At 38.7% G+C, this 72,089-nt stretch overlaps 1 pseudogene; it reads right to left on the reverse strand.

Annotated features, from left to right (window-relative positions):
• Nucleotides 1–27,600: 27,600 nt before the first annotated feature.
• On the reverse strand, nucleotides 27,601–27,715 carry LOC111765655 (small nucleolar RNA SNORA67; annotated as a pseudogene).
• Nucleotides 27,716–72,089: the final 44,374 nt, after the last annotated feature.

Genomic DNA, 72,089 nt, shown 5'->3' on the forward strand with positions numbered 1-72,089 from the left:
CCTGGGTTCGAATCCTGGACCTCCTATATAGTAGGCAGATGCTCTATCAGTTGAGCCACATCTGCTTCCCCAGATTGCTTATTAATAGTGAATATTAACACTACTGAATATTAACCATACTGACATTTGCATATTAATCTTTTATCCTGCCACTTTGATGAACTCATCTATTAGTTCTAGTAGCTTTGTTGTGGATTTTTCAGGATTTTCAAGATATAGGATCATGCCATCAGCAAATAGTGAAAGTTTTACTTCTTTCTGTCCTATTTTGATGCCTTTTATTTCTCTTTCTAGCCTAATTGCTTGATCTAGAAATTATAGCACAATATTGAATAATAGTGATGATAGTGGGTATCCTTGTCTTGTTCCTGATCTCAGCAGGAAAGCTCTCAGTATTTCTCCATTGATTACAATGCAAGCTATGGGTTTTTCATATATGTATTTTTCCATGTTGAGATTGTTTCCTTTGGTTCCTATTTTTAAGGGAGTTTTCATCAAGAAAAGGATGTTAGATTTTGTCAAGTGCCTTCTCTGCATCAATGAGATGATCATGCGATTTTTATTCCTCAATTTGGTAATTTTATGTATTACATTGTTTGATTTTCTTGTGTTGAACCACCCTTGCACACCAGACAAAACCCAGTTGATAGTGATGTATAATTCTTTTAATGTGCTTTTGGATTTGATTACCAAGTATTTTGTTGAGGATTTTTGCATCTATATTCATTGGAGAAATCAGTCTATGATGTTCTTTCTTCATGTTCTTTATCTGGCTTTGGCATTAGGGTGATGTTGGCTTCATAGAATGAATGTGGTAGCATTCCCTCCTGTTCTAAATTTTTTGGAAGAGTTTAAGCAAGATTGGTATTAATTCTTCTTTGAATGATGGTTAGATTTCACTTGTGAAGCCATCTGGTCATTGGTTATTCTTCTTTGGGAGGTTTTTAATGACCATTTCAGTTTCCTTACTTGTGATTATTTTGTTGAAGTTTTCTATTTCTTCTAGGGTCAGTGTAGTTTGTACATGTGTGTATTAGTCATTAGTCAGCCAAAGGGGTGCTGATGCAAATTACCAGATATTGGTTGGTTTTTATGAAGGGTATTTATTCAGGGTAGGAGCTTACAGATACCAGGCCATAAAACATAAGTTACTTCCCTCACTAAAATCTGTTTTCACATATTGGAGCAAGATGGCTGCTGACAGCTATGAGGGTTCAGGTTTCCTGGGTTCCTCTTGGCTCAACTCCTCTGTTTTCTTCACAAGGTCAGCCGTAGACTATGAAGCTCTCTAGGCTTTGCCTCTCTCCACAAAGCCAGCTGTGGACTATCAGGCAAATGGCTCTGTCTCTCTCTGCCCAGGACTCCAGCTTAAGGCTTCTGCATCAAACTCCAACATCCAAAACTCCAACATTAAAAACCCTAACATTAGAAAACTTTGACTCTGTCCTTTGCCTTGCCCCACCAAAGGCTGGGGACTCAACACTCTACTGGCACTAGAGGTTTACATAATTACTTAATCAAGTAAACCTATGAATCCAATATAATCTCATATGCCCAGAGGAAAAGACCAGTTTACAAACATAATCCAATATTTCTTTTTGGAATTCATTAATAATATCAAATTGCTACACTGTGTTTCTAGGAATTTCTCCATTTTGTTTACATTGTCTAGTTTGTTGGTATACAGTTGTTCATAGTATCCTCTTATGATCTCTTATTTTTGTGGGGTCAGTAGTGATGACACCCCATTTCTGATTTTATTTGTTTGTGTCATCTCTTTTTTTCCTTTGTCAGTCTAGCTAAGGGTTTGTTGATTTTGTTGATCTTTTCAAAGAACCACCTTTTGATTTTGTTGATTCTCTCTATTGTTCTTTTGTTCTCTATTTAATTTGTTTCTACTCAAATCTTTGTTATTTCTTTTCTTCTGTTTGCTTTGGGGTTAGTTTGCTGTTCTTTTTTGGATTCCTACAGATGTTGAGTTATGTCATTGATTTTAGATCTTTTTCTTTTTAAATGTAAGTGTTGGGGGCTATAAATTTCCATCTCAGCACTGCCTTTGCTACATCCCATGGGTTTTGATATGTTGGCTTGTTTTCATTCTTCTTGAAATATTTTACTGATTTCTCTTGAAATTTCTTGTTTTACCCACACCTTAACAGTATATTGTTTAACCTCCATAGATTTGTGAGTTTTGCAATTTTCAACCTGTTATTGATTTCCAGCTTCATCCTATTATGATCAGAGATAGTGCTTTGTATAATTTCAATCTTTTTAAAATTTTTAGGACTTGTTTTGTGACCCACCATGTGGTCTATCCAGGAGAAAGTTTCATGAGCACTTGAGAAGTATGTATAACCTGCTGTTTGGGGTACAATGTTTTATATATGTCTATGAGACCTAGTTCATTTATCATATTATTTAAGTTCTCTTTTTCCTTATCAATCATTTGTTCAGTTGTTCTATTCAAAGTTAAGAGTGTTGTATTGAAGTCTTCAACTATTATTGTAAGGACATCTATTTATCTCTTTGGTTTTGGAAGTATGTACCTCATGTATTTTGGAGCACCAGATTAGGTGTATAAATATTTATTAATGTTATTTCTTCTTGGTAAATTGCTCCTTTATTAATATGTAATTCCTTCTTCATCTCTTATAGCACTTTTGTGTTTAAAGTCTATTTTGTCTGATATTAGTATCACTACTCCAACTCTTTTTTGAGCACAGTTTATGTGGGATATCTTTTTCCAACCTTTTACTTTCAGCCTATTTGTGTCCTTTGTGTAAGATGCATCTCTTTTAGAGAGCATATTGATGGCTAATTTTTTTTAACCATCCTGCCAGTTTGCATCTTTTGATTGTGGAGTTCATTTCATTAACATTCAATGCTATTACTGTAAAGGTATTACTTACTTCATCCATTATATCTTTTAGCTTTCCTTGACTTATCTTACTATTATCTGTATTTTTATCCTGTTTTGTTACCCTTACTAATAGTCTTCATTTCTTCACTCTTCTACAGACCTCTCTCTCCTGTCTTTTCCTTTTAGGTTGCAGCACTCCCTTTAGTATCTCTTGAAAATCTGGTCTCTTGGTGACATACTCTTTGAGTTTTTGTTTATTTGTGAAACTTTAAATCCACCCTCAGTTTTGAAGGACAGTTTTGCCAGATAAAGAATTCTTGGCTTGCAGTTTTTCCCTTTCGGAGCCTTTAGCACATCATGCCACAGCTTTCTTTGTACTTAGTATTATTGAGCACCCCTTGTATGTGATGAACTGTTTTACTCATTACTTTCAGAATTCTCTTTTTATCTCTGGCATTTGTTATTCTGAATAGTAAGTGTTTCAAAGTCTTCCTGGGTTGCATTGTTCTTCTTGTACATTGATATTTATGTCTTTCATAATGGAGGAAATTTTTGGTAATTATCTCCTCAATTATTTTTTTCTGCTCCCTTTCCATTCTCTTCTCTTTCTTAAACACCTATAATGCATATGTTTGTGTGTTTCACATTGTCATTCAATTTCCTGTATCCCGTTCCATTTTTTTCCCATTCTTTTCTCTTTCTGTTCTCCTGTCTTTTAAAATTCAGATGTTCTGTCCTACACCTCACCTCCTCTGTCCTCAACCAATTTAAATCTGATATTATATGCCTCCAATATATTTTTTATCTCTTCCATTGTGTTTTTTATTCCCATAATACCTGTTACTTTTCTTTGCACACTTTTAAAATTTTCATTGTGTTTAACCGGTGTCTTCTTAATATCATTAATCTCTTTAGCCTTCTCACTGAATTTATTAAGGAGATTTTTGTTTGGCTATCTGTGATTAGTTGTCTCAAATTCTGTGTTTCATCTGAAGGTTTAATTTGTTCCTTTGACTGGGTCATATCTTTCTGTTTCTTAGTATGGCTTGTAATTTTGCTGGTGCCTTTGCAACTGATTTCTTCATGTGTTTATTCTGTGCTCAGTTTCTCTCTTTAGCTTATGACTTTCTTATTGGTCAGCTTTTGCTCAAGCTTCCCCTATTCCTCCTCCATGAATATTAGCTCTTTTTGTTTGATTTTTATTTGCCTCTGTATATTTTTAATACTCATTTGTTTTCTCTCATTGCTATTTCCTGAAGGGCTTATTTTGGTAGAAATGCCTCTCTGGAGATAACCATCCCATCTCTGGTTTCCTAGTCAAAACTGGCTCAGGGGACCTATGAAGGGAGTGTAGATTGATTCAAATGTTCTCTGGAGAAGAAACCCTACAGGCCTTCATTCTTCTCTTTGATGTCTCTCCTAATCTAGGCTTTCTTAAGATACTCAGCAGATTGCATTTTTTATTCAGTTGTGCCTGGCTGCTCTAAGGTTATCCTGTGCCTTTAATTCTCAGTCAACTTAGCTCCTCATGGTGGCATGGTTAAGGCTGAGGTTGCCAGCCTACCCAGGAAACTATTGTACAGCTCCCAGTCTCTGACATCTGAGCTCACTGATCAACTGTCACCTCCTGTGCTCCCCTCCGCAGGTGAGTAAGGTGACTTTGCCTGCACTGTCTTGAGAGAAAGTGATAAGATCACTCTTTGTTCCTTTCCTTCCTGAAACACCTTGGGAATGAGAGTGCAGCAGTTGTTCAAGGTGGGCAGGGTGAATCTACCGGCACAGCCTGTAGAGAGAGGGTGCACTTCCTCTCCTCCCAGGTGGAATTGGAGTGGAGTGTGCAGTGGCCCTTTTAAGTTGGATGCAGTGCATCTGCCCACACTGCCTGAGATAGTGTGTTTCTTCTTTGTCCAGGGGTACTGTATTAGGCAGCCAAAGGAGTGCTGATGCAAAGTACCAGAAATCTGTTGGTTTTTATAAAGGATATTTATTTGGGTAGAAGCTTACAGTCATAAGGCCATAAAGCATAAGTTACTTCCATTACCAAGTCGATTGCCATGTGTTGGAGGAAGATGGCTGCCAATCTCTGCAATGGTTCAGCCTTCCTCTTCCTCCTAAGGCCCTGTGGTCCCAGCTTCTTCTAATATCAGCTGTAGGTTGGCATAAGGCTTGTCTCTCTCCCTGGGCCTCATTTCTTTCTGGGCTCAGCTGTTCTGCCCTCTTTGCAAGGTCAGCTGTAGACTATCAGGCAAATGGCTCATCTCTCTTCCCAGGGCCTCTGCTGAGTCTAATGGAGCCTTCTCTCTTTCTTCACATATTTTCTTCTCTGTGTATTTACTTTCTTCAACTCCAGCATCAAAACTCCATACTTTCTCCTCTGCTGTCATGTTCTCTGTGAGTCCCTGCCCTGAGCAGAGCTCAACCTCCTATGACATAGCCCAATCAAAGTCCTAATCATAATTTAATCAAGTAAAAGTGAACCGTCTAAAGTTAATACAATCTAATATGCCCAGAGGAACAGATCCATTTACAAACATAATCCAATATCTATTTGTGGAATTCATAAATAGTATCAAACTGCTACAGCACCTTGGGCCCAAGTGTACAGCAACCCTTTTAAGGTAGACAGGGTAGATCTGCCCACTTGCCCATGAAAGAGTGTATGTTTCTTCTCTGTCACGTGTGCACTGGGGTCCCAAGGTGTTTCAGGAAGGAAAGGAACCAAGAGCCATCTGATCAAGATGGCCTGGGTGAATCTGCCTGCACTGCCCATAAGAACATATATGTTTCTTCTCCTTCCAGTGGGTGTTGGGGCCCAGTGTGACTCTGCCTGCTCTGCCCCAAGAAAGTGTACAAACTTCACCCAATTTTCACTCCTGCTGGGTGTGAGGACCTAAGCAGTGGCTTTCCAAACTGGGCACTCTGTATGTGATCCCTACTGCCTTGGGGACCAAAGTGTTTTTCAGTTACCCCTGCTTCCATTCCTGCTGGAGGTGGAGGCAACACAAATGCTCCTGGCTTCTTGGTGACTTGGGCAGGTTTAAACCTCAGCTGTGCTCAGGATTGGAATTCTGGTAGCTGAATTTGCCAGTCAATGTCTCTAGTTCATGCCAGGTCACTTCCCCTCACCTGCTTTTGGGAAGAAGCTTCTGCTCCCATCCAGAGCATGGGACCAGGCTCACCAGTGGGGGTTGGTCAACTGCCTCTGCAAAGTGGAGCAATTTACTCAGGAATCTTCACCGCAGATGGTCAGTCTCCTCTTCCTGTTCTTCCCTGGATGGTACACTGTGTTCTTCTGGTCTCCAGATTTGCCCAACCAGTTCATCTGGACAGATCCTAGCTGATTATTAGTTGCCCTCTGAGAAGAGCTGATTGTAAGAGCTTCCTACTCTGTCGCCATTTGGGTGTCTCTAATTGTTTTTTAAAACCAATGTTTGATTTACTAAAATCAGAAATTAAAATGCTTGATTCTTCCATAGGATTTAGGTTCCACTATCAAATCTTATTATTTCAATATTGGAATCGACCAAATTAAACAATCACTTTTAAAGACCTTTGGAAGCTATTTGGTCTCATTTAAAAACACTGTGGAACAATTTAAATGGCATTTATAAAAGTGAAATTCATTTTCCTTTTTACATATGACAATTATGTGAAGTAAAATTGAAATCCTCCCAAATATTATTCTTAAGAATTCACTATAATTCTATCAGTAGTTCTTAACAAAGGGTCTGTGAGTTTGAATTTAAATAAAAAATCATTATTGTTGTGGGGACGTGTATATTTATTAAATAATACACAGTACTGTGTGGACTTAGTAATGGGTCTGTGGTTTTTACCTGACTGGCAAAGGGGTCCATAGAACAAAAAAGGTTAAGAATCCCTCATCTATTTGGAAATTAAGTACCAATTATGGTGAACTAGGTGTAACGGATCAGCTATGTATGATCCCTTGCCAAACCTAGGCTCAACCCAGGAGCTGTTATGGGCCCAGGACTTGTTAAATAGAATCTTCATGCTTTAGGACCTCCTTCTTGGACGTCCTTAACAGCAAGGGACTTAAGGGCATTTCATCTCATTTTGAAGAGCATAATAAAGGATGAAGGCCATTTAGGCTGGCTTTTCTTAACTGTCACTCAGGCTAATGACTTTGATATTTGTGGTAGAGTATTTTAACAATTAGAGTTGTTCAACAATTGCTCTGACTGCCCAACAAAGTCATGAACTCCATGACACTGGGGGAAAGCTCAAAAAAATGTTATGTGACCATGATCCTTCAAGGTTGCTTTAGGTGGATTCCTTACTATTTAAGGATGGGCTAGATTAAAATGTAAGGTTTTTCCTACATATACTAGCCATTCTTCAATATTATGAATAAAATATATAGATTTAGAGGTAATCAATGCAGAAAAAAACTGTTAAGATCTTTGTGAAACAGTGATTTATATTGCAGTTTTTCACAGCAGGATAATATTTTCTTTTCACTGAAAAGGTTTTATTTCCTATAAAGTTCTGCCAGAAAAAAAATTGCTTTAAAGTAACATCTCTATTTGCTAGGTGGATGTTTTCTGTTGTTAGGAAATAGCTTTATCCTTTAGAATAGAGACATGTCTAAGCATTGAAAATTATTTCTAATTAGTAATTCCTGACTAGTCATAGTAGAGCTGTTTTGTGCAATAAATAATTTTATCTCAGATTCTGAGAAATACCAGAACGCAAATTTCTAGTTCTGATTCAGGAAATATGGTTCTTAATTATTAACTGGATACAACCTTCCCTTCCAAGTAATTGTATTTTGAAATTAGTATATATTTATCTTGCTTTAGAGAAAGATGTTTCAAATTCATTTCTAGTTTTAACAGTTACCTTTTCCCATAGACCTCTTTCATAAATGCATTTTTAAGGAGGTATTGGAGATTGAACCTGGAACTTCATACATGGGAAGGAGGCGCTCAACCAAATGAGGTATACCTGCTCCCCATAAATGCATTTTTAATTTAATTTTTTTCCATAGGGGAAATAACCTTACTTTATTTATTTATTTTTTTTAAAGATTTATTTTTATTTATTTAATTCCCCTCCCCTCCCCCGGTTGTCTGTTTTCTGTGTCTTTTTGCTGCGTCTTGTTTCTTTGGTCCGCTTCTGTTGTCGTCAGCGGCTCGGAAAGTGTGGGCGGCGCCATTCCTCGGCAGGCTGCTCCCTCCTTCACGTTGGGCGGCTCTCCTTATGGGTGCACTCCTTGCGCGTGGGGCTCCCTTACGCGGGGGACACCCCTGTGTAGCAGGGCACTCCTTGCGCGCATCAGCACTGCGCATGGGCCAGCTCCACAGGGGAACCTTACTTTAATGGCTCATTTTTCACGTAACTCAATTGTTTTAAGGAAGATAGAGAGAGGAACTCATATTTTCTTGGCATATTAGGGGTTATCAATTTGGGGGAAGAGTATGTTTTTTGGGGAAGTAAGTTCAAAGATGACAGCTGAGGCAATTGCACTCAAGTTTACAGGGAGCTTGGGGTCTCAGGGGTTTCAGAGAAGCATTCAAGTCCCATAAGACTTAAAAATCAAAATCTAGTCACTGTATTTTAATTTGCATAGTTTGAATATTTTGAAGCACATTTACTTTCCAAGAGTTTAAACTGAAAATTATTATTAGGTAGAGTGAATGGGTGAGGATCAAAGACCACTATGAGAGAAAATTATGTAAAGAAAGTCAGTGAGAAAGCTAACACCCGTCATGTTTTCCCAACTGGGTATATACCTATTAATGATTACCATGTCCTTCAGGTTGCTATTTTTCACTAGCTGAAGATGATTTTACAAATTTTCCTATGTGGTCAAATTTATTTTAGTACAACAAACAAACAAACAAAAATTGTAACCCTGCAGCTTCCTAGCAATGAGTTTGGCATGTTCTAGATTACCATGTATAGGCAGAGCTGATGGTGCAGGGAAAGACTAGGCACTATGTAGAGAAAGAGGAGAAGGCATGTTTTTTTGCCATCTATGCATGGGTCAGTGACTTGTCCCATAATTGCCACTTAGTACCTCTTAGTGCTCAATAATGAAAACAGCATCATATCTAATTAAGGAAACTGCTGTTTCAGCTCTTTGTTTACTTCTGCCCTCTTTCTCTACCAATGCTTCAAATTTACTTGAAATAACTGAGTGATTTCAACTTTTTCTTATTTTCATATTTGAAATTAGAACTTTGCTTTTTTAGTACCTTAGTCACATTCACTGCTTTTCAGTATAATTCAAAGCTTTTTCCTTCCCTAATTTTGAGCCACCAATTACTGAGAACCTATTATTCCTTTATTGTGTGGAATAGAAAGATTAACTAAACTTGGTCATTGTCTACAAAGAATTAAGATATGCACAAATAACTAGAGTAATAGTTCAAGTCAAGAGTAGAAAGTGAACATAGAAAGATCACTTCTAGACAGTGAAATCAGGGGAGGCTGCCAGGCCTTTTAACTAGGCCATGAAATTAGTCAAAGCATAATTGTTAGACATGGCAAAGAGTTTCTTTCATTTGCTCTCTTTCCTTCCCCTTATTCCACTCCCTTGAGTGCCTGGTTTAGCAGATAGACTCTTCTCCCTCATGATCCCCTCCTCCTTTTGTTTTCAGCACTGTGTAATTCTTTTTGCTTGAGTGTCAGCAGAACTGCTGACTTGTTTCTAACCAATAGGTAATGGCAAAGGTTATGGATATGTGATGGTTTAGAACTGTATGTACCCCAGAAAAACATGTTCTTAAATTGAATCCATTCCTGTGAGTGTCAGCGCATTGTAAGCAGGACCTTTTGATGAGGCTACTTTAATTAAGGTGTGACCCGCCTCATTCAGCATGGTTCTTATTGCTGGAGTCCTTTATAAGTGGTATAAATACAAGGAAAGAGAGAGAAGAAAACCACAGAAGCAAGAAGCTAAAATCACTGGAATCCAGAAGAGAGGGGAGAGAGCAGCAGATGCCACCATGGGCCTTGCCATGTGGCAGAGGAGTCAAGGATCACTGGCAGCTGGTCTTTAGGAAGAAAGCATCGCCTCGATGATGCTGTGATTTGGATATTTTCTCGGCCTCAAAACTTCAAGCTAATAAATTCCCATTGTTCAAGCTGAACCATTACATGATATTGGCTTTAAGCAGACTATGAAACTAAAACAGGATGTATGTGATTATGTGTGCCTGATTATCTATCATAAGGCTGTAATGCAGTTCCTGCCAGGAGACTCTCTTACTTGTTGACTTTGAAGAAGAAAGTTGCTGTATTATGAGCTGCCTATGGAGAAGGCAGTGTGGCAAAAGTTGAAGGCAGCCTCTGGCCAGTAGTCAGCAAGAAAGTGAGACCTTGCAGCCTGACGGCTTGCAAAGAACCAAATGCTATCAACAATCACAAGAGCAAGGCAGCAGATTCTTTCCCAGCCAAACCTCAGCTGAGACTGCAGTCTTGGCTGACACCTTGATTGCCACCTTGCAGATGACCCAAGTAAGCCAATTTCCAGACTCCTTACCCATGAAAACTATGAGATAACAAATATGTGACATTTTATTAACCTTTTATTTTGAAAAACTTTCAAATCCATGGGACAGTTACAAAAATAATACAAACCCCATACAGAGAACTCCAACATACCCCTACCCCTCATATACTCAGATCCACCAATTTTTAACAACTTAAAATTTGCCATAGCACTCCATCCTCCACCCATTCATCAATCTATCAATCCACCCTCCGAACACCTGAGTGTTGGTTGTATACATCATGCTCCTATAATACTTATTACTGCAATGTACATTTCCCAGAACAGGCACACTCACCCTTGTAAACACCACAGGTGCAGTTATCAAGCTCAACAAACCCACCACTGATATAAAGTTTCTAATATGTTCCAACAATGTCCCCCTGAACCTTCTCTTCTTCCTCGTTAGGTCCCTTCCCGGACCATGTATTGCATTTAATAGTCATTGTCTCTTAGTTGCTATTAGTTTCCTTGTTTATTTAAATTGTTGGAATATATATATATATAAAACATAAATTCCCCCATCTCAACCACGCCCAGGCACACTATTTAATGGGATTAATCATATTCATAATATTGTGGTACCCTCACCACCTTCCACCACAAAAATTTTCTCTTCTTCAAAAACAGTAACCATACACACGCACCAACTCCTCACTCCCATTGCCTCTGCCCAAACTGTCTCCCACATCTGTCTCTATGAACATGCATATTCTCCAATATTTTCTTTATAGTTACCATGGGGCTTAAATTTAACATCCAAAATCTATAACAATCTTGTGTGCTTTGATACCAACTTAACTTCAATACCCTAAGCAAGCTATGTTCCTATATCCCTCCTCCCTACATTTTTTATGTAGTTCTTCTCACAGATTACATGTTTATACAGGATGAATACAAAATCAATGATTTATGCATTTTATAATTTTTATTTTTACATTTTATGCACTTGCCTTTTAGATCCTGTGGGAAGTAAAAACTGGAGTTATAAACCAAAAGTACAATAGTACTGGCATGTGTATTTACCCTAGTTGATGTACTTATCAGAGATCTTTATTTCTTCATGCAGCATCGATCTATTGTCTATCATCTTTTCCTTTCAACTTACAGAGCTCACTCTTTATCATCTCATGTAGGGCTGAGCTAGTGGTGATGAAAGCCCTCAGCTTTCGTTTATCTGGGAATGTCCTAATCGCTGCCTCATTGTTGAGAAACAGTTTTACCAGATATACAATTCTTGGCTGGCAGTTTTTTTGCTTTAAACAATTTAAATGTGTCATGCCTCTGCCTTCTTTCCTTCATAATTTCTGAAAAGAAATAGGCACTTCATTTTTTAGAGGTTCCCTTGTATGTGACATGTTACTTCTCTCTTATGGCTTTCAGAATTTACAAAAAACATTTTTACCATATCTGCACAGATTAACCCTCAGCTTTCCATTCTCTACCCTCATTCTATTTTCTTGTGATCTATATATTATAATTATTAAATCCATGTGTTTACACAATATACTTAGTTCACAATAGCAAAATCATACAGTGTCTGTCCTTTTGTATCTGGCTTACTTCACTCAATATAATGTCCTACAGCTTCATCTATGTTGTCATATGCTTCACGACTTTATTTCTTCTTACTGCTACACAATATTCCATCATGTGTATACACCACAATTTGTTTATTCATTCATTAGCTGATGGACACCTGTGTTGCTTCCAACTTTTGGCAATTGTGAATAACACTGCTGTGAACATGAGTGTGCAGATTTTTGTTTCTTAATCTGTGTTCTGAGTTCTTCTGGGTATATACCTAGTAATGGTATTGCCAGATCATGTGCCAAGTCTATATTCAACTTCCTTAGGAACTGCCAAACAGTCCTCCACAGTGGCTGTACCATTCCAGATTCTCACCAACCCTGAAAAATGTTCCTATCTTTCCACACCTTCTCCAATATTTACAGTTTTCCAACTTTTTAACAGTGGCTCATCTAATAGGTATGAAGTGATATCTCATTGTAGTTTTGCATTGCATTTCCCTGATCACTACTGATGTTAAACATTTTTTTCATGTATTTCTTTGCCATTTGTATTTCATCTTTGGTCAATTATCTTTTCAAACCTTTTGTCCATTTTCTAATTGGGTGGCTTGTTATTGTTGAGTTGTATGATCTCTATGTATATCATATATATTAAACCCTTATTGGATATGTGTTTGCCAAATATTTTTCCCATTAAGTCAGCTGCCTTCTCATCCTTTTGTCAAAATTCTCTGAGGTGCAAAAGTGTTTAAGTTTGAGGAGATTCCCTTTATCTATTATTTCATTTGTTGCTCATGCTTTTGGTGTAAGGTTTAAGAAACCACTGCCTACCACAAGATCTTGAAGATGTTTTCCTATATTTTCTTCCAGGAGTTTTATCGTTCTCCCTTTTATATTTAGGTCCTTGATACACTTTGATTTAATTTTTGTATAAGGTGTAAGATAGGGGTCTTCTTTCTTTCTTTTGGATATGACTATTCAATCATCCTAAGACCATTGTTGAATACTGTTCTGGCCTAGCTGGGAGGACTTGAACACCTTGCCAAAATGCACTTGAGTATAGATGTGAGGGCCTATTTCTGAGTTCTCGGTTTGGTTCCATTGATCAAGTGTCTGTCTTTATCCCAGTACCATGATCTTCTTACCATTGTAGCTAAGTAATATGCTTTAAAGTCTAGGAGTGAAAGTCCTCCAATTTCATAATTCTTTTTAAGATCTTTTTGGCTATTTTAGGCCCCTTACCCTTACAAATAAAGTTGAAAATTGGTTTATCCACTTCTTAAATAAAAGGCTGTTTGGATTTTTATTGGGGTTGCACTGAATCTGTAAATCAGTTTGGGTAGAATTGACATTTTAAAGATATTTAGTCTTCCAATCAATGAACATGGAGAGTCCTTCCATTTATTTAGGTCTTCAGTTTCTTTTAGCAATGTTCTGTAGTTTTCTGAATGCGGGTCCTTTATGTCCTCGGTTAAGTTTATTCTTAAATATTTGATTGTTTTAGTTGCTATTATAAATGGAATTTTTTTCTGATTTCCTCCTCAGAGTGCACATCAGTAGTGCATGGAAATGCTATTGAATTTTGCATATTTATCTTGTATCGTGCCACTTTGCTGAACTTGTCTGTTAGTTCTAGGAGATTTGTTGTGGATTTTTCAGGAGATTCTAAATATAGGATCATATCATCAATGAAGAGTAAAATTTTTACTTCTTCCTTTTTTATTTGGGTGTCTTGTATTTCTTTATCTAGCCTAATTGCTCTAGCTAGAACCTCTAGCACAATATTGAATAACAGTGGTGACAGTGGTCATCCTTGTCTTGTTCCTGATCTCAGTAGGAAAGCTTTCAGTCTTTCACCATTGAGTCCAATGCTAGCTGTAGGCTTTTCACATATGCACTTTACCATATTGAAAAAGCTTCCTTCTATTCCTGTATTTGAAGTGTTTTTTATCAAGAAAGGATGCTGTATTTTGTCAAATACCTTTTCCACATCAGTTGAGAGGATCATGTGATTTCTTTTTCCTCAATTTATCAGTTGTGGTTTATCACACTAATTGATTTTCTTGTGTTGGACCTTCCTTGCAAACCTTGGATAAAACTCACTGATAGTGGTGTATAATTCTTTTAACGTGTTTCTGATTCAGTTTGCAAGTATTTTGTTAAGGATTTTTTTATCTATATTCATTAGAAATATGGGTTTGTAATTTTCCTTTTTTTTTTTTTGGTAGTATCTTTATCTGGTTTTGATATTAGCATGATGATGGCTTCATAGAATGAGTTTGGTAGCATTCTTTCCTGTTCAATTTTTTGGAAGAGCTTGAGCAAAATTGGTATTAGATCCCCTTTGAATGACTGGTAGAATTCTCCTGTGAAGCCATCTGGTCCCGGGTTTTTTATCTTTGGGAAGTTTTTTATGACTGTTTCAATGTTTTCTCTTGTGATTGGTTTGTTGAAGTGTTCTATTTTTTCTAGGGTCAGTGTAGGTTGTTAGTGTGTTTCTAGGAATTTGTCTATTTCCTCTAAATTGTCTAGTTTTTGGCATAGAGTTGTTTATAATATCCTCTTATGATCTCTCTTGTTTCTGCAGGATCAGTGTTAATGTAGGGCCGTTTTTTAAAAGTCATTGTCTGGTATGTCCCAGGTATGGTCCTCCTTATTGAAGGTTTCCAATGCTTTAATATTTTTCTTGCCTGGGCCATTGCTTTCTGTTTCTTTGTATGTTTTCCATCTTTTGCTGACAACTGGATATTTTGACATTTTAACATGTTATTGCTGAAATGTAGACTCTGAGGCATCTGTTACTTAAGTTTGTCTCTATCTAGTGTTAGAGCTAACAAAAAAAAAAGAAGGAAAAATTGAACAGTTCTCAGTCTTTACAGATTGACTTGTATGAATACCCTTCTTTAGAATTTAACCATAGACTGTTTAGAAAATAGCTCCAGGCTAAAGCATATAGCCTTCTCTGACCTTTTGCATCTTGTTTTAGACTTGCACACGTGGCCCTAGGAATTCCTATATTTATAAGGGATACCAATGTCCCCTCTTTCCTAGGAAAGAGTTTCCTCATGGTTCTTTGCACTCCACTGTATCTCCTATAGCCAGCAATCTCTTGCTCCAGGCAGGATGTCTTGACTGGTCTCACAGTGTTCTGTATAAGAGTTCTGTGAGCCCCTTTTACATATAGGGAAAGTTCTAGGGAGTCCATCAAGACCACCACTGGACAAATGGGGCCAGACATACAGACTCCCAGTATGTGCATGAGAGTTATTCTTTTACTTCCAATTCTGGGAGCAGGGATACATATTGGGAATGTGGGATAGTTCCATATAGAGCTGAAGAGGCATGGGGGAGGGGTCATCCAAGGCACCAGGCAATCCTACCCCCAAGTAGTCTTTTTCTTGATCCAGTGCTCACCCTGTTATTGCAGTCTTTTGAATGTTTTCTGGAAAATTGAGAAAGACATTTCTGCCAATTTGTGCTAGTTATTCAATGCTTCTGTTGGAGGATGGAGCCCTGAAATGTCTTATTCTGCCGTCTTGATCAGGATGAAAAGAGGTTGTTTTCAGCTGTAAAGTTTGTAGTAATATGGTTATCTAGCAATCAATAGTATACATGGCATCAGAATTTGGTCCCCTTCTGTGACAGCTTGAAGCTTTATGTGGATCCCAGAAAAGATCAGGTTCTTGGAGCTAATCTATTCCTATAGGTATGGGACCCTTGGATTGGTTTCAGTTGGAGGGAGCTTTGATTGGATTGCTTCAGTGAGGCATGACCCAGGGTGGGTCTTGGTCCTCTTACTGGAGTCGTTTATAAACAGAGGGCTGAAAGCTGAGAAACACAGAAAAAAACAACAGAGACAGAGAAAAGGAACCCAGAAGCTCAGAGAGGAACCTGGGAAAGAGGAAGCCAAAAATGGAGCAGCCAGAAGCTAAAGCAATAAGACCTAGAAGAGGAGCAGATGCCTCCATGTGCTTTGCCATGTGAAAAGAGTCAAGGATCTCCTGTAGTCAACCTATAGTGAGACAGCATTTATGATGATGCCTTGGTTTGGACATTTTCACAACCTCAGAACAGTAAGCCTCAGAACTGTAAGCTTTTAACCTAATAAATTTCTACTATAAAAGCCAACCCATTTGGGAGTTTATTGGCTTATAGTGTTTAGGCTAGGAGAAGTCCAAAATTGAAGGGTCATCGAGGTAATCCTTTCTCCAAGAAGACTGTGACATTCTGGGGCTGGCTGCTGGTGATTCCTGGACCTTGATCTTTCTGTCACATGGCAATACACATGGTGTTGTCTTTTCATTTCCCCTCCAGGTTCTGTTGACTTCTGGCAGCTGGTGCTCCCTGTGGCTTTTCTCTCTGTGACTTTATCTATAATAACTTCTGTAATTGGATTAAGAGCCATCCTGTTTCAGTTGGACCACACTTTAACTGAAGTAACTGTATGAAAAGGTCCTATTGACAATGGGCTCATACTCACAGAAATTAAGAACATGTGTTTTTTTCTTTTTAAATGTTTTTTTATATTTAAGAGCATGTTTTTTCCTGAGATACACAACTTCAAGCCACTATAAACTACATGTGATCCTTCTGAAAAATATAATCATATCACTTCTCTGCTCTCAACTCTCCAAATAATTTCCAACATGCTTAGACTAAAATCCAGGTTTTTAGCATAGTTCATAGTCTCTATTTAGGATTATCTCATTTTCTCTCACTCACAGTACATCAACCACATTGGCCTCCTTCCTGTTCCTCAAATACCCTACTCATGCACCTGTCAAGGACCATGTACCTATTATTTCATAGATCTTGATTTAATGTGGATAAGCCCCTTATTTCATTGTTCAACTGTCCGTCCCCTCAGAGATGACTTCCTAGAGGGCTAGATTGAAGGAAGTAACCCCACCTACTTAAATAGTTTTATTTTTTATATCTGGCATTATATGTTCACTTAATATCTGTCTTCACACTAGAATATAGGCTCCATTAGGGTTGGGGCATTGTTTTCTTTACTTCTTTAAAAGCAGTTTATTGAGGTATATCACATACCATATATTTCGTCTAAGGTGGACAATCAGTGGTGTTTAGTATTATCATAGTTATTCATTCATCGCCACATTCAATTTTAGAACCTTTTCATTACTCAAAAAGAAAAGCCCCATATCCCTTAGCAGTCACTTCTCAATCTCTCTATCCTTCCCCAGCCCTACATAACTACTAATCTAATTCTGTGTCTTTAGATTTGTTTACATTTACATTTTATACAAATGGACTTATACCATAAATAGTAGTTAGTGTCTGGTTTCTTTCACTTAGCATTATTTTAAAAAATTATTGTAATTTTTTAAATGAGAGAAGTTATAGTCTTACATAAAAGTCATGTAAAAAACACATTCTCATATACACCATATTGTTGACACTTTGAATTGGTGTGGTATCTTTGTTTCAGTTGATGAAAGAATATCAAAATATTACTGTTAACTATAGTTCATAATTTTTATTAAGAGTATTTTACCATATATCAACCTATTATTAACACCTTGAAATAGTTAATAATGTTCCATTTTACATTCCCACCAATAGTTAATGAGTGTTCCTATTTCTCCACATGCTCTCCAATTTTTAAAAATAGTGACCATTCTAGTAGGCAAGGAATAATATTTCATTGTGGTTTTGATTTGCATTTCCCTAATAACTAGTGATGTTAAGTATCTTTTCATGTGCTTTTTATTCACTTGTGTTTCCTCTTTGGAAGTATATTTACTTAAGTCTTTGGCCCATTTTTAAATTGGACTGTTTGTCTTTTTATTGTTGGGTTGTAGGATTTCTTTATATATTCTGGATGTTAAAACCTCATTAGATATGTGGTTTCCAAATACTTTCTTCCAGTGAGTAGGTTGTCTTCATTATCTTCCCTGCCACCCCTGAGATGACTCCCTCATCGGTTTGCTCGCTGATTTGCTCATTGTTGTTCTTTGCTCTCATTTTTGCTTGTTGTCTACTCATCGTCTGCTCATTGTCTGTTTTTTCTTTAGGAGGCACCAGGAACTGAACCAGGGACCTCCCATGTGGGAGGCAGGTGCTCAACTGCTTGAGCCACATCCACTCCCGTCTTTATACTTTTTTGACAGAGTGCTTTGATATACAGTGTTTTCAATTTGTGGAGGTTCCATTTAACTATGTTTTCTTTTGTTGCTTGAGCTTTTGGTATAAAGTCAAAGACACCATTTCCTACCACAAGATCTTTAAGATGCTTCCCTATATTTTCTTCTAGGATTTTTAGACAGGACCTTGTCTTTTATATGTAGGTCTTGGATCTACTTTGAGTTAAATTTTTGTATGAGTTGTGTGATATGTGATCTCTTTCATACTTTTGGAAATGGGTATCCAGTTCTACCAGCACCATTTGATGAAGAGACTATTCTGTCCCAGTTGAGTACACTTGGCAGCCTTGTCAAATATCAATTGTCCATAGATGTGATGGTCTATTTCTGAACTCTCAGTTCAATTGCATTAGTCAATATATCTGTCTTTATGCCAATACCATGCTGTTTTAACCACCATAGTTTGAAATATGCTTTAAAGTCAGGATGGGTGAGTCCACTAAACTCATTCTTCTTTTTCAAGGTATTTTTGGCTCTTCAGGCCCCCTATACCCTTCCAAATAAATTTGATGATTGGCTTTTCCATTTCTGCAAAGGAGGCTGTTTGAATTTTTATTAGGATTGCATTGAATATGTAAATCAATTTGGATAGAATTGACATCTTTTAAAGTGGTTTTATCAAGAAAAGATTCTGGATTTTGTCAAATGCATTTTCTGTGTGAATCAAGATGCTCATGTGTTCTTTTTCCTTTGATTTATTAATGTGGTATATTACACTGATTGATTTTCTTGTGTTGAACCATCCTTGCATACCTGGGATAAATCCCACTTAATCATGGTATATAATTTTTTTTAATGTGCTCTTGATTTTGGTTTGCAAGCATTTTGTTGAGGATTTTTGCATTTATATTCATTAGAGAAATTGGTCTGTAATGTTCCTTTCTTGTAGTATCTTTATCTGTTTTTGGTAATAGGGTGATACTGGCTTCACATAATGAGCTAGGTAGTGCTCCCTTGTGGTAGTTTGATGCCATTCTATTTATACCCCAGAAAATCATGTTCTTGAAACTAGTCCATTCCTGTGGATGCAACCCTATTGTGGATGGGACTGTTTGGTTAGATTACTTCAGTAAGGTGGGTCTTAATCCTCTTACTTGAGTCCTTTATAAATGGGATGAATATACAGAGAAAAAAGTCTACAGAGACAGAAAGAAACAGGAGCAGAGAGACTGTTGTGAGAGCAAGAAGTTGATATCAACAGAAGCCTGGAGAGAGGAAGCCAGAAGCTGAAGCAACAAGACCCAGAGGAGAAGGAATATGCCACCATGTGCTGGTCTTTGGGTAGGAGGCATCGCATGATGATGCCTTGATTTAGACATGTTCATGTCCTCAGAATAGTAAGCTTGCAACCTAATATATCCCCATTGTAAAAGCCAACCCATTTCTGGTATATTGCCTTGGCAATTTTTAGCAAACTAAAACATCCTTCCTCATCACTGTTTTGGAAGAACTTGAGAATGATTGGTATTAATTCTTCTTAGAACGGTATTTAGAATTCACCTGTGAAGCCCTCTGGTCCTGGACTTTTCTTTGTTGGGAAGTTTTGGTGATTGATTCAATCTCTTTACTTGTAATTGATCTATTGAGGTGTTCTATTTCTTCTATAGTCATTGTAGATTGTGTGTTTCTAGGAATTTGTTCATTTCATCTAGGTAGTTTAAATTGTTGGCATATGGTTGTTCATAGGATCCTCTTATCTCTTTTAATTTTTGTGGGGTCAGAAGTCTTTCTGATTTTATTTATTTGTCTTTTTTTTTTCTTCTTGTCAGTCTGACTAAATGATTGTCAGTTTTATTGATCTTTTCAGAGATTCAACTTTTGGTTTTGTTAATGCTTTCTATTGGGTTTCTAGCCTTTATTTTGTTTATCTCTGCTCTATTCTTTGTTACTTATTTTCTTCTTCTTGCTTTGCTTTTAGTTTGCTTTCTTTTCCTAAATCTTCCAGGTGTGAAGTTAGTTCTCTCTTTTTTAATGCAAGCATTTAATTTCTTTCTTTTGGATTTGGATAGCCAGTTCTCACAGCAACATTTGTTGAATAGACTGTTCTGAGCCAGGTGGGTGGATTTGATAGCCTTGTCAAAAATCGATTAACCATAGATATGAAAGTCTATATCTGAACTCGTAATTCAATTCAGTCAGTCAATTTGTCTATCTTTATGCCAGTACCATGCTGTTTCTGTTTTTTAAAGATTTATTTTATTTAGTTCTTTCTCTTCTCCCTCGTCATTGTTTGCATTTGCAGTCTGCTCTCAGTGTCTGTTTGTTGTGTGCTCATCTTCTTATTAGGAGGCACTGGGAACCAAATTCAGGACCTCCCATGTGGGAGGGACGTGTCCAATCATTTGAGCCATCTCTACTCCCTGCTTATTGTGTCTCTTATTCTGTTTATTCATTGGGTCTCCTCATTGTGTCCTCTGGTTGTGCCAACCCACCATGCCAGCCCATCCTGTCAGCTCACTGTCATACTCGTCTTCTTTAGGAGGCACCAGGAACCAAAACCAAACCTCCCATGTGGTAGGTGGGTGCCCAACTGCCTGAGCCACATCTGCTTCCCAGTACCATGCTCTATTTTTTTAAAACCACTATAACTATGCAATATTCTTTAAAGTCAGGAAGTAAGAGTCCTCCAACTTCCTTCTTCATTTTAGAGTTATTTTTGGTTATCCAGGACCCTTACCCTTCTAAATAAATTCGATAATTTGCTTTTCCATTTCTGCAAAGTTGACTGTTGGACTTTGGATTGGGATTGTGTTAACTTTGTGTGATCAATTTGGATAAAATTGACATCTTAATATTTAGTCTTCCAATTCATGAATTCTTTGATTTCTTTTAGCAATGTTTTGTAGTTTTCTGAATAAAGGTCTTTTACATCCTTAGTTAAGTTTATTCCTAAGTATTAATTCTTTTAATTTCAATTTTAAATGAAATTTCCCCCTATTTATCTCCTTAGATTGCTCATTACTATTTTATATAAACAATACTGCTTTTTGGATATTAATCTTGTATCCTGCCACCTTGCTGAACTCATTTATTTGCACTTGTAGCTTTGTTATAGATTTTTGGGGGACTTCCTAGATATAGGATCATATCATCTGTGAATAACTAAAATTTCACTTCTTCTTTTCTGAATTGGATGCCCTTTATTTCTTTTTCTTGCTTAATTGCTCTAGCAGAACCTCTAGTACAATATTGAAGAGCAGTGGTGGGAGTGGGCATCCTTGCTTTCTTCCTGATCTTAGAGAGAAAGCTGCCAGTCTTTCAATATTAAGTACGATATTACCTTTCGGTTTTTTTATATATGCCCTGTATCATACTGAAGAAGTTTCCTTCTAGCTCTATCTTTTTATCAAGAAAGGATGCTCAATTTTGTAAAACATCTTTTTTGCATCAGTCAAGATGGACATGTGATTTTTCTCCTTTGATTTGTTAATGTGATGTTTTACACTGATTGATTTCCTTGTGTTGAACTTCCCTTTCATACCTGGGATAAAACGCACTTGTTCATAGTGTATAATTATTTCAATATACTGTTGGATTGGATTCACAAATATTTTGTTGAAGATTTTTGCATCTATACTTATTAGAGAGATTGGTCTGTAATTTCTTCTTTATACTCACCCAGTGTCATTTTAATATCCTTTATACCTTTAGCCATATTTTCATTCACCTCCTTGAACTGATTGAGGAGATGTTTGAATATCTTTCCATAGTTGTTCCAAATTCTTTGTCTCCTCTGAACTTTTAATTTGTTCTGTTGACTGCACCATATCTTCCTGTTTCTTTGTATGACTTGCAATTTTTTGCCGACATCTAAGCATCCGATTATCTTGAGTTTATTCTGAAGGTCAGTTTCTCTCTCTTGCTAAGGTTTTATTGTTAATTGACTTTGTGTTATGGCTCTTTTTTGACACTTGGTTCAACTTATTCTAGACCTCTATAATTGCTTGCATTTATCTGATCAGTTTTATTCAGCTCTTCTTCCTCTGATCTCTGATCTTGCTCTGGTTAAAAAATTGCAGTGCAATTTTTAATATTGCTCTGTTTGTGCAATTGTTTCATCTTCAGGAGAAAGCTTCCTTTCCTCTATTCCTTCTCTGGGAATCTTGATCTGTTCGGATTATTTTTGTTTTGCCTCTATAATTTTTTTAACTCTCCTTTCATTGCTTCTAGCCAATTTTGCCTAGAGGACAAATTCTGGGAGGAGGTCACCATGGAGAGGACTTTCCAAAGTCATTGTTTCCCTGCCAAAGAAAGGCCAGGAACACACAAAGTGGGGCACAGACCAGTTATAAAAAGCGCCAAGGAGACTAAGAAAGAAAGTCCGAAAGATTTTTTGTCAGCCACGTGAACCTGTGCTGTTCTGGCCTGCCCCACAGATGCTGCTCTTCAGCAAACTGTTCTCTGTAGCCCTTAGGGGGCAGTGTGTATCTTTTAACCTCCACTGGGTCTGCCTCTGTTGGAGGCAGGGTTGAAACAATGGCCAAGCCAGTCCCTGTCTGGGACAGGCTAAAACAATGTTTCTGAGCCAGGATTTGATGATTTAAATTTGCTGATCAACAGCTATGCTGAGTATATGTCTGCATCCCTCCCTTTCCTTGGGCAGGGAGACTTTCATGTCCCCCTCTGAAGCTGCCAGTCAGGGACTAGAACCAAAGTGGCTTGCCTTAAAAGTGGTGGATGGGCGCTGGCAGCCCCTGAAGAATGAGTTACTTATAGATGTTTATTGCAATTTCTTAGTCTCTTTGTCTTGCTCTTCTCTGGATGCTGTATAATGCCCCCTGGCCTCCTGAGCCTCAGATAGTTTCTCCCTGTTCAATAGTTCTTGAAGGAGTGAGTCCTGGAACTCTCTATTCCACCATCTTCTAGACCTAAACCTAGTATATTGGTTAGCCAAAGGGATGCTGATGCATAGTACCAGAAATCTGTTGGCTTTTATAAAGGGTATTTATTTGGGATAGAAGCTTACAGTTACAAGACCCTAAAGAGTACAACTCAAGGTCGTTTTCTCACCAAAGTCTATTGCAATGTGTTGAAGCAAGATGGTAGGCAATCTCTGTCTATTCTCTGGGGGCTTCTTTCTCTTAAGGTTTTGTGGACCCAGCTTCTTCCAATCTCAGCTACAGGCTGGCATAGAGCTCTTCTCTTAGGGCTTCCTATATCAGTGTCTGACATAGGGCTCATTTCTTTCCAGGCTTTCTCAGCTGCTCAGCTGCTCTTTTCTCTTCAGCTGCAACTATCAGGTGAATCACTCAGATCTCTCCAGGACCCCAGGTTCAAACATGACAGAGCTCTCTCCTCTTCTGTGTTTATGTAGCTTTCTCTCTTCTTATGTGAGTATCTGTTTGTATTAGCCCACCAAGGGGGCATGGATTTAACTCTAAGTCATGCCCTACTGGTATGGTGGATTCAAATACCTAATCTTTTATGGAGTAAACTTAAAACCTTTTTAATTTAATACAGTCAAAGGGTATCACACCCAGAGGAACCGATCAGTTTACAAACATAATTTTTCCCTTTTTTTGGAGATTCATAAATAATATCAAACTGCCACACATGGGTTTTGTGTTCTTCACCATCATCTCTCTAATATCTAAATAGCATCTTGCAAGTGGTATGTAAGTACTAAATGAATGTGTATTAAATAGGTGAATTGATCAATGAATGTATGCATGCTAAAGAAAGTATTTCATACTGCTAAGGGAGCAGTATGAACAATGGCAGGCATAGAAGCAAGAAAAATTATCTAGTTTGTGAGAGCCATATTTCGCTGAAGAGGGCTTGGAGAGGAGTGGTTGGAGATACATCTAGAAAAGGAGATACAAGCCAGGATGTAGAGAATCTAAGATGACATATGAACTTTTTTTTAAATAAATGGAAGCCTTTAAAGGATTTTTTGGGGGGAAGATGTTTATTTGATTGGAATGAGGCTTAAAATATAAGGATATGATAACTAAATAAGAATGACAGTTAAGTGAGAGGGAAGACAATTACAATTATCAAATGTTAGCTCTAGGTAATTGAAAACATGCTGATGGCATGGATCAACAAAGAGAAAGAATACTAGACAGTAATGAAATATTGTTGTTTTTGCTATTTTCATTGGTAGATTTGAAGGTAGGAGCTAAAATCCCTTCATTTTGTGGTATGTTAAGTTTAAGGTGCTTGGGACACATCTGTGTGGAAATGTCAAATAATTAATTGTACATGAAGACCTAGAACTTTGAAGACATATCCAAGGTAGAGATCAGGGTTTGAAAGTTCTGTCCTGGGAGATATGTTGATATTGTGGAAATGGATATGATTATCAAGTAGGAAAGAATGAGGTAAGAAATGAGTCTTAGAAATCTATGGATTTTATTGTAGGGACTCTTAGGAAATGTTATTTAAGAGGAGGTACAAGAACTAAAACCTTGAGGAACCAAAGCACGTTTAGAGAAATAGGAGGAAATGTTCGTGACATTTCTTTTTTTTTGTCTTTATTTTTTTAATGTTACATTCAAAAAACATGAGGCCCCCATATACCCCCCCACCCTCACCCCACTCCTCCCCACATAACAACAACCTCCTCCATCATCATGAGATATTTATTGCACTTGGTGAATACATCTCTGAGCACTGCTACACCTCATGGCCAATGGTCCACACCATAACATTTCAATGTCATGAAAGTCAAGGGAAAGAGTTAAAATAAAAGAGAAGCTAATCATCACTGTTAAGTTAGGCAGAGAGTTTGAAAAGATAGAGCTTTTGATTAGCAAATGAAAAAATGTCTGTCACTAGAGGTTTGGATTGGCAGCTTGGAAGGATTTAGGAGACTATAGAAGGATAGTACCTTTATAAAGTAACAGGGTTTAGAAAATAGTTTTTAAGGACAGAAGGAAAAAGTGAATCACAACCACAGATCAAATAAAGGAAGTTTTTGAGGAAGACAATAAAGACTCTTCATATTTTGCTGTTGATATCAAGGGGCTTGTGAATTTGAATTTTTAAATTGTGTAACATATTGAATTATAAAATGTTTATTGATATTATCATGGGTTTGCAGTAATTTGTAACATAATGCAAAATGTTCTTACTAACTTTTTGATTTTTCATAAAACTTTCAACTCTAATATTCAATGTCAAGGAACTGATCAATATTAATATATTTGATGTCATGTGACTATCATATTCAATCTCATGAGAATCCAACTGTAAGACAGCATTAATTAAACATATATTAAATTGAGTAACATGGCCTTCTGAAATGAATTAGTATTCATTAAAATAACACCAATCTTAATGGATTCATTTGATATTAATCCAAATGTCATATGTATTTCTCCGAAAATTCCATTGCAATCATTATTCATACACTATTGTAATAAAGGATATCATGGCAGATTGATCTCTTCAATGTACTTTAGTTCTATACCATTTTATCCTACTGGAAAAGAAGAGTCCAGTTTTCCTTATATTTCAGCCTTAGCCTTTTTTTTTTTTTTTTTACGTTTTACAGATGATGTTGGAATGGTGCTTTGGGAGTGTAAAGTTGAAAAATAATACAGTATATGTGCCTGTGGTTATCCATTTCTAAACGGAACCTAAAACATATTCTAAAATGTTCACTTACATGAATTTGACCTTTGACAGTGTGGTGATTTGCTTCTGGCATAAAGTGGTAATGACCATCCTTTATTATATTACTAATATATATGTAGCTGGCATTTCAACAGGTAAACTCATAATAAAATGTGAATTTGATCAGCAGGCTTCAAGAAAAACATGGCTACAAAACACGTGGCCATGCTGGGAGTGGCTGGGGCAAGAACCAGCCCAAGTCAGAAAGAGGAAAGTAGCCAACATTCTGACTCCGCCCCCAGCCTGAGGGAAAGCCAGGCCAATGAAACTCTCAGTGTAGGCAGGAACCAGTTTCTTTCACACAGATCAGCCTGCAGCCCTAGCCTAGGCTTCAGCCCTGCCTCTGGAGGGGAGGAGGTGGAGGAACCCTGCACCAGCCTATACAGATAACTGCAGGTAACTTTGGCTGGCATTGACTGAAAATCAGAAGTCTACCAGGGCAACTATTGTCATCCTGGACTGCACTGCATAGATTGCTGCCCACACCTGCAGCTCCATCCCTGCCCCAGTCGGGAGAAAGTGATGTGAAGCTTCATCAGTCTTTCTGGGCAACTACAATCTAGGTCTGCACGTGGATTATTCCACATCGCCGTGACTTTGTCCTTACCCCTGGCAAAGGAGAAAGTTGGAAGAAGCATTATTGGTCCCTGGCTCAGTGAGGGCAGCTTGAACATCCACAGCTTATGGCACCAATTACAGCTCTTACTATACAACTGGCAAGGGAGAAATGATAGGAAGCCCTAAACTAAATAGAAAAACTGCACCTAGAATAAATACTCTAGTAAGACAGATGCCAAGACACCAACAAAAAATTATAATCCACACCAAGAAACAGGAAGCTATGGCCCAGTTAAAGAAACAAGATAAGCCTCTGGATGACATAAAGGAGTTGGGACAACTAATTATAGATGTTCAAACAAATCTCCTTAATAAATTCAAAGAGATGGCTAAAGAGATTAAGGATATTAAGAAGACACTGGATGAGCACAAAGAAGAATTTGAAAGCATACATAGAAAAATAGCAGATCTTATGGGAATGAAAGGTACAATCAATGAAATTGAAAAAACATTGGAATCGTATAATAGCAGATTTGAGGAAGCAGAAGAAAGGATTGCTGAGCTTGAAGAAATGGCCTCTGAAAGTGAACATACAAAAGAAGAGATGAAGAAAAGAATGGAAAAATTTGAACAAGGTCTCAGGCAACTAAATGACAGCAAAAGGCATGCAAACATATGTGTCATGGGTGTCTCAGAAGGAGAAGAGAATGAAAAAGGGGCAGAAAGAATATTTAAAGAAATAATGGTAGAAAATTTCCCAAACCTATTTTTATTTATTTTTATTTTTTTTAGGCATGTAGGCAGCCAAAGGAAGGCAGAAGGAAAATCATCCCCTCTCTCTGGAAAACCCTGGGCTTGCCAGGTTTTTTTTTTTTTTTTTTTATTAACTAAGCAATTAAAACAATTTTATTAGTAAGAACTTTGTGTAGTTTTTCTGCTTTTCCAGCAATTAAATAAATTTCACTTGTGATTTATGCATTAAATCCATTAGCAAGACAGTATTAGCATTTAAAGATTCATTTTTAGGTTACCTTTCACCATTATCTAACTTGTAATAGGTGAACCCCAAATCTGATTTCCTAGGCCCAAGCAAACTGACAAAGATAAACATAGATTTCAAAGTTGAAAACAAGGTTATGCACAGATTAAAATAGAAGAATTTTATACCTTTTGCATTTCTTTTTTTTTTTCTTTTTTTCTTTTTTTTTTAATTGACTTTGTAATAATATTACATCAAAAATATATATGTGAGGTCCCATTCAACCCTGCTCCCCCACCCCCCCCTCTCCCCCCCCAACAACACTCGTTCCCATCATCATGACACATCCATTGGATTTGGTAAGTACATCTTTGGGCACCTCTGCACCTCATAGTCAATGGCTTGCCAGGTTTTATTCCAAGTTGCTACTTTCTTGAGAGGGGCATTAGGTGGCCCCTTGGAGAGGGAATCGCCTTGGACCCAAACCTATTGAAGGACATAGATATCCCTGTTCAAGAAGCACAATGTACTCCCATCTGAAAAAATCCAAATAGACCAGCTCCAAAACACATACTCATCAGAATGTCAAAGGCCAAAGACAAAGAGGGAATTCTGAGAGCAGCAAGAGAAAAGCAATGTATCACAGATAAGGGATATCCAATAAGATTACGTGCTGATTTCTCACCAGAAACCATGGAGGCAAAAGACAGTGGTCTGATATATTTAAGATACTAGAAGAGAAAAACTTCCAGCAGAGAATCTTATATCCAGCAAGATTGTCTTTCAAAAATGAGGGTGAAATTAGAATATTCACAGATAAACAGAAACTGAAAGAATTTCTAAGCAAGAGACCAGATTTTCAGGAAACACTAAAGAGTGTGCTAGAGCCTGAGAAGAAAAGACAGGAGAAAGAGGCCTGGAAGAGAGTCTAGAAACGAATATTATCTCAATAAAAGTAATTAAAAGTGGCAAAAGAGTGGTGAAAATAAAATATGTCAATTAAAACTCAAATAGGAATAAATTTAACCAATGTTGTAAAGCACTTCTATTCAGAAAACTGCAACTCAATGTTAAAACAAATCAAAAAAGCCCTAAATAACTGGAAGAACATTCCATGCTCATGGATTAGAAGACTAAATATCATTAAGATGTCAATTCTACTCAAATTGATATACAGATTTAATGCAATCCTGATAAAAATTCCACTAGCCATAATGAAAAATTTGAAAACACAATCCTTAAATTTATTTGGAAGGGTAAGGAGTCCTGAATAGCCAGAAACATCATAAAAAGGAAAAGTGAGCCCTCATCTCCAAACTTTAAATCCTAATACCTACCTATAGTGGTAAAAACAGCATGGTACTGGCCTAAAGACAGACACAATAGACCAATGGAACCAAATTTGTGGTTCAGAAACAGACCCTCACAGGTATGACCAAGTAATTTTTGACTAGCCTGTCAAACTCACACAGCTTGGGCAGAGCAATCCATTCAACAAATGGTGCTGAAAGAATTGGACATCCATAGCTGAAGAAGGAAAGGAGGACCCCTATCTCATACCTTATTCAAAAATCAACTCAAAATGGATCAGAAACCTAAAAATAAAAGCAAGAGCCATAAAACTTCTAGAAGAAATTGTAGGAAAATATCTTCAAGACCTGGTGGTAGGTCGTGGATTCTTAAAGGAGATAAGAGAAGGACTGAGTGGACTACTGATGTTTAATGCATGTAGAAGTTTTAATTAGCTTTACTGTAAAATTGTGGAAATGTATCGAGTGGATGGTAACACACAGTGAGTAACAGCTAGTTTATAAATGGGGATGTGACTGAAAATGGTAGTCTACTTATGTAAATGCCAATTGACAGGATGGTTGAGAATAATCTAGGAACTGGATAGCACAGTAAACCAAGAGGTGGGTGCAAATTGTGGTTGATGGTACAGATGCAAGAGTGTCCCTTTTTAGCTTGAACAAATGTATATCAGTGCTGCAGAGTGTTGGGAATGTGGAGAAGCATGGGAAAAATACAGCTGGAGTAACCTATGGACTGTGGTTTGTAGTAATAATATAACATTCTTGCATCTATGCAAAAGATGTACTGTGTTAATACTGAGGCAGTATGGAGAAAGTGAGCCAAATGTATGCTATGGACATGGCAATAATCAGAGGATATTATTTTATCTGTAACAAATGACACAGCACATTGTGGTGTGTTGATGAAGGGGTGTTGTTTGGGAGTTCTGCACATGTGTGTAATTATTTTATGTTTACAACTTCTGTCATAAAAAATACATTTAAAAAATAATAATAGGTTGGGTTGGGGGAAAAACACACCAAATGTAAGATAAGAACTATGATTAGTAGTGCAATTTTGGCACCGTTCTTTCATAGTTTGTAACAAACATCTCATGACAATACCAAGTGTTGGTGGAGGGTTGATGTATGGGATCCCTGTATGATGTTATGCATGTTTGCTTTGTAAGTTCACAACTTTTCCTATACACTTAATTGTTTATGCATGTTCATATATAAATGATATAAAGATAATAATAATCGGATTGGTTAGGGAAAAATACTTTGTTTAGTAATAATATTTTGACAATGCTCTTTAATCATTAGTTGAAAAGATTTAAAAACAATGCAAGTTATTGGTGGTAGGGTGAGATGTTATATATGGTTGTTTGATGTTATGTGTTTGTTTTGTAAGTTCAGAACTATTATACATTTATTGTTTATGTATGTTTATGTATGAGTGATATATTCCTATTAAAAAAAAAGTAAAATAAAAACAAAACAAAAAAACACGTGGCCATGGATCCCCATATGGAAACCCCCTGAGGGAAAAACTGCCACTAGGAAAGGGCCAGAAAACACCCCCACGAAAATGCCATTTGGTACAAGATTGGAACAAGATCTTGTCTGTGGTCAAGGGAAAGCCCCGGATTCTCTCAGCATTGGGCCACCAGGGGAACTGACTGATGGGGTAATCAATCAGAACAGCAAACAGCTGGGGCCTCTTCCCTGAACATTAACAAAGGGAGGAATAATTAATAACTTAAAAGGTAACCACACAAGCCGTATCTCTCTCTGCCTGGAGCAGCCCAAACCTACACCTGGGGATGTATAATCTGTTATTTTCTCTTGTTTCTGTTCTCTTCTCCCAATTTCTTAATAAATTACTGGCTTAATTTTAAAAAAAAGCTAAAGTACTGACAGTAACATTATTTACTATGTGTTTGAAAACAAAATAAAGCTGAAATACTTACTCCACTTTCCCCCAAATGTTTTACCTCACAAAGTTGTAATAACTGGACATCCATTTAAATGACTTCTGTTGTTTTTACTCACAATATTTAAAAATCTAACACACTTTTTCTGCTGCTCGATTTCTGGTTACCTTAAGCACATTACTAGCCCAGACATCAACATGAAAGGTGAAAGTCCATCTGTTACTTACTGGGGACTGGTGATGGAGAAATGTTATCTTTCCCTGAGCATCTAGTAGTTTCTGACCATTTTCTACAAGTTCAAGCCTGCACAGTATCAAACTGAATTTGGAAAATAATAAACTGACATTTATCTTTGTTCCTTGAGGGTAACATCTCTAGGATACGTTTCATTTTTATTCAGAACTAGGGTGTTTTTATATAGTCAGAGGAGATTTTTAGTCAAAAGGATATATTGGTCCACTGACCAAATCTCCTTTACCTCATTGGCAGGTTATGCACATGACAATTTAATAGCTGGATCCCTAGTTCATGAAGGTAAAGGCAAGATGCACAATTTTGACACCAAATCTGATTCCATGGTTCTCCAATACTAAGTCTTTATCTACCACACACTAACCTAGTGTTTTCTGATGAGTATAGAAACACAACCTGGGACCCCCAAGAATAAACATAACAGAAAAAAAGGAGAATAAGCAAATTATTTTGAAATAATGCCTGATTTTATTAGCTATACTCCCTGATTTCAAAGCTATAGAAACCCCTTATTCTCATGTAACTGCACAGGACTCTCTAGATGAGGCTTAAGTTACCATCAAATCTCCACACATTTTGTCCACAGAGTAAATAGTAAAACGAAAAATAAAATTTTAAAGAAATAAGATTACTTTAGCTAAAGCAATCAACCAAACATGGGGTGTGTTTTGGCTATTTAGATTTTGCTTCTCTCCTTCCCCAAACACAATTCAATATGAAGCTGGTGTTTTGTAAAATGGATACCTTGGTGGACCAATTATTGTTTTTAGAATGCTCAATGGTATCAAGAGCTTTTATTTTAAACCTAGGGCCTTATTTCCTTCACACTGATATATCTAAAATATGTAACAATGAAGATCTCAAGCTAATTCCCCTCAGTCCTGGGTATGAGTTACTTTAAAATTTACCATAGTAAAAAAGTGTGACTAGCAGATTCTTGCCTCTTGGCTCCTTCCCTTTTGAATTTTTCTGAAAAATGTCATTATGCTTAGCAGCATGCTGTCCTCCAGCTAATGTTCCCCTTTGTTTTTGTCATGAAGAATCAATGAAAAAAATGCCTGGAGACAGAGGTAGGGAAATGAAGCCTACATTTAAAGAATTAATTTTCAAATTCCCTGTTCATAGACTTCTGTAGTTCCCCATCAGTTACATTTTTGATGCGGTGCTGTAAAAAAATGTCTATGTTAATTCTTTCAAAATATATCATTGCACTAAGATATAAATTTTGGGACTTTTCTTCCAGACTTATATTTTAGATTGTTCCCAGAGCAATAATAAAGCACTCTCTGGGAGATTCGCAATACAACACAAAGAACCAAGTTTAAATTTTGGAGGAGCTAAGCTAGACCAGATCACAGAGCTGTAAGTTCTAAGGGAAGTAGGACATGAGAAAAGGCTGTTATTATTTGTAAACATTGAGCCCTTATAATGTGCAGTACAATGCAGTAAGTGAGGCATACAGAGTTGAGAAAGATACAGTTTCTGTACTCGAGTTTATAATCTCTTGAGAAGATGAGCATTTCATAGGAGAAAATGAAGTCTAGAAAGAGAATTGCTGAGTGTGCTGTCTGAATAAAGAAGAAAAGAGCTTCAAAGTTCCAAAGGTGGAGTGGACATAACCATCCCAGGGTCCACAGCATGAAGGACTAGAGTATTGATTAGAGTCGACTTACTGATATTCTATTATGGAACTAATGTGATTAGTAATGGAAGAAATTGTAGCATTGATGTGGAGAAAGTGGACATGGTAGCTGCTGAGGGTAGGAAGAGGGAAGAAGAGATATGATGTGGGGGCATTTTCAGGACTTGGAGTTGTCCTGGTTGGTACTGCAGGGACACATGCTGGTCATGCTATTTTCTTCCATGGCCAAATTGGTGGACTAGTGGAGAGTGTAAACTACAATGTAAACCATTATCCATGTGGTGCAGCAGTGCTCCAAAATGTATTCACCAAGTGCAATTAATGTGCCATGATGATGAAAGAGGTTGTTGATATGGGAGGAGTGGGGTGAGGGGGGTGGGGGATAAGTGAGGACCTCTTATATTTTTTGAATGCAACATTTAAAAAATAAAGAGAAAAAAATAAGAAATGTTGTTGTTATGTTATAGGTTATTTTAAATATTATCTTAGCAGTGTGTTTAATAGTAGTCATTTATATAAAAAAATTTTCTGGAAGCTGTGATGTCCAGTACTGTAGCAAATAGCTGCATGTGGCTATTGAAATTTAAATTAATCAAAATTTAAAAATTAAGTTCACCTGTTACACTAGGCACATTTTTGGTACACAATAGCCACTAATGGGTAGAGGCTACTATATTTGACAGCAGAGATATAGAACCTTTCCATCATTGCAGAACATTCTGTTGGACAGCACTGTTCTAAAATCTGCCTGTTTTATACATTAAAGAAAATTAACTGAGTTTTTTACTCTCTAAAGTAGTGGGGATAGGTGATTTTTTGAGATAGTGAGAAGCCATGCAATTTCACAAATTGCAAGACTCACACTGAAAAATATATGGGAATATTTTTAGAATCTAAGAACAGGTGATGTAAAAGAATAGCAAATGTCAATGATCTGAAAATGTATGTTTACATTTTAATATAAACCAAGACACTGTAGTTTAGGAAAATGCTAATACATATTATAATAAGATATTATAAATATTAACATTATTAATAAAAAGAAGTGCTAATTTAATGGGCATTAAGGCAGAGTATCCACAGCCAAATATATATATATATATATTTTTTCTATATAACCTTTAATTCTGTTCACAACTGTAATGTTTTAGTCCTTGCCCCTTTGCTTAGCAAAAAGTACAGAAACAGACAGCAAACGAACACTGAGGCAATTTTGTAGCACTACAACGTTGCTGTGACATCCAAGCTTGGGCTACGAGGTCACCCCTCAAGTAAGCTGTAGACGGTTTCTGTCAAAACCCTAGAAGTATCCTGTGGCACAAACTGCAGGCTAGTCTTACACGGCAGGACCATACAGCAGCATGTTATTTTTAACATTCCGTTTAGTCATCTCTGATCCTAGAGGAGGAAATTAAAACCAGGGCAGACACCTCCCTGTTCCTCCAGCCCCCAGCGTGGACGCTGCAGCTTTGCTCTGGGAAGGCCCATCCCAGCTGCCTGGGCTGCAGACTGGGAGGGCTGGGAGGACTCCTGAGCACGGGCTGCTTGGGGCTGGGTTCTCCCCCAAAGCAGAACGGTAGCACCAGTAAACGGGCTCTTCGGGAAGGAGGATTCTAGAGAAGCTTGTGGGATAGCTTCTGCCTTGCATTCAGAAAAATGACCATGGACGAACAACAGGAGGTAGTCACCCCAGCAGCTTTGCTGCAGAATTTCTCAACAGGTCACACCGAGATCTGGAGCACGAGCTCTGGACCCTCACTAAGCTGATCTGATGTGAGGTTTAATGAGCCTCAGTCCCTGCGCTTATTCATCACGTCCTTTTAAATCTGCCCTGGCCTGCTGCTCACTGGCTGGGTGGCCCTGCAAGTCGCCAACATAAGCCTGTTTCTTCACCAGAAAATGGGAGTATGAATGTCCGCTCTCCAGGGCTCTCCCAACGCTATGTCATGCTGTGCCCAGTGAACAGCCAAATATATTAATTTGACCCTGAGACCAGATGTAACGCTCATTTACTTGAGGTAATATCACACATGATTGTCCATATGAGGACATGCCTGAAGTGGCTGCTGCCTAGTAGGTGTCTTTAGGAAAGTCACAAATAAGGTTTGGTGGTTGTAGCAGTTTGATATGGTTATGAATTTCAAAAATAGATATTGGATTATGTTTGTAATCAGATCTGTACCTGGGCATGATTGAGTTACAATTAGGGCGTTGAGTCCCCACCCCTTGGTAGGTGGGGACTCACAGATAAAAGGCATGGCAAAGAACAGAATTGAGGGCTTCTGATGGAGTTGTTTTTTTTTTAATTCTCTCCCCTTCCCCCCCCCCACCCCGGTTGTCTGTTCTCTGTGTCTACTTGCTGCATCTTCTTTGTCCGCTTCTGTTGTTGTCAGCGGCACAGGAATCTGTGTCTCCTTTTGTTGTTGTTGTTACGTCATTTTGCTGCGTCAGCTCTCCATGTGGGAGGCACCATTCCTGGGCAGGCTGCACTTTTTCTTCTGCGCTGGGCTGCTCTCCTTACAGGGCGCGGGGGACACCCATGTGTGGCATGGCATGGCACTCCTTGTACCCATCAGCACTGTGCATGGACCAGCTCCACATGGGTCAAGGAGGCCCGGGGTTTGAACCGTGGACCTCCCATGTGGTAAACGGATGCCCTAACCACTGGGGCAAGTCTGCTGCCCTCTGATGGAGCTTTGATGCTGGAGTTTGATGCTGAAGACTTAAGCTGGAGCCCCAGGAAGTCAGCTTGCAGAGGAAAGAGAAGCCAGCCCCAGGAAGAAAGGAACCTTGAACCCAGAGAGAAGCAAGACCCAGGAAAGGAGGAACCCAGGAAGCCTAAACCCTCATAGCCTTTGGCAGCCATCTTGCTCCAACAAGTGAAAATACACTTTGGTGAGGGAAGTAACTTATGCTTTATGGCCTGGTATCTGTAGGCTCCTACCCCCCAAAAATTCCCTTTATAAAAACTAACCAGTTTCTGGTATTTTGCATCAGCACCCCTTTGGCTGACCAATACAGTGGTATTCACAGAACTGGTTCAGATTCCAATTAGGAAGTGATTTTAACTTTATTTTTTATGAATTTATTTTTTAACACAATGATAAATAGAACATCCCTGTAGGCATTGCAACAAGCTAGAAAACACAGTATTAGAATGCCTGCATAGCTCAAAGAAGGATAAAGACAAAGAGTTACAGCAGAAATCAGAATTCCATCCTTCCCTGAGTGGATAATACCAGGAGGCAACTTGCATTTTGCAGAGATTCTGAATGGATAGTATTTCAGTTAAAAAAAAAAAAAAAAGGAATAGAAACAATCTTTGTTGGTCATTTCAAGGGCACTTTACATGGAAAAGGACCAAGTCTTTATATGTAAAGCCCTCCAACAGTAGAGTATCATTCCAACAAAACATTCCATAAATCAGGATGAAATGGAGTACACATAAGAGTAAATGTAAGACCTGGAAAAATCCAGTCAGCAGTCTGGAAGACTATTCTCTCTCCACGTGGCTTAAGGATTATCATCAAGATTTCATAAAGGGGTAAACTGGATTTTATTTATCTATCTATCTATCTATCTATCTATCTATCTATCTATCTATCTATCTCTTTGTTAATTTATTTGAGAAGTTGTATGCTTACAAGACAATCATGCATAATGTGCAGAATTCCCATGCATTATCCCTCCACCAATACCTTATACTGTTGTGGAAGATTTGTTACAGATTATGAAAGAACGTGAGCAGGCTATTACCACTATGGTCCATAGCATACACTTAATATTTTTTCCATACATCCCCTATTATGGAAAACTGGATTTTGATATTAGAACCACACTTTTGTGTTTTTTGTATAAGTAGGTTGATATTTCTGTAGTCCTCATACATACCTATAGATTTAATCATTTTCATAAATCTTTTTTTTAAATCTTCCTAAGGTCCTTGTTTTAAGCATTTCCCCAGACATCCTAGCTGATAAATGCTCACCTGGATTGGGCTTACTTAAGTTCTTCAGAAAATCCTGGTAAGCAGCACCCTTTACACATGATGCCTGAATAAAACCTGATTTCATTTAATCAACCCAGCAACTATGTGGAGAATGTACTATTATTATTATTCAGAATTTACAGGAATGAAAACTCTGGCCTAAGTATATTACTATCTTGCCTGAAGTCATAAAGTAAGTAAGTGGCAAAGCCAGCAATGAAACCACAGTATGCCTGTTTCTAAAGCATTGACCCTAATCACTGCAATCCACTTGCTCCCTTCTATATTGCAACATGAGAAAAAAAATTGGGGTAAAAAAATAACCTCGTAGTTGCTTAGGCCTATCGTTGATATTCTGTTCCTCCCTAAAATTTCCTGCTACCTGAAAACAGCTGCAAGGTTGAAATATATTAATATAAAATTAAAATAACTTCTATTCCCATGGTCATTTGGAGGAAGTATTTGACTCTTTATGAATTATTTAAATGAATTATGGTCTACATACACAATTATGTAATGCACACATATACCATACAGGCATATATTTAATTGAATTATGGTCTGTGTTTAAATGAATTATGGTCTACACACAATTATGTAATGCACACATATACTATATGGGCATGAGAATTATTCTCTAAATAAATATTTAATAACAGAAAATATTCAAGTTACAAAATGTTATATACACAGCATGAACCCATTTATGCAAAGGAAATCATGTATAAGGCAGAGAAAAAAACCTCTGAAAGAAAATGCACCAAAATACCAATAGTGGTTATCTCTGACTAGTAGGATTAGAAGTAATGTTTAATTTCCTGACTGTGCATATCTTTTATTTTTCCAGTATTTTATTTTGGAAAATTTCAAACGTACTCAAAATTTAAAAATTTTATAGTTCATTGTGCTTAACATTTCATTGGAATATCTATGAGGTATTTTAAAAATCAGTACAAATAATTATTTTTCAAAATGAGGTAGGCCACTTCTCACATATTTTTAACTCCATTTCATTTTCTCAAAAAGAAGATGTAGAGCTCTAGAAGCTAGCAATTCAAATGTGCAAATACCAGGTTCATTTTTGTGGTATATTGGAAAAAAAGTTTTTAGGGCCATATTCACAATGGATTTTCCCACCTAGCCTTAGGTGGAAAGGGAAGGTGATAATGTAATTGTCAAGCTATGTTATCTTAAGCTATTATTGGCCTTTCCACATCTGGTTCACAGTAGGAAAGCTAATATAGTTGTGTACTTACCCTTTTGGATGTACAAGGTTAGAAAACTCATAACTATCTTCCACCTTCACTCAGGATGAAGGAAGGAGAGGGCTAGACAGCCATGCCTGTTTGGTTATAGCCTTGAATAAAATTTATATTGGTATCTTTCCTTGGAGAAGAAAAGATAGATAGCAAATGACATTTCTGAGTCAGCAGATACAAATGTTCTCATTCTCCTTTACCTAACACTTTATGTCAAGTAAGCAAAGGGCTTTATTCTTTCTTTCCTTCACTAATCATCTCTGACGTGCACCTGGCCACCTAATCTGGGATACTGTGTCTTCAGCATCCCGCAGGGATCACACTGTCTTAGTGGCAAGAGTCTACCTTCCTCTCCAGCTTCCTGGCATGTAGTTAGGCGAGGTTACTGTAGGATCTCTGCTCAACCTGCCACTTACTGTAGTCATTTCTTTTATGTAAAGAGAATCAGAGAAATGAGGCTGCACAATTTAGACAAAATAATTTTTTAGGAATTACCCTTATGTCAAAATTTGTGCTTTTTATTTTCTTAACCTGTATAAATTAGCATTCTGCAAAATGTGTATTGTGAAATATTAGGTTTTCTTCAGAAAGATAATAAGACACCATGGTCATATATGATTTGGGGAATGCAATATTATGCCAAGTTCAACAGCTCATTTTATCTGAAACTTTAATATCTCTGTATACGTCAGCTTTCTCCAAGAAGGCAACCTTGCATTCAGCATTTTTCCAGACCAATTTTTTTAAAAAGGATTTATTTATTTTATTTATTTCTCTCCACTCCCCCCCCCCCGCCCCCCGTTGTCTGTTCTCTGTGTCTATTTGCTGCATCTTCTTTGTCCGCTTCTGTTGTTGTCAGTGGCACAGGAATCTGTGTTTCTTTTTGTTGTGTCATCTTGTGTCAGCTCTTTGTGTGTGCTGTGCCATTCCTGGGCAGGCTGCACTTTCTTTCACACTGGGCAGCTCTCCTTATGGGGCGCACTCCTTGCGCGTGGGGCTCCCCTATGCAGGGACACCCCTGCGTGGCAGGGCACTCCTTGCGCGCATCAGCACTGCGCATGGCCAGCTCCACACGGGTCAAGGAGGCCCGGGGTTTGAACCGCAGACCTCCCATGTGACAGATGGACGCCCTAACCACTGGGCCAAGTCTGCAGCCTTTCCAGACCAATTTTATTAAAGAACTCTTTTTTTCCCCTGCAGCCACCATTAAGCAGGGACATTCATTGGAGACTCATCAGTTTGTCAAGTAATCTTTGTCACTCAAAATGTGGTCCAAGGAACCAGTAGCATCAGTATTACCTGGGAGACTATTAGAAGTGAAGAATCTCAGACCCCTCTGCAGACACACAGAATTGGAATCTGTAGATTAACTAGCTTCCCAAATGATTCATATTGATACCTTAATGACTTTTTTGTCTTTATTTTTTTAATGTTACATTAAAAAAATATGAGGTCCCCATATACCCCCCACCCCCCTCACCCCGCTTCTCCCCCCATAACAACAATCTCCTCCATCATCATGAGACATTCATTGCATTTGGTGAATACATCGCTGAGCACCGCTGCACCTCATGGTCAATGGTCCACACCATAGCCCACACTCTCCCACATTCCACCCAGTGGGCCATGGGAGGACATACAATGTCCAGTAACTGTCCCTGCAGCACCACCCGGGACGACTCCAACCCCCGAAAATGCCCCCACATCACATCTCTTCCTCCCACTCCCTACCCCCAGCAGCCACCATGGCCACTTTCTCCACACCAATGCCACATTTTCTTCGATTACTAATCACAATAGTTCATGAATAGAATATCAGTAAGTCTACTCTAATCCATACTCTATTCCTCCATCCTGTGGACCCTGGAATGGTAGTGTCCACTCCACATCTGTATCAAAAGGGGGCTAAGGAGGAGGCCAAGGAGGAGCCGCTAGCAGAGGAAAAGGCCAAGAAGAAGGCGGAAGCAAGAAAGATGGAGGAGGTGGAGGTCCGCAGGAAGCAGGAGGAGGAAGTTGGGAGGCTTAGGTGGCTGCAGCAGGAGGAGGAAGAGCGGCAGCACCAAGACCTGCTCCAGAAGAAGGAGGAGCAGGAGCGGCTGCGCAAGGCAGCGGAGGCCAAGAAGCAGGCAGAGCAGCGTGAGCAGCAGCGGCAACTGGTGGAGCTGAAGCCGCAGCGGGACTGGGAGCGGCTCCAGGCCTAGAGAAAGCAGCAGGAGAAGGAGAAGGCCCTGCGGCTGCAGAAGGAGCGACTGCAGCTGCAGAAGGAGCGACTGCAGCTGCAGAAGGAGCGACTGCAGAGGGAGCTGGAGGGGAAGAGGGGAAAGCAGCGCCTGGCTGAGCGGCGGCTGCAGGAGGAGCAGGAGAAGAAAGCCAAGGAGGCGGCGGCCAGCAAAAGCCTGAACGTGACCGTCGACGTGCAGTCTCCCGCTTGCACCTCTTACCAGATGACGCCGCAAGGGCCCAGGGGGCCCTCCAAGATCAACCCGGACAACTACGGGATGAACCTGAACAGCGAAGACTCCACCGACGACGAGGCCCAGCCCCGGATGTCCATCCCCGTCTGGGCCAACGGAACCCAGTTCAGCCAGGCCATCATCCACCAGTAGTACCACCCCCCAAACTTTCTGGAGCTCTTCGGAGTCATTCTCCCGCTGGACTTGGAGGACATCTCCAAGAATGGCAAGCCCCGCTACCACAAGGGCTCCAGCTTCGCGGTCTGGAACTCGCCGCCCCTGCAGGGCCTCAGGGCCCCTGGCGGCCTGGCTTAGAGCCTGAAAAAGCATTGAGGCAGTCTCAGCCCCCGTGTGTCTGTCTGTCTGTGGGTCTGGTGCCTTCTGCCCGGTTTGGTCAGCAGTGTGTGCCAATGTCCTGTGTGTGCCGAATGCTTCTGCTGCTGGTGGAAGGGAACCCGGGCCCAGCTGCCTCCGGCCGGCAGGCAGCACTCTGTAAATAGCTTGTTATAATTCTGTGGAATTTTAGCCGCTAGTGTCTGAGAACTAGACTAATAAAGTGTATTCCTTCCAAAAAAAAAAGCCTTAATGACTTTTTTCAATGTAGATCTATTGAATTCTACTCTAGTCAGGTATTTCTAGGAAATTTCAAATACTTTCAATCTTAAATGATGTTACATATCCTAGGATTAATTTTCCAGTAGGAAAGGAGTGATAAACTCCAAACTTGCAGCCTCCTACTGAGCAGTCTTTTATTCCCAAGGTTTCTGTGCTAAAATTGAATTTTCATAGGGAAATCAGTAATCCTTTGCTTAAGGAACCCTGTAGATTTATTCAATGTTCAAATTATTCTTTAAATGCTATTCTTATTTGATTAAAACCAAATATTTTGAATGGTAATGCTAATGTATTCAGCTGCTATCATAAGGGATGTATATAATAAAAAAGTTTGTGTCAGAAGATAAAATAGCAAATATCTCTGCTTCAGAAAAAGACACAAACGATGTTTAAATATTTAACTCATTTTGTAGTATAGAAATTCTTAAAATTGTTACAAGACTACCTGGGAGTTATCAGTAGTTAAGTTCTTATACTTTCTTTCCTTTTATCCACCCTATATCTCAGATTAAGTGTGTGATAAGAACAACTATAACTAATTTTCAGCTTGAATAATAATACAAAGGGTTTTGTATTTTAGAAATTTAATGGAAGACTTATGAAAGTAAAGTAAAAGGTAAATAGTAGTAGAGCTCTGGTTTCCAAATCAAAATCCAAGGTAGGAAACGAATTCCTTATAGTGAAAAATGGCAAGAAGATAAGAAGAAATAAATAAGCATTTGTTCTTCCTTTCATGTTTGAACTTCATTTCAGTTGATGAAGAAATGTTCTTTCTTACAGTTGAATTAAAGTTAATAATTGTGGAGGAAGTAATAAAATTAGAAAACCATCATTTAGAAGACTCTTATAAAATAATTGACCTGAGCAAATATCCTTAATGAATGAAACTATTGTATAATATATGAGGGATGAACTTTATCATGGAGGGATCAGGCTGTCCTCACCCTTACTACCATTATCATTGTATTTATATTAACACTAAAGATGAATCAAACAACATTGTCTACCCCTGATTTGATGAATATGGCACAGAGAGACCACCATGTCATGTCTGAAGTGTTCTTGATAAAAACCTGAATTCTCAATCGAATCACGCCTCTAGACCACACGTCCTTTTGAGGGAAATATGATAGTGGACCAAGACAAATGACACCACAAGGAAACAATGAGACAAACCGAAATTCTGGGATATCCAGTAGGGTACTTTCCCAGGTTCTGAATCAAATCATGTTACAGAGAAAAAAAAGATGGAGAGGGCACTGCTCTTGATTTAAAATGCCCTATGAAACAAACCAAATGTGAAGTGATGACATTGCTTGGATCCTGATTTAAACAAAACAGCTATGAGGAAAAATGTGACATTAGGAACATTTGCCTGTGGAAAGTGCATTAAGTGATAGAAAGGGAATAGTTTTCTGATTTTCATAGTTATGATATTTTCATTATATTCACATAAAATGCACATATGAGTATATTGGGATTCATTGTATTATTCCTGTTAATTTTGTGTTTGAAGCCTTCCCTAATAAAATATTAAAATACTACATGCATACAAAACAATATACACCTTGTGCAAAACAAAAGCAAGCAAAAGTTGCATATTTAAGACATTAGAAAAGTTGCCTAGAGAAGGGGTCAGGAATGAGATTATTGAATAGGGAGGAAAGGGACTGAATAAATTAATGGAAAAAAGCTTAGATAAAACAAGAGAAGAGCTCTCATGGGTTCAGTGCCCTTCATTTCCACGAACTGAGGAATAATTTTAATGTTCTGCAATTTAGATCCAAAAATACAATAAATTGAGATGAAATTGCCCACTTATTTGCATTTATCAAAGGATTAAATATTAATCTGTTCCCAGTCCTTAGCATAGGTTTTAGCAAATTGTTAGAGGCAGAACATGGACACCACTATGAGTATGAGTGTATTCCTTATTTTGGTATCAAATCTGGCATCATATTCAACTTCTTTAGTACATCCTTCCAATCACTGAATTCTCATCCCTTTTTTCTGGCTTTTTCCTACCCCTCTCCCCTCCCGATTCAGCCACATTTCTGTTTTCACTGTAATCAGTCCTCCTCCTTGGTCTGGATTTGCCACTCCCTACATGAAGTTCTCTGTATCCACCAAGTTTACCCCTATAATTTAAAACACAGTCATTTTGGTCCAAATGAAACCTTCCTTCTCTATACAACTTTCTCTGACCATCTGCACAGTGTATTTAACATTCACTTCTTTTTATCATTATTTACACACTTAGCAAATATTTTTTGAATGCCTAGTATGTGCTGGGTGCTGTGATAAGGGATAGCTATATAGCAGTGAATGAAAGAGATCCCTGCCCTCTTGGAGCTAATATTCAAATCCTGGGAGAGAGAAGAAGAAACATAACTACACAAAATATGTGTAGTGTTGAATGGCAGTAAATGGTGTGGCAATCATAAAGGAGGGTAAATGAAATGGGACTTGGGGCCTGAGAATGCAAGTTACAATTTTGGAGAATGGGACAGTAGAGTTCATTGAGAAGAATGCCACTGAGAATGTCTCATGTGAACAAAAACATGAAGGACATGATGTTGTAGCAGTTGAGAGAGGTTCAATTATTTGCGTATAGAAAGGCCAGGACTCAGGAATGATTTTGAGAAGGAAAAATGATTTATTGGTGGCCAGCTGGAGTCGGGAGCTTTCTGTTTCAAACCCGAGCCCTGAAAAAGAACTTTGAGTTTTTTTTATACTGAGGGGAAGGATCAAATTGTTCTTTGTTTCAGTGCTCAATAGGCTTGAATTAGCATATATCTTCCACATCCTAGGTAAGTTTTTAGCATGGACCTTATACATTCTAGATAACCTTTTAGCACATTTGGTTTGCATTTTTCCTGAATATTTAAAGTTTATAGAGTTTGCATTGATAAACTGTTTCCTGGGACGGGAGTCATTGCCATGGTCACCAAGGGCAGGACTGCAGCCTCTCACCATCCCACACCCACAAGTCAGGACACAGACTGCTTAGGTTATCTATGAAGAGATGAAGAGCCTCCCACCCATAACCCACATCAATGAGAGACATAGTAATGTGTTTGTATGCGGGAAAAGAATTTCAGTCAGAAGGATTTGACAATGGAAAGGCCCTGAGGGAGGGGTTTTCCTGTGAGTTTTCCAAGAATAGCAAGAAATTCCTTGAGGGAACTGCTGTAACTTATTAGCTGAGCACCAGCTTCCCACAGACAAGGTCTGGGTTCAATCCCTGGCCCCAGTACCTCAAAAAAATCCATTGAAACTGAAGTAGACTGAGTGAGGTGAAGAATGGTTTTAGTAAGGCCTATGGAGCTAATGGAAGGGATGGTAAGGGAGGAGAACAGAATGCTGATCCTGTAGTGAGTTACAGACTTTGGTAAGGATTTGGTATCTTACACTGAGAGAAGTGTGAAGCCACTGAAGGATTTTAATCAAAGAAGAAAAATAATTTGACTTCTATTTTAAAAGGTTTTATGAACGTACATATGTTTATATATATTTATGTATGTCATGTGTCCCCAGCTAGTGAAATCATTGATAGGTGGATCTGTGTTTTATGTGGGTATGCATGTATGTATGTGTGTACATATGTACATATCTGTTTATCCAACTATCATCTATCTATCCCATCATCAATTTAAGTTTTTTATTTTGAAATACTTTCACATTTACAGAAAAGTTACAAAAATACAAACCCCATAGAGATAACTCCAACATCCCCTATTTCCCCCTAGATACCCAGATCCATTAATATTAACATTTTGCCATATTTGTTGTATCATTCTATCTATATACACATCTATCTATCCACCAATTTATCCACCTATCTATCTATCCATCCATCTGTCTGCCTGTATGTCTATTTATTAATGCATTTTCTTAACACTTGAATGTAGATTGTATACATCATGCTCCTTGAAGATCTAATACTGCCACATACATTTCTTAAGAACAAGGATATTCACTTACGTAACCACCATAAATACCGTTATCGAGATCAAGAAATTTGACTTAGATATAAAGCTTAGAGTCTATATTCCAATTTTCATATGTCCGAATAATTTCCTTTTGAGTCTTTTCTCTCCCTTATTAGATCCTGCCCAAGATCATGTATTCCACTTAATTGTTATTGTCTCTTTGGTTGCTTATTTTTAATTGTGGGAACATATATACAACATAAACTTTCTCATCTTGTCTACTACCAAGCACACCATTCAGTGGGATTTATCACATTCATGATGTTTCAATACTGTCTCGACCTTTCAATACTAAAATTTTCTTATCTTCGCAAATAGAAACTCTGCACCTGTTATGAAATAACTTCCCATTCCTCTGGCTTCCCCCTCCCCTGGCAACCAGAACACTACTATCTGTCTCTGTGAGCTTGCATATTCTTTGATATTTTCTTTGTAGTTATCATGGACTTAAATTTAACATTTTAATCTCTAACAATCTTGTTTCTTTAAAACTAATTTAGGGAAACAGACTTTGGCCCAGTGGTTAGGGGGTCCGTCTACCACATGGGAGGCCCGCGGTTCAAACCCCGGGCCTCCTTGACCCGTGTGGAGCTGGCCCATGCACAGTGCTGATGCGCGCAAGGAGTGCCGTGCCACGCAAGGGTGTCCCCCGCGTGGGGGAGCCCCACGCGCAAGGAGTGCGCCCGTGAGGAAAAGCCGCCCAGCGTGAAAGAAAGTGCAGCCTGCCGAGGAATGGTGCCGCCCACACTTCCCGTGCCGCTGACGACAACAGAAGCGGACAAAGAAACAAGACGCAGCAAATAGACACCAAGAACAGACAACCAGGGGAGGGGGGGATTTAAATAAATAAATAAATCTTTAAAAAATAAATAAATAAATAAATAAATAAAACTAATTTAACATCAATAGTATATGCAAACTATGTTCCTTTACCCTTCTGACCCCCAATTTGACTGTAGTTCTTGTTGCAAATTATGTGTTTATACATTATGAGTCCAAATCCACTGATTTATCATTACATTTTATGCATTTGCCTTTCAGATCCCATAGGAAGTAGAAAGTGAATTTACAAACCAAAAATACAATAGTACTGGCATGTACATTCACCCATATTTTTATCCTTACAGGAGATATGTATTTTTTCATGCAACTTCTATGAATTATTTATGATCCTTTCCTTTCAATCTGCAGAACTCTCTCTTTAGCATCTTCTGTATGACTGGTCTAGTGATGATGAACTCCCTCAGCTTTTACTTATCTGGGAGTATGCTAATCACTCATTTTTTAAATTAAAGAAGTTATGAGCTTACAAATCAACCATGCATAATGTACAGAATACCCATACATCAGCCATCCACCAACACTGTACATTGTTGTGGAATATTTATTACAGTTTATGAAAGAACATGATCAGACTATTACCACTAAATATGGTCCATACATACACTTGGGGTGTGTGTGTGTGTGTGTGTGTGTGTGTGTGTGTGTGTGTATATATATATTTGCGGCGGTTTGCTTGGTCGGTAGAGGTGGGGTCTGGCTGCGGACGAGGGGTCGGTTCAGCTTGGGACGAGGGGTCAGTCCCACTTGGGACGAGGGGTCGGTCCCACTTGGGACGAGGGTTGGTCCGGCAGCAGACGAGGGGTCGGTCTCACAGGGGTTGCGCGGTTCGGCTGACGGGGTCGCCCAGCGAAGTCGGCGACGAGGGGGTCGCCCAGAGAAGCAGGCGACGAACTGGGGACAAGGGAGGCCAGGCCCTTGTCGGGGGCTCTCAGGACTGGAGGGCGCACGGCAGAAGAACTACCGCGGAGACAAGGTAAACACGCAAGTCCAACTTTATTGAGGGAGAGGCAACAGTTTTATAGGGGCTGGGGAAGGCTGATTGGTCGAAGCCATGCCCTGTTCTGATTGGTTGCCGGAGAAAGGTCAGTGGGAGGTACTGGATGGGGGAGGGGTGGTGGTTAGGGATTGGCTGTCGCTGTTGCTGGGGGAAGTGGCAGGGTTTAGGGATTGGTGGCTGCTGTTGCTGGGGTGGAGGGCAGACTTGAGTTTCCCGCCCACGCCTGGCTGTTGCTGCTGTCGGGGGAAGGGAAAAGGGCAGACTGGAATTTTCCGCCCTGCGCCTGCGCAGGGAGAAAGAAGGCATCATGTGGCGCTATCTGGGAGGAGGGGCGGCCACGGAAGCATGGCTGCTGAGAAGGGGAGACCCGAGGGCACTCTGCGCCCATGCCGAGCTTCCTTCAGGGGTGGCAGTGAGTCCGACCAGCCACCCTATTATGGGGGCAGCGGCTTGGAATTAGGCCTACCACGGCCGCTCCTCCGCCAGGCCAGCAAACCACACTTCAGCCCGAGGGGTAACCACATATATATATATATATTTTTTTAAAGGAGGTACCAGGTATTGAACCCAGGACCCCATACATGGGAAGCAGGCACTTAAACCACTGCGCTAAACCTGCTCTCCACACTTGGTACATTTTTCCACACACCTCCTATTATTAACACTATGTATTAGTATTGTACATTTGTTATAGTTCATTAGAGAACACTCATATTTGAACTGTTAACCACAGTCTCTCTCATTTTTGAGAAACAGTTTTGCCAGATAGAGAATTCTTAGTTGGCAAATTTTGCTGTCAGCACTTTAAATATGTTGTCCCACTGCCTTCTTGCCTCCATGGTTTCCAATGAGAAATTGACAATTTTATAGAGGTGTCCCTGCACATGACATGTTGCTTCTCTCTTGTGGCTTTCAGGATTCTCTGTCTTTGACATTTGAGCTTGATTATTATATGTCACAGGGTTTATCATGTTTTGAGTTTGCTGAATGTCTTGAATGTGTACATTTCATGTCTTTCATTAAATTTGGGAATTTTTCAGCTGTTATTTCTTGAATATTCTCTCTCTTCCTTTCTCTCTTACTTCTTCTAGGACTCCCACAATGGGTATATTGGTACTCTTGCTGATGTCCCATAGGTTCCTTTGGCCCTGTTCACTTTTCTTTATTCTTTATTCCTTCTGCTCTCAGACTGAATGATTTCAAATATCTTATCTTCAAGTTCTCTGATTCTTTCTTTTGCTAGCTGCAATCTGCTTTTGAAACCCTCTGGGGAAATATAAATTTCTGTTATTGTGATCCTCAGCTCTGTTTTTTTCCTTTTCACGATTCCCATCACTCTACTGAGATTCTCTTTGTGTTCATTTATCATTGCCTGATATCATTTAGTTCTTTTTCTATGTTTGCATTTAGCTCTTTGAGCACATTTAGGACCATTTGTCAAAAGTCTGTCTGGGATGTTACAAGTCTTGTCCTTCTCGTTGATGGTTTCTAATGCTTTAATCTTCTCTTTGCCTGAGCCATTTCTTACCAGTTTCTTTTTATGTTTTGTTATCTTTTGATGAAACCTAGAAATTTTGATATCTTAATATGTTATCACTGAAATTTGAACTCTGAGGCACTGTTCCTTAAGCTTGTATCCAGCTAGTGTTATGACAGAGGTTTCCTTGAAGGCAAGGAGATAACAAAGAAGAAGAAGAGGAGGAGGAGGAGAAAAAAATCACCTTTCCCATTCTATGCATATTGGTCTGTGCAAGTCCTCTCCTTCTGAGCCTATCCATTCAATGAATTTAGAGAATAGCTCCAGGCTAAAGGATAGGAGCATTCCAGATCCTTTTTTATTCTGTCTAGTTTTAGTTTTGCTTTGTTTTTTTAAGATTTATTTATTTATTTCTCTCCCCTTCCCCTCCCAACTCCCCTGTTGTCTGCTCTCTGTGTCCATTTGCTGCATGTTCTTCTTTGTCTGCTTCTGTTGTTGTCAATGGCATGGGAATCTGTGTTTCTTTTTGTTGCGTCATCTTGTGTGTCAGCTCTCTGTGTATGCAGTGCCATTCCTGGGCAGGCTGAACTTTCTTTCGCACTGGGTGGCTCTCTTTATGGGACGCACTCCTTGCGCGTGGGGCTCCCCTACACAGGGATACCCCTGCGTGGCAGGGCACTCCTTGTGTGCATCAGCACTGCGCATGGGCCAGCTCCACACGGGTCAAGGAGGCCCGGGGTTTGAACCGCAGACCTCCCATGTAGTAGGCAGATGCCCTATCCACTGGGCCAAGTTCACTTCCATGTTTTAGTTTTTAAACACTAGATTGTGAAGTGTCACTGAAATAGGCAATGTTGACAAAACAGTGTCTGTTACAATACATTAGATATTTAAATAAATAACCTTAAAAACTACATGAGAGCACACTAACCCAGTAGACTGAATCTGGAATAATGTTTCCTGCATAAAAGAGAACAGGCATATTTCTTATTAAGACTGATATAAAGAAAACTGTTGAAGTCCTACAGAAGAGGAAGCTGAGTGAGTTGGGAATAAGAGAGGTGGAGGTGGAGGTGAACAGAGGACAGGAGGAAGATGAGGCATGTGGCAAACCAAAAATACTGACTGAGATAGCAGTATTCTGCTCAGTGCAGAAAAATTGGCTTATGAATAAAAATTTGACTGTGATATCAAACTGAATCCAGATGATCAAGCAAAAGACACAATACGTGCTATTTCGTATTAACCAAAAATGCACACACTCATTTGCTAAAATCTGCTGCCAATTAATTTTCTGACAATGTCTGCTGGCTCAGCTATTTTTATACTAGGATTAGTATTAAACGGAACACTGTACATAATTTTCATCCACAAAAATATTTGTGTAAAATAGTGTTAGTTCTCTGTACATGTAAATGTTAACTTCATTTATGTATGTAAAAAAAGAAAATCTTGCCCCACTGGAGTTGAAAAAGCAAAACAAAATCTAGAGTATGAAACCTCCTTCATCAGCCAGTATGTTCATGTGAAAATTCAGCAGAAATAAATGGTTGCTTTAAACAATAAAAAAGTAGTTGATTAAGTTAAACATCTTTATGTGAAACTGTCAGTCAAGACCAGAACATATCACTAAAGTTAATGTCTGAGCTACAGACCCAGGTCACCTGGGCCTTATAAGCAGCACAAATGTCCAGGAAATCCCGTTGGTGCATGCCAGGAATGAGCATGAATTGGTGGCAGGCTGCACACACTCCTTAGCAGTTTCCAAGTAGTTGCGGGCTACAACCTTGAGTGTCTTATCCATTACAAGCACAGGCAAGGAGATTTTCAGCACCACCAGTCAATGGGTCAAGTTCAACGATGTAATCTGAAAGGTAAGTGGCAAGGGTTCTATGTAAAGGATTAGGAAATGGACCCACATAGACAGGGGATGGAGCCCATGAGACAGATGTTCTTCCATCCAGGGGGCATCCTCAGCAAGGACAAGTTTTCAAATAAGCTGTTGAGGGGCTACACATCCCTATGGTTATAACAGAAAGTGCCACTGTCATTCAGGTATGGGGATTCAAAGAGTGCACAATCCTCTCCTTCAAAGTCAGGGCTGTTCTTGTTTCACTATAGGAAATGACTCAGCCGGCATAAGGTCACTCTTAGACCACCATCAGCAGTGATGAATACCATGCAGCAGCACCCACGCTAGAGGCACCAACATAACGGCCAATAGCCAGGTAATGGAAAAAAAGCCCACTGATCAGTGGCTCCTTTGGGTTCCAGAGTGGCTTGTTCATGACATCCAGGTGAGGAGGGTTAAATCCCAGGGCAGCGGTTGGCAGGCCATTGGTCACTAGATTGATCCAGAGCCTCCCTGATCTTCTTTGCACACGCATTTGTCTTGGGTGTGCACTTGTGACCCTAGGAATTACCACATTTACACAGTTACGAACGTCTCCCAGGCCCTGCTTTGTATGTCTTACAGTCAACAACCCCTTGTTCTTAGAGCTGCAACTTGACTGCTCACCCACAGCATTCTACAGGACAGCTCTGTGAACTGCCTTCTGCCTGCAGACTTGGATATTGAGCCTGCAGTGAGTATCTTGGTTTAGTTCTCCAGACCACCACCAGAAAGACTGGGCCAGATGTACATGCTTCCAGTATGTGAATGAGGATTATTCTGTTCCCTCCAAAACTAGGACCAGGAACCTGCACTGGGAGCACAGGCTGGCTCTGTGCTGATCCCATAAGGGATTAGGGGAGGGACCAGCAAGGACACCACGTGATCCCATTGCTTTTAAGTTGTCTTTTTTTTAAGTTGTTTTCTGGAGCTTTGAGAAAGATGTTTCTGCCAATTCTTGCTAGTTTACCAAAGCTTCTGCGAGGGGAAAGAGCCCTGAAGCTTCTCAACTCTGCTGTCTTTATCATCCTTTGTTTGATTTGTATTTTGCATTATCCTCATCACCTAATCCTCTGCGTTGAATAGTACAGTGGTTGAATAAATAGTAGTCAATTTATTATTGATTGATTGATTTTGAATTTAAACAAAGACTTTATTATTAGTAATGTAGCTCAACATATAAGCTTGGCTGTGTTAAAAGAGTGGGATTTTTTACTTTAAACACCAAGGTCTCTTCTTCACTTTCAGAGAGTTACTGAATTTCAACATTTTCACAGACCTTATAAGTATTACTGTTTTCCTAGCAGGTTTCATTTAAATGACATGCATTTTCTGGACTTTAAACAATGATGACCCTTCTTCCAACTTTTGGCAATAGTGAATAATGCTACTATGAACTTTGGTATACATATACCTGTTTGTGTCCCAAGAAACAGAGAGTGTCTGCAAGTGCAAGCAAGATAGCTCCATCCATCTCATGGGATCTAAACCCCTCTCAATTAGAAGCAGAATGGGTATCACCATCCCCAAATCCTCAGGACTGGAGAATGAACAATGGACCAAAGTAGACTTATGATTATTCTAGCAATGGGAGAACTTTTATCATTGATATAGAGTGGCCACCAGAGTTCTGAGGGTAGGGAGAAGGAAGAATAAGTGTCATATGGGGACATTTTCAGCATACTGAAATTGTCCTGCATGGCATTGCAATGACTGATACAGGTCATTATATATTTTGTCATACCCTACAAAATTGTGCAGGACCGATTGTAAACTATAATGCAAACTATAGTCCGTGGTTCAATATGTCTTCATCAACTGTAACAGATGCACCACACTAATGAAGGGTATTGTCAGTGTGGGAAAGTGTGAGAAAGGGAGACAGTGGGGCATATGGGAATCTCCTATATTTTTGATGTAACATTTATGTAACCTAAAGTTTCTTTAAAAATAAAAAAAATTAATTATAAATAAATAAATAAACCTCAACTCTCTGACTCAAACAAAAACAAAGAATAAAAAAATTAAAACAACAATGTACATTCTGAATTTTCGTGTAGTCAAGGTCAGTTAGGTTGCTGGTTGTCATAAATGTCTCAAAGCAATTTAGCTCTCCTCCATTTGATTAGAATTGGAAGTCAATATTCTCCAACTAAGGGAGAAAAATAAAATTGTTCTTGCTCCTGTATGGTGCTTACAGCTCCATGAAACCTATCATCATGTACCTGTAGAGGAGTGAGCCAGCGATTACCCACCTTATATCATATTCACCTATTCCACTGATGAACTTTATCATGGATAAAAGTACAGATTGGTGTGGAATTTTGATATAGTTGATTGTGTTTAAATGATATATCTGTTGGATATACAACTGTATGCTATTGTATCATGTGGCTCATTTAATATTATGACAGAGCATATTAGTACTCAATGTATCATACTTTGAAACCCTGTGCATTTTCAGCTCTGCCTTCAGGCTTTGGCCTCAAATGAAAGATGCATGACAAGAAAGAGTGGATGTTATACAGGACATTTGGGCAGTGTGACTACATCCTGAATAAAGCTAAATGATCATTTAAGTTCAGCAAAGATAATCTAGTGTTCACAAAATCAGAAAACAATGGAAAATTAAACCTTTCAATATAAATTACCTCCAAATTCAGTTTCCCTTGTTTTGTCTCATTTGCCTCTTTGCAAGTTTAAATTTATATATATTTTTTGAAATTTAGGTCTTCAGTGTACCCCAGTAAGTTGGGAAGAATTTGGAAGTTAGGGGGTCCTGCATTATATTTCCAGCTTTGGAAAGAATAGCTAAAATACTTCTTGAAATTATTTTTTGCTCTGAACCTTAGCTTTGTTGTCTGTAAAATGAAAATTAAGGGCCAGTAGTCATGAACATATAGTAATATAATTGTGTAAAATGTATATAAACTACATAACATAAATTATATTTGCATGCATATTATGCACACATACATAACTATGTAATATATATTATTTAAGTATACCCATATATGTAACTAAGTTCTTGTCAAATGTCATTTCTATACTTCACCTTCAAATCTGTGTATTTAACAATATACTTGAAAATAATAGGTATTTGTTAAATGTTAGTTCCAAACTTCTTCACATTTCAAAAATGTTTATTCTTGAAAGTAGAGTTATACAGTTTAGTTCTGAATATATTGTGTCATTTATGAATTTAGAAGATTTGACAGATAAATAGGTAAAAATTATCATAGTGGGCAGCAAATGTAAATTAATATATTATCTTAGGGCTTTATCATGCCAATATTCCCCAAATATTATCTTCTTTGTTACTGTGTTTAACTCAGCGTTTTTGTCAACTCTTGAGGAAAAGATTACAGAGTTTTACTTTTGTTTTAATATAGATTGCATTGTATGTTATATTTGTATTTTCAGGTTCAAGGTTAGTGGTCAGATTTCCACTTTTAAGGCTAAATGAAAAATATACAGGGTTCTCAGGGAAGAATTCAGTGCAGTTTATAAATCAAGGTCTTTATGTTCAGACCATATTAGACAGTGATAGCACTAGCTATTGTATGTACAATAGAAATCTTACAGAAATAATTTAATCCTGGAATAATAATCTCTGCAGGGAGAGTGGCAAGTCATTTTATGGGACTAGAGTTTGGGCTCTGTATTTAGAACAATCTGATTTTAAATTCCAACTCTTCTACTTATTATTTGTGTGGCAGGTTAAGCAAATCACTTAACCTCTGTGGACCTTGATTATTCCATCTGAAAATGAAAAAATGGCAGCAATTATCCTTTGAGGTTGTTGTACTGAGTCATTATAACCACAATATGCAGCACTGAGTCTGATTCTTAGCAGTTCTTAGCAACCTACTTTTCTAACTATTTAGAAAAGTTTGAAAATCGAATTTTACAACCAATAAGTTTATAACCACGAGTTTTATAGACAAGTAACTAGTTTTCAATATTTATCTTCTCTTGGAAACCATACAAAGAAAAACAGGAGAAAGAAAATAAAAACCTTTAGACTACATTTTCAGGAAAAATAAGAGACAGAGGGAAGGAACACACAATTCCCAGCGGCATATACATTCCATGTGAGGCTAAGTCACGTAGAAGGCAGGTGGTTGTGAAGGGGGCGCAAGGAAGGATAGACTGACTGAAGGGTTTTAAGGGCTGGTAGACCTCAAATTCTTCATTGCATAGTTCATTCTCAACGGATAGCACACCCCTGAGAGATGAATATTACAGATTGGATACCTCAAGACCACTGGGGAAAGTAGAGAGAGACAAATATTAAACACTATTCAGGAGCCCTTAGGTAGCAGACAACATAAGTGTCAGTAAGAATAAGTTTCTATGAATGCTTCTTGTTGGAAGAAGGGCTTTAAAGGGAACAAGGGGCTGGGTGGTGCTTCACGGACAATTACGGGACATTGTAGATCCCCCCAGGATCCACTGGATGGAACGTGGGAGAGATGTGGACCATTAACTATGAGGTGCAGCGATGCCCAGAGATGTACTTACCAAATGCAATAGATGTGTCATGATGGATGGGAGAGAGTGTTGCTGTGGGGGGAGTGGGGGGTGGGGGCGATGGGGTTGAATGGGACCTCATATTTTTTGAATGTAATATTTTTAAAAAAATGAATAAAAAAATAAATAAAAAAATAAAAAGGGAACAAGGGAATCCAGAAAACAAACACAAAAGAAATTCTTTTTTTTTTTTTTTTTTTTTACGATTAAATAGCAAATAGAACTATGCAGGAAAGCACAAAAGAGAAGTGCAAGAACTCAAAAAAAGGTGACCAATAAACAGGAAGTGGTGGCCTGAAAACAGAATATGAAATATGTATTAACCAGATTCAGGACATTAATAGAAAAGTATTCTGAAATGAAGACTAAATTAAAGGAGACACACCAAAGAATAGCCACCAGGGAAAATAGAGTAAGGGATAGAGTAGAAATAAATGCTAAGCAAAGTCTATGGAAACTGATGTGAAGAAAGAGATGAAAAGAATTGAAACCAGGGCTTCTTGTAGAAAGCTGATTACATAGGTAAGGATGGATATTTAGAAGATAAGACTAGACCATCTGGTCATATTAGAAAGCAAGGAAGCTATAAAATAATATTAGACTAGGTTAGTGATGCAATCAGCTAAAATAATTGATTCTCCTGGCTCCCTTGCAACAAGAGGTGCCTATTTAACACAGTTCTGCTCAATGCAATATGAATTGCAGTTTACTGGGAAAGCATTTGCTTCTCTGATATAGGTGCATTAACTTCTTCAACCCCCCTTCTTCCTGTCTATCAAATGGACATGAGCATGGCATGGAATAGTCACCTTGTACTTACAAGTTGAAAGGGTAAGGAAGCCAACATGCTGGGGAGAGGGCAGCAAAACAATAGAGATGAGTTTTCTGTTATGTTCAATGAACTTAAGTGATCTTTGACTGACAATACTACCAAAGTATTGTGAGACTTAGAGAATGTAACATGTTCAACAGTTAATGAGGTGCTGACACTTACTGCATTAATGTTAGTTCCTTTTTATGCCCCTTTAAAGCCTTAAATGCACAGCTGAACATGAACAGATGCATTCCTTTTTGTGTTTCAGTATTCCAAAATGGGGATTCTTTTGGAGACTAGACATGTCCATATGTAGGTCACCCAAGAGGGAGTTGTGAGATTAGGCAGTGCATAAAGTAAATATACAAAATTCTCATCAGTAAACCCCAAGATTTGAATTCAAGAGTAGACTCTGAAGTTGTGTGTTCTTGGGGGAATTTGTTTAACCCCTTTTAGCATCCATTCCTCAAAGTGATTAATATAAAGCTCTTCACATCATGGTCTGACAACAGGTGATGGTCAATAAATGATAACACTGATGGCCAGTATGATGTACTCTAGCAATCTTCAGATTTTCTGCCTCAATAGCACTGGTAGCTTGTGGGAAAAGGCACTTAAATTCTCTGTGCCTCAGGTTCCATGTTTGTTGAAGGAGGAGGATAATAATATTTCATTGAGTGTATTGAGGATTAAATACAATAACCCATGAAGCAAATTTTAGGGTAATTATTTTTAAAGCAATTTCATTGAGACATATTCACATACTACAATCTATCTAAAGTGCACATTCAATGCCTTTTGGTATAATCAGAGTTATGCATTCATTACCACAACCAATATTAGAGCATTTTCATGATTCCAAAAAGAAAAGCCTCCTATCCCTTAGCTGTCACTTCTCAGCCCCTCTATCCTTCCCCTGACTTACATGTCTGCTGATCTAATTCTATCTCTATAAATTTATTTTTTTTACAAGTTATATAAATGGAGTCAAACAACATGCAGTACTTCGTGTCTGGTGTCTCTCAATTATTGTAAATCTCTTTTCTTAAGTTGATGAAAAAATATTAACATGTTACTATTCACTGCAGTCCACAGTTTCCTTTAGTTGTATTTTTGCCCAAATGCCACCCTATATTGTTAACATCTTGTAATATTAAGGTACATTTGTAATGATTCATAGAAGAACACTCTTATATTTGTACTACTAACCAACTCATCATCTATAATAGGGATTCCTACGCTATACAGTCTCACATGTCATCCTTTACCTTTCCTTCTAGTGACATACATGACCCTAAAGTTTCCCTTTCAACCACAATTGTACTTATTATATGCTGCTAGTGACATTCACTCTGGTTTTCTATCATCACCTTTATCCAATTCCAAACATTTACAATCAGCCTTATTACAGATTCTGCACAAATTAAACCTCTGCTCCCCATTCTCTCTCCTCATTCTATCTTCTGGTGACCAATATTCTAGCTATTAACTCCATGACATTGCTTATTATATTTAGTTCATCTCAGTGAGATCATACAATATTTGTCCTTTTCTGTATGGCTTGTTTCACTCAGCGTAATGTTCTCAAGTTTCATCCATGTTATTGCACGCATCACTTCATTCCCTCTTACATCTGAACAATATTCCATTCCATACAATATTTGTCCTTTTCTGTATGGCTTGTTTCACTCAGCATAATGTTCTCAAGTTTCATCCATGTTATTGCACGCATCACTTCATTCCCTCTTACATCTGAACAATATTCCATTCCCTCTTACATCTGAACAATATATACTACTTTTTTTTTCCATTCATCAGGTGAAGGACACATAGGTTGTTCCCATCTTTTTAGCAATTGTGAATAATGCCGCTATGAACATCAGTGTTTGCTTGCATCCCTGCTTTCACTTCTTCTGAGTATATACTTAGTAGTGGGATTGCTGGATCATATGGCAAATCTATATTTAGCTTCCTGAGGAACCCACCAAACTGTCTTCCACAGAGGCTGCATCATTCTACATTCCTACCAATAGGAAATGGAGTGGAATTTATTCAAATCCACTCCAGTTCTTGTAATTTTCTGTTTTTTAATAGTGGCCATTCTAATAGATGTGAATTGATAGGATTATTAATATTTAAAGACATCTAGACACGTGAAGGCTCCAAGAGACTTAGGAAATCATAAGGAGAAGGCCCAGCACCTGGATATCCTGGATCATCAGGAGGAGTTTTTATAACTAATACAAGTCCTTTTTTTTTTTCAGCATATCTTGTGTGTATACTACCTCTCTCCGTCTCTCTCTCTCTCTCTCTCTCTCTCTCTCACCAAGGGGGTGGGTAATCAACACTCTAATCATAACTCAGTCATGCTCAAGTACAGATCAGATTACAAGCATAATCCAATGTTTCTTTTTGGAATTCACCAATTATATCAAACTGCTATACTCCACCCTCTGAATTCCAAAAAGTCATTACAATATTCAAAAAAGCCTTAAATCAGTTACAATGCAAGTACTAAATCATATCATAATCAGTTTAAAGAAATACAGTTTGTCTTGTGGCAAAGTCATATCTGCTATAGACCTCTGAAACTTACAAAACCATTTATCTGTTTCGAATACACAAAGGGACAGACATAGGATAAACATTTTCATTACAATAAGGAGAAATGGGGAAGGAAACATGAGTCATGGGTTCTCTACAGTTCAGTAAGCCTACAGGGCATCCTCCATTCCATTCCAGTCTGAGAGTCATTCTTAAGATGATGGCTTCTTCTCTCTGGGGCCTGTATGTGGACACACCCTTTCCTCAGTCTTGCCCAATGGCCATTTTCTTGGTTCCACCCTCATCAAGCATCTGGATTTTGACCAAGCTCCACACCTCTGCCTCCAAGAGTGTTGGGGTGATTGCCACACCTTACTCAATCTTTGGGTTAGAGTCTTAACCCCCCTAGTACAGTGAAGTGAAGACAATATTCCCCCTTACCTTTGGCTACAGGCTCAACCCTCTCAGAGCAACGGGTTGATCAACTTGTCTTCCCTAACCTTTGGGGGACAGGTCCACCCCACTCAGACTTGTGTGGTACTGACTTTAACTGCCCTAATTCTTGGGGAATGTGTCACCCTCTCTGCACCCTGGGGCAGCAAAACTTTCCTATAACATTGGACAGGAACATCCACCCTCTTCAACTGCTGGGCTAAAACTCACCCTCTCTGTATACATGAGTGGGGTTCCGCTTTTGGCCCAAGGTTAAGTCTTATTCCAGATCTCAGCTCCTACGCTTTTCCTCTTAAAGCTGTTTCTCCTTCGATCTCTCCTTTCCATGTCCTTTTTATTCCAGGTTGACAGTGGTTTTGCTCATACAGCTCTCTCAAAATGTCTATTGGTTTAGCATGCAGGAAGCAGGGGTCCAAGCCATCAGACAATAAGACTTTCCACAAATCTTTCCTAGATAACTACACCTTCAATCTTGATTTACCAGCTCCAACTTCAATTAAGTCCTCAAATGGGGCACTTTCATCTGGGAGCTGGATTTCCAGAGGCCTGGAATTTCTGGAATCAGTTTCTGTTTTCATTGTGCCCAACAATTCAGTTCTCAGCTTATCTCACTCGTCTAGCATTTTGCTATAAGCTGCAAGCAGAACCCAAGCCACATTCTCTGAGTTTACTTTGGAAAGTTCTTCAGCTAAATGCCTAGGCTTGCCATCTTCAAATATTGCCTTCCGTACAATACCAGGAGTTAACCTTGCTAAGTTTAACTGCAACTTTAAAACACAGATCGCCTTTCCTCCAGTTTCCAATAATAGTTTCATCATTTACTTCTAAGGCATCATAAGAAGTCTCTTTAGCATTCATATTGCTATCAACAGTCTCTTCAAAGCCTGTAGGTCTTTTCTTCCAAGCATGTGACAATTCCTCCAAAAAAAAAAAATATCCCTTAACCATTTATAAAACATTTATAAATGTTTTAGTAATTGCATTTTAGTAATTGCAAAAGCACTTCCCACTCCTTGGTACCAAATTCTGTATTAGTCAGTCAAAGGGATGCTAATGCAAAATACCAGAACTTGGTTGGTTTTTATAAAGGGTATTTATTTGGGGTAGAGGCTTACAGATATCAGGCTGTAAAGCATAAGTTACTTCCTTCACCAAAGTCTATTTGGAATAAGATGGCTGCTGATGTCTGTGAGGGTTCAGGCTTCCTGGGCTTCCTACATTCCTGGGGCTTGCTTTATTCTGGCTTCAAAGTTCCTTCCTTCCTGGGGCTGGCTTCTCTTTCCTCTGCATGCTGACTTCCCAGCACTCCAGTTTAAGTGTTCAGCATCAAACTTCAAAATCAAGACTCCAACATTAAAAGTCCTCAACTCTGTTCTTCACCATGCCTTTTATCTGTGAGTCCCCACCCACCAACGGGTGGGGAAGCAGTGCTCTAATTACAACTCAGTCATGCCCAGGTACAGATCAGATTACAAACATAATCCAATATTTCTTTTTGGTATTCATCAATTATATCAAATTGCTACAGTTGCTCTGACTCAGTCACTTTATTTTTATTTTTTATTTATTTTTTATCTTTTGGCTTTATTTTTTGTTACATTAAAAAAATATGAGGTCCTCATATACCCCCCACCCCCCTCACCCCATTCCTTCCATAACATCATCATCATGGGACATTCATTGCACTTGGTTTTTTGTTGCTGTCTTGTCATCATTTTACCATGGGTTTAATCAGTTCCTTAGCTTCTCTATCTAATCTTGGGGTTTAATTAGTTGTTGTTTTTGGGTAAGTGTTATGTCTTCTCTTTGTCACTTTGTTCTTCTTACTTTATTTTCTGTTGCTGGCTAAATTCACTTTGAAGGAAAATATTAGGGCTGGGAAAGCAAAATGTGTAAGAAAAGAAAATGTATAAAGTAGTATTAATAATAAATGTTAACAGAGGAACCACGTGAGATCTAGGCGAATGGATATTAGACTCATGTAAGCTGTGTAGAGTTATAACAGTAAGTAGAGTACCTATAATGAGACAGTCAACTGAATATGGGGAGGAATATAGAATGAATTAAAAGGCTAGTGTTTCCTTGAGAGAGGGAAAGAGAAAAGAAAGACAATAATATAAAGAGTGAATAAAAGACAGAGAACAGAACAAAGGTATTAGAAATAAAATGTCAGACAATTTGGGGGCCAAACAAAGGGAGGTGGAATGTAAGAGAAACAATAGATGATGGGGGATAGAAAGATGTAGAGGAAAGGGGATAGTGTTGGTGGCCAAAATCAGTACACACAGAAAAGAGGAAATGGAGGATGAGGAAACACAGCAAGTTGAAGCGCTCCCTGCAGCACCTATTATATAAAGAAAACAAAATAAAAAAGAAGAGAAAGGAAGAAAAAGAGAAAAAAGAGGGGCACAGAAAACAGGGGGAGCAAGCAAGAAAAAAAAAGAGAAAAAAAAACTAAAGAAAAGGGCCTTGGGGGGATAAAGAGGAAGAAAAAAGCCAGGAGACCATGCAGCAATAACAGCAACAACAACAACAAAAAAACAAAGTTTCAAGCGAGGAATCCTCTTCGCAGTTAAATAAAACTCTTAGGGATCTGACATTCCTCCTTTCTCCCTTCCTCACTTACCTCTCTCCCACGGCAGGAGGAAAGCTGCATGAGGGGTCCAGTAGGAGATTCAAGTGGGTCCTTGGTGAACCAACTCAACACAGAAGACTATGACTCTTTATTTCCAGTGAGAGAGCATCTACACCTCACCAGAAACCCCAAATATGCTATTGGAAGTTTGGAAAGCATGTTTTAGAGTCCCTCCTCCTTAGGTGTGCTAGGGGAGGGCTAATTGATTTTCTGACTCCACCTTCTCCCTGACCAAGTTTCCTATCCCAGAACATTTAGATAATTTGGGCTTTCTCAGCAGATTTGCCTCTCCTTTCTTCCCAGGCTCTCCCGAAGCCAGCTGACATGCTCCCCCAAGCTCAAAAAAACAAAAAACAAAACAAAACAAAAAACAAACCGCGGAGGGCTAGGGTAATCACGGACCTCAGACAGACCTCAGGGCTTTCTGGATTCAGGAATGGGAAGTCTGGGATATTGCAGACTCAAGGTATGTGAGTCTGTGGAGCATGGGCTATGGGGGTTTAGGGGATATGGACCTGGGAAACACACATCCGGTAAACATGGGGTTTGGGAATGCTGCAGCACAACCAACAGTTTTCAGGGATCACCGCGGCCGCTAGCCCTAGGGGAAAGGGTCCCGCCCACAACTTCTGACCTCCATGTAAGAGACCCAAAATTCTACCTCTTGCAAGAATCTCTTTTGTCACTGTCTCACCAAATCGACGTCCAGACACCTCCTGCCCTGCAAACACCTGAGACTGCCCGGTCCAGCAGGACTCCGACCCTACTCAGCCACTTCTTTGCACGAGAGATTATGAGGTGCACTCACTCATACGCCATCTTGCCCCACCTCCCTAAATCACTTTAATACCCTTTTCTGTAGTAGCATCTGCTTCCTGTCAGGAATTAATACCGTTCCCTACTTAGTACAGTGCCTAGTTGAATAAGTGCTTAATAAATGCGTTGGCTATTATTTTTTATATGGACAACATGGTTATTACATTTAAATCAGATTTTTTTCCAATTTCAAGCCATGGACATTTTCATCTCATGGTATTCCAGGACTGGAGAATTTCCAGCCTTATCTGACTTTACAAAATTAGGGGCTAAGACACTTCAAAATGAGTCAGGAGGTCATCAGAGGGGTCGCACTTAGGCACGTCTCAGCAGGATCCTAGAGACAGCCAAAATAGTTACAACCCCAGGTACTGGTGCTCCTGAGGGCTACAGAGACATGCATGTTTTATAGCCATGGCAAATGGTTCTGGAGTTCAGTGCCTTGCCAGTGGGCCCTACTTTGGAATATGTGCTCTTGAGTGTGATAGAGTTGGATTCAGATGTGACCTTTCTACACATGCCTCTTCTGTCACTTTTACTGAACCTGTGATTGGTGCTGGGGTTGGTGTATGCTCAGGAGACTTGAATCTCTGGACTGTCCACATGTCTGCTGGGCTCTGAGCATCAGCAGAGTTGCAACTCCTACTCTCCAGTTCGATGGACTTACCCAGGTCAGTTAACAAGGAGGTGAGGTTGGTCAACCACCACACCAGGGAAGCAAGAATGTCTACAGTTGCAAGCAGGAGAATCACATCCATCAGCCATGTGGGATCTAAGCCCCCTCTCAGTTTAGAGGTGGAGTGGACATTGCCATACCAGGGTCCACAGGATGGAGGAATTGAGTATGGATTACAGTGGACCTACTGGTGGTATTCTACTATAGAACTATTGTGACTAGCAATAGAAGAAATTGTAGCATTGATGTGGAGACAGTGGCCATGGTAGTTGCTGAGGGCAGGGAGAAGGAAGAAGAGGTGTGATATGGGGACATTTTCGGGATTTGGAGTTGTCCTGAATGATATTGGAGGCACAGATGCAGGACATTATATATCCTGCCATAACCCACTGAATGTACTGGGGAAGAGAGTAAAATACAATGTAAACTATAATCCATGCAGTGTACCAGTGCTCCAAAGTGTATTCACCAAATGCAATGAATGTGCCACAGTGATGACAGAGGTTGTTGATGTGGGGGGTTAGGGTGGGGGATGGGTTATATGGGAACCTCTTACATTTTTTAATGTAAATTTTTTGTGATCTATGTATCTTTAAAAAAAAAGGACAATTAAAAATTTGCTAAAAAAAGAGTGAAAAAAAAGAACTATTGTGAAGCCTTGAGGGGCTGACATATATGGATATATTTCCAAAGTTAGACCTAAAATACTAAAAATCTCATCCAAATCAACTCCAATCAGTGTTAACTTTTTTTTTCACTATAGTAAAATTCATCTATCAGCTTTTTTTTTTTAAGTTTTTAAAAATTTATTTCTCTCCCCTCCTCCCCCAAGTTGTCTACTCTCTGTGTCCATTCTCTGTGTGTTCTTCAGTGACCGATTCTATCCTTATCAGTGGCACCTGGAATCTGTGTTTCTTTTTGTTGCATCATCTTGTTGTGTCAGCTCTCCATGTGTGCGATGCCATTCTTAGGCAGGCTGCACTTTCTTTCGTGCTGGGCGGCTCTCCTTATGGGGTGCACTCCTTGCGCGTGGGGCTCCCCTATGTGGGAGACACTCCTTCGTGGCACGATACTCCTTGCGTGCATCACCGCTGCGCATGGGCCAGCTCCACAGGGGTCAAGGAGGCCCGGGGTTTGAACCCTGGACCTCCCATGTGGTAGGCAGATGCCCTATCCATTGGGCCAAGTTCACTCCCCCTGTCTATCAACTTTTGCTGAGTTTATTTAACCATGGCTGAGATCCAAAACTCTTTGCATTTTAATTTTATTAGTTTTAGGTGCACATGAATTGTTAAAAGAGTTAGCCTTAGATTTCTGAGACCCACGTCTATATGGGCCAGAAAGAGCAGGCTTAGCCTTAACCATGACCCAAGGTTGACCTTTTATTCTGTGATGTTATGAAGGCCAGTGATAGGAGAAGTCTTCTCAGAGATTTCACCAACTAGAAAAACTACTTGAACTCTAATGGTGTACCCTTTACTTCACCTTTACATTTAGAAATGAAAACTAGTATTTCAAGAATTGTTGCTATATCATTAGAGCTATGTTTCTCAAAAATGTTCTCTGGATACCACTAGCACAGCATCATCTGAAGAGGTTTACAAAAATTCAGATTTTCTTGTTCAAACCCACACTTACTTGATCATGGTAGCTGGGGATATGATCTCATTAAATTGAATGTTAGTTTTAATGAGAGTCCAAGGTTATAATGCTGCATATGAAGTTTGAGAACCGCTGCAATAATAAACCATTCTAAAACACCCTTTCAATATAGGGGGGCATGTCTTGAAACTGATTTAACTAACTATTGGGAAAGGTCGATATATAAAAATGAAGTAGGAAATTAAAAAAACACAAGATTATGGAACAACAATTTTGATATAACTTGTTATGCATTAAGAATAATTTGTCAAATTTTAAACCAGTAATTATTTAAATGAGGGGGTGCTTATAATCCTATAAGTAATATAATTACTATGGGGTGAATGACCTTTGCCTCTCCACTTCCTCATCATGACATAGTACTTTATAACTCTTGTTGTTTATTTTTACATGTACTTAATTGTTACTAATAGTTTTATAGCTTGTGATCCCTTTGAAAACAGGGACCATGTCTTTAACCTTTTGTATGGTCTCTAATTCTTAGCACAGCATCTGACCCATGGAATGAATGTAATAGATATTTACTTAAATAATGAATACGTGGAGAATATAATCATTTGGGGATAAGACTAAATCTATACATATGTACGTATGTATATGCATATGTATGTATATAGAGATATGAAATGTTTAGATAAGAATAAAATATTTATGAACAGAGTGCCAAACAGAGTGCTAAAGAGTTCACAGAGAGAATGCTTTATGGGAGGTAAAATAGTCATTTATCATTAAGCTCCCCAAGGAATCAAAAAGTCAACCTTGGACTGCACCTAGAAGTTTGCAGGAGATTTGACAAAGAGAAAAGCCATATGTAAATGGCTGAAAGTTATGGTTCCAGGTAGTTAAAGGTCATGCACAAATGTGAGACAACAAATAATGATGGTGAATTGTTTGTCAGGATGTAGGACTGAAGAGGAAAAGAGAGTTGAGCAAATGAAGATTGTCAGGGTTTGGAGATTTCAAATGACAGCCTGAGATTGTAGGGCTTTATCTGGTAAATGACTGGCAACCACTGAAAATATGGGAGAAGTGAAGTGTGTGTGTATGTGTAGGGGTGGGAGGAGGTAAGGAGTATTTGTCCTCTTGATATGAGAGCTGTAACTCGGAAGGCAGAGAGAACGTAATGTTTTAAATATAAGCTGCATGGTCTGTTTCAAGTGAATCCAACGGAACAGGAAAGAGTTAATGTTTCTTCATGTCTTCCTTGTCATTATGGGTACTGGGGCATGACTAAGACTGTGGACCAGATTTGGAGTCTAGAAACTATTGTGGGTAAATAGAGGTAATATGAACTACTTCTTTGGAAATTCCTGCCTTCCCCTACTATATCCCCACAAACCACAATTCTTTTTGGACAGAGAATCCTGCACAGAATGACTTGAAAACAAAAACAAAAACAAAGACCTTTATTATTTGAAGAGAGGCACTGGGACATCTCTTTTGCCCAAATAAATATCTCTATTTTATTTTAATCTAATGAATGAAATGTGATAAGACAGTTGCACAGACTTAAATGACAGTACTAAAATGATACTTTCTCTCCGTAAATCCAGTCTCATGAGTAATGTAAGTCGGACTAAATGGCAAACATATTCTCTTGCTGGAGAAGTCCAAGAGCATAACACATTTTGAACATTAATGCATGTTATAGAGCAAAATATGCCACAGTGAGGGTGGGTGACATTATGAAAAATAGAAAATAACAGTTATCACAGTGGACTTGCTGCCCAAGCAAGATGTGACTCCCCTTCTTTCTGTCATGCTGGCTCCCAGATTTTCACTCACATTCTCACTGCAACTGCCAAGCTGAACTCCTAAGTAGGGCTCAAGAAGCCCTATTAACAGACTATTTTCAGAACAAACATCATAACCCACCGGTGTACCACAATGCTGCATGCATACCTGACTGATGGGAGCCAATAAAATCACAATGCACCTGTGTTTTCACAGTAGCGCAGGAGGAAAATGCTGCAATTTCCTAAGGGAAGAGAATAAATATAAACATGTTATCAAGGGAAACTCTGAGCAAGACTAAGTCATCAAGTGAAACTGAGCAAGACTAAGTCCAGGGAAGGAGCCTTGTAGGGCTATGCAGAGACTAACTCCCTAAATATTTCTGAGGTCACAGAGAGACTTTCATTCTGACTCACAGTGGATATCTGGTGACAGAAGTTTCCTGGCATTCAGACAATTTAGGGAATGATCAGCCAGACAGTATGGGGGTGCTGAGGGCAAGATGCCTGCTGCTGAGATAAAGCCCAGCTGTGACTTTATCTCCCTCTGTTTGGATTATACAGTTCATTCTTACTGCATTAACTGAAATTGACTGCTGAAGAGATAGCCCGTGTGAAAGCACACAGGCTGAAAAGTCAACGCCCTGGATTCTTACTGAGCTCACTGTAGCAACAGCGATTTCCAAATAGTCAAATAGAACAGCAGTTAGTCGAGGAGAGATTTGGTCTTGCCAGACTGTGGTATCATCTCACAGGAACACAGAACTGTGGGGATGAGGGCAGGAATGAGAGTTTCATTGCAAAATTATGAATTTCTGGGAAATGTCAAACGCAAAGCAATAGTACACTCCCCTGCAGCGACGAATTTTTCAATAACTTCTAATCATTCTTGTTTTTCCTCCTTTGTTCATTTCCAGCTTGTACAAATTAAAAAAGAAGCCAGATTGGTTTCATTTTTAAAATCCCAATATTAGTCAACATGCCCCTTAGGACATGTGTTTGGCTCATAAGTGAAGAATTTTACGCATTTTCCCTCCTAACATGGATGTGATGACAGAAAGTGCCCTGTGCTCTTATTGCCTTATTTCTGAAAAAACAAAGAAACAAAAAAAAAAAAAACACGTTAGCAATGATTACATAGGTGATTCCTGCAAGAGTTTTCCTTTGTTTCAGCATGTCCATTTCTTCCTGGCCAAGGTTTCAAGGAGAATGGATGCTTTGTGGAATTTAGTTAGAGATAGGGACAAAAGAGGAAGGGCTGGCAATGGTATTTCACCTCTTCAATTATATCTACTTCTAAAGCATATCTGATAGCATTAATGTAGGGGATCCTACACCAGAGTCTGGCTTCCTATATCTACTCTTTAATGAGAGCAAAACCATGGAGGAGCCTTAGCTTCAGGCTCCTTCCATCATCCCTCCTTGCACGAACTTCTCCTACCCCCACCCTCTCTCCAGTATGCATGTTTCAACCATATCTTTCCAGATGCGACATTACTTCTAAGCATTCCACATATGGCAACAGTGTCATGCTTTTCCACAATGGCAAGCCTTCTTCTCCGACTTTATTCCTAAGGGAAAAAACTGTGGAAGAGAAAAAATGAAATGTGAACAATAAGCAGAAATACTGAGAGTCTCTCTGCCACCACTCAAATATTTTTTCACACATCCTTAGCTAAGCTTGTATTTCAAGTTATCTGCCAGAAAGTTGTAAATTTCCCATGTAAAGAGAAAGCCAGAACTGGCATTTAGAATTTTGGAGCTGAATTTGAAAATCTAGAATTTACATTTATGAATTGATATAATCTCCCTACAAAGGAGCTAGTTAAGGGGTTCATCGAAATCGAAAGAATAACAATGCAAAGGGAGCTGCAGTGTGCTTGAACTCTTACTTTTTGAAGTATGACAAAAATATGACTCACTGCCTCCTACCCTACATTCTGCAGAGCTGTTAAACTCCCAGAGTTAACACTTAATACGACTATCTGAGAGAGAAGGGAAGAGGGTAAAATGTGCCAGAGATGGGTCCACTTCCTCTGGTGCAGCACCACTGCCTTCCTCGGCAGTCACAGTCCACAGCCGCCTCACTGGCACCCTTGCTATCTGGACGGAGTGGGGGACCCCACAGTCGGCCACTTCTACTGAAGGGACCCCACACTCCTGGCAAGCTCTAGATTAATTTTTTTCTCTGCATAACGTCTAGAAAAATTTGCAGTGACATTTTAAAATCCCTAAATCCATTTAGAAAAACAACAATGATATACATTTGGTCACATCAGTGACAACAGCTTCCTGCTGGGCTCCTTTGTTATTTTCTTGCCTCTTGTTATTTCCTTTCTTGGACGCTTGAGTTGGTGCTGTCAGCCTCTGTGCACTGGTCCAGTGAGGATGCACTGGGGCTGAAGATTCTGGTTTGTAATCTAAGATGCCATGCTCCAGCTGCTGAGGTTACCAACAGGAGGCTTAGGGATCAAAGAAACCTACTCATGCCTATTAGATGGCAATGAGCAGCTGCTTCCTGGAGAGAGAGCTGGGCCTCCGCGAGCTGGAGTCATTCCTCAAAAGACAGACACGGCGTGTCAGCCAGGATAAAGGAAATCGTAAAGATAAAAGGGATTCTCATGACCAAGCAGATCCAGTACCTACTCAGAACTGGGGAAAGCCCAAAAGACAAATTGGAACAAAAGGGGCTAGAGCTCCACAAAGAACAAGTGGGTTGTTCCCTAATATGTGTGAAATAATGATGGAATAAAAGATTCCAAACAATAAAATAGGGCTGAAAGGGACTATTAGGAGCCTTTTATTTATTCCTTCTGCCCCAGCGTCTATTCTTTTTTTTTTTCTCCTTTGAAACCATTGTAAAGGTAAGATAATTATTTCTCTGCTTTTTTTTCAGTTGCTGTTTTAAGTTGCCTTAGTAAGAAAGACCAAAAATTATTAGAAGGAATTTGAAATGTTTTTTCCCAGATAGCTTTAGAATAAATGTTATTCATATATATGTTATTCACTTTTAAAATGTATAGATAGTAGATATTCATGTTTGCTGGTACATTTCTAAGAATTTGACAAATGCATACAATTGAGTAACTGTCACTACAATCAAAATATAAAAGAATTTCATCAACCCCCAAATTTTGTCTTGTACTGCCCATTTAAAATCATTCACCTCCATCCTCTGGCAACTCTGATATATATTTATTTTTATGTTCTTATATGTTTACCTTTTCCAGAATGTCATAAAAAAGGAATTCTATAGTATGTAGCTTTTTCGATCTAGCATCTTTTAATTAGCACAATACATTTGAGATTCATCAAGTTTTTTGCATATCAATTGTTCTTTTTGTAGCTAAATAGTATTTCATTGTATGGATATACTTCCCTTTATCCATTCACCAGTTGAAAGACATTTGAACTCTTCCCAAAGTTTGGTAATTGTGAATAAAGCCACAATAAATATTTATATACTGATTTTGTGCGGAAATAAATTTTTATTTCCTCTGGATGAATAATTAGGAGTGATATTGCTGGGTCATATGCTAAGTATATGCTTAATTTTATATGAAACTTCTGTTTTCCAAAGTATATGTACCATTTTGCATTCCCACCAAAAATGTCTAAGAGTTTTGGCAGCATCTTCAGAACTTGCTATTGTACAAATTTGTTTTTGTTGTTGAGCATTTTTTTATGTGATTTTTATCATGCATATATTTTCTTTGGAGAAGTATCTGTTCAAAATATTTGCCCATTTAGAATTGAGTTTTTAGTTTTATTATTAATAAGTTCTGAGAGTTCTTTATGTATTCTGGATTCAAGTTCTTTGACAAATACCTGTTTTCAAAGTATTTTCTCCCAGTCTGTGGCTTGATATTTCATTCTCTTAATAGTGTCTTTCAATAAGCAAACATTCTTAATTTTGATGAAGTAGAATTCATTAATATTTTCAGTAATGGATTTTGCTTAGGTGTAATATTTAAGAAATCTTTGCCTAACCCAAGGTCTCTAAGATTTTCTCCAATATTTTCCCCTAAAATTAATTAATTAATTTATTTATTTATTTTTAAATATTTATTTATTTATTTAAATCCCCCCTCCCCCGGTTGTCTGTTCTCTGTGTCTATTTGCTGCGTCTTGTTTCTTTGTCTGCTTCTCTTGTCCTCAGCGGCACGGGAAGTATGGGCACACCATTCCTGGGCAGGCTGCACTTTCTTTCACGCTGGGTGGCTCTCCTTACGGGTGCACTCCTTGTGTGTGGGGCTCCCCTATGCGGGGGCCACCCCTGCGTGGCAGGGCACTCCTTGCGCGCATCAGCACTGCCCATGGGCCAGCTCCACACGGGTCAAGGAGGCCCGAGATTTGAACCGCGGACCTCCCATGTGGTAGACGGATGCCCTAACCACTGGGTCAAGTCCGTTTCCCCCTAAAATTTATTTTTGAGGAAACTTGAGCTGGGGATTGAAACTGAAACCTTGTTTGTGGGAAGCCAGCACTCAAATATGGAGCCTCATCAGCTTTCCTGAGTTGGTATTTTAGTGTTTGTTTTGTTTTGTTTTCACGAGGCACGGGGAATTAAACCCAGGACGTCCCATGTGGGAGGCCGACACTCAACTGCTTGAGCCATATCTGCTCCCTCCTCTAAAATTTTTGTACTTTGAAATTTTACATTTAGGTGAATGATCTCTTTTGTGTATTTAATGAAATGTATAAATTGAGGTGTTTTTTTTTTTAACGTGCGGACATCCAATTGTTCCAGCACTATCCTTTCTGCACCTATTGCCTTTATACCTTTGTCAAATACCAATTGACCAAATATGTGAGTCTATATCTGGACTCCCTATTTTGTTCCACTAATCTAGGAGTCGAATATTTAGCTATCCCTCACTGTCTTTTTTCGTCTTTTTTTTTTGTGTGTGAAGCAGGCACTCAACCTCTGAGCTACACCTTCTCCCCTGGTCTCATGTTCTTGATGGACATTTTCTTGTTTTTTTTTTTTTTAACAAACCAATATTGGTACATATTAATAAAACATAAATCCATCCAAAGTATACAACCAATGGTATTTGGTGTAATCACATATTTGTACATTCATTATTTCAATCATGTTTACAGCAGATTCATTATTCTAATAATAATAATAAACAAAAACGGAACAACCAAAACTCATCACCGCTCAATCTTTCTATGCTTCCACTGTCATACATAGCTGCTATACTTTTTCCTTCTCTCTAGTATGTTTGTATTTATATTTTGTAAAAAACAGTCTTATATATGCAATATCACCCATATTCGTGTTTTGCATAAGGTTTTACTATCTTACACAGTCCCATGTTACAATTTTTAGCTTTCCTTCTTGTAATATACATGACCTTACACTTTCCCTATCAATCACTGTCATACCTATAATAATTCTGCTAGTTATCAACACCATGATATGCTTTCACCATTTCTGTTTATTTCCAAAGATGTACAAAAAAGTTTTTTACAAGGTCTGCAGATTAAACCTCAGCTTTCTGTTTTCTAAACTCATTCTATTCCTGGTTAATTATATTCTAATTATTAATGCTATGATTTTATACAATATATTTAGTTCATAATAGCACAATCATATAGTATTTGTCCTTTTGTGTCTGCCTTGCTTCACTCAATATATTGTCCTCCAGGCTCATCCATATTGCCATATGCTTCATGACTTCATTTCTTCTTACAGCTGCATAATATTCCATCGTATGTATACTCAACAATTTGTTTATCCATTCACTAGTTGATGGACACCTATGTTGTTTCCAACTTTTGGCAAGGGTGAATAACACTGCTCTGAACATGGGTGTGCAGATGTCTGTTTGTTTCTCTGCTCTCAGTTCTTCTGGATATATACTTAGTATTATTAGTGCCATATCACATGGCAAGTCTATATTCAACTCCCTTAAGAACTGCCAAACAGTCCTGAACAGTGTTGTACCATTCTTCATTCCCACCAAAAGTGAATAAGCATTCCTATCTCTTTACATCCTCACCAACATTTACAATTTTCGTATTTTTTTTTAATAGCAGCCAGACTAATAGTTGCAAAATGATATCACAGTGTAGGTTTGATTTGCATTTCCCTAACCGTTAGTGATGTTGAACATTTTTTCATGTGTTTCTTTGCCATTTGTGTTTCTTTGGATAATGGTCTTTGCATGTGTTTTGCCCTTCTTTTTTTTGTATTTAAGTTTTTATTTTTTTTGTCTTTATTTCTTTAATATTACATTAAAAAAATATGAGATCCCCATAGACCCCCCCACCCCCCTCACCCCACTCCTTCCCCCATAACAACAATCTCCTCCATCATCATGAGACATTCGTTGCATTTG

Source organism: Dasypus novemcinctus, chromosome X (genome assembly GCF_030445035.2).
Source record: "Dasypus novemcinctus isolate mDasNov1 chromosome X, mDasNov1.1.hap2, whole genome shotgun sequence".
NCBI lineage: Eukaryota > Metazoa > Chordata > Mammalia > Cingulata > Dasypodidae > Dasypus > Dasypus novemcinctus.